Here is a 60,948-nt window from a genome sequence, read left to right on the forward strand (position 1 = left end):
TCAAAGGTTTGAACATCGAGCCTAAAATTATCTCTAATCTTAGGCAGGGCTAAGGGGTGATATTGAAGTTCAGGATATAGAGCTTTATGAATCTTTTCTAATTTTTTTTGGACGGTTTTAATTCTTGCAATATCTAATGGGCCTCCTCCATCAGAAATATGAATGGGAGCAGTAGTGCTCCAACAAACAGGCTTTCCTTTTTGGCCGTTACAAGAAGATTGTACAAGTTTATTAGTGGTTCCTAATACTTGTACGTCATTGGTACTTCCAGTTTGTGTTTTTAGTAACGTGGCCGTATAGTATGTTTTATTGCCTGATTTGCATTGTTGATAGGAGGTATAACAGGAACTATGTACAGAAGATTGGAAAGAGCTACAAGGGCATTCTAGGAGCGGCCCATTAGGCGAGGTGTCTCTTGGGGTAGACTTACATTTCCATGACTGGTCTGGCATTAAGTACGCTGTCTTGCCCGAGCAAGTCACCTGGGTGATTCTGTCTGACGGAGGTTCAGATATTTGTCCCCCTCTGCAGTCACAAGGCTGGCCGTATTGTTTTCGTAGTAATCCTCTTGCTTTACGAGGGTCACCAAAACCTGCATAGACTGTCACTATGTTATATAGAGCGATTATTCTCCAAAGGAATCTCATGTTAGGCTTCATTTCCTGAAAAACAAAAAGGAAGAAACTTCTCAGGGAGATTTATCTTCCCTGGACTGACAATGGTTATGATTTATTTGTCTTACCAATCTTTCAGGCAGCCATCTGGCTGCATCATTCTTTTGTGAGAAGATGCATACTGAGCCTCTTCCCCAAATTAAAACTGGATCGGGGCCATGCCATGAATTATCAAGTGGATCTTTCCATTTTACCATTGCAAACTCTTTTTGAGATTCAGGATGCCAGAAACGGTCGGCAGCAGATTTTCCATGACTGTCCAAATTTAAAAAATTAAGGATAAACAGGGCATGATTGAGTATGTTTCTGGGGGTACCCTTCACGGGGTACCAGCTCCCCCCTTTTAATTTTGTGATAACAGTTTTTAATGACAGATGGGCTCTTTCTACTATACCTTGTCCTTGGGGATTGTAGGGAATGCCTGTGGTATGTTTAATTTGTAGGGTATTGCAGAATTGTAAAAAGGTTTTGGCTATATAACCAGGGCCATTATCTGTTTTAATTTGTTTGGGTATTCCTAAAATAGAAAAGCAGTGTAATAAATGAGCTACGACATGTTTGGTGGCCTCTCCTGTTTGGAGAGTTGCACTAATGAATCCACTATAGGTGTCTATGTATACATGGATATATTTTAGTTGACCAAATTCTAAGTGGTGAGTAACGTCCATTTGCCAAATTTCATTGGGGATGAGTCCTCGGGGGTTAATTCCTAAATGAGGAACAGGTAAATACATTATGCAGTTGGCGCATTGTTTAACTATTTGTCGAGCTTGTTCTCTAGTAAGTTTAAACATGAGTCTTAAGGTTTGGGCGTTTAAATGATGTAAGGCATGTGCTTTTTGCGCTTGTTGTAAATTGTCTGTAGTGACTGTGGCTATGGTTTTTGTTGCCATGTCGGCTGTTGCGTTACCTCGTGTTAAAGGTCCCGGTAATCCTGAATGTGCTCTGATATGCCCAAGAAAAAAGGGAGTAGTCCTTTTTTGAATAAGTTGTTGACATTGTAAAAATAAGTTAGCTGTGTCTGAAATATGTTTAATTTGAGGCACGGTCTCTAAGAGGGGTATTGAATGAGCCAGGTAGGCGCTGTCTGTGTAAATGTTAAGTGGCTGACAAGGAAAAGCTGATAATGCTGCAATTATAGCTTGCAATTCGACCAGCTGAGCTGATGTATAAGTGGTCTGGAATTTAACGACTACATTATTGTAGGTGTAAGTGGCAAGTCCTGTGGAAGATCCATCAGTGAAAATTAGTAATGCGTCATTGAGGGGTTCTTTACTGGTAATATGGGGAAACACAAATGCATGAAGTTTGCAAAATTGAATGAGTTTGTTAGGTGGGTAATGGTTGTCAATTGTGCCAGTGTAAGAAGCGCAAGCAATTGGCCAGGCTTCCGTATTTTGTAACAGCCAATGGATGTGTGATTGAGTATAGGGCTGTATAATGGTAGAGGGTTCTATTCCAAAGTACTTTCTACTGTTTTCTCTTCCCAAGATAATTAGATCAGCTATGGCATCATAATAAGGCAACAAAACCTTTTTAGGGGAGGAGGGCAGGTGTACCCACATAATGGGATTGCTCTGCCAGAATAAGCCAGTAGGGGTTATTGTTGTGTTAAAAATAATGAATATTAATGGCTGAGAATAATCAATACTGGTAACAAATTGTGTTGCAATGGCATATTCCACCTGTTGGAGTGCTATTAATGCTTCTTTAGTAATGGACCTGGGGGATTTTGGATTAGAGTCTCCTTTTAATATATCGAAAAGAGGTTTTAACTCTCCTGTAGTGAGTTTTAAGTATGGCCGAAGCCAATTTATGTCTCCCAGTAATTTTTGGAAATCATTTAAAGTTTTTAAATGATCACGACGTATAACGGCCTTTTGATTAATGATTTTAGGTCCATTAATTTGAAAACCAAGATAGGTGTATGGATCTTGTAATTGTACCTTTTCTGGGGCCATTTGTAGTCCGACTGCTGTTAACTCTTGTTTGAGTTGGGCAAAGCACTGTAAGACTTGTTCGCCAATTTCCCCTGCTATTAAAATATCATCCATATAATGTATAATATACATTTGTGTCCATGTTTTTCTGACTGGCTCTATAGCAGCAGCTACATATTTTTGACACAAGGTAGGACTATTGGCCATACCCTGAGGTAAGACTTTCCATTGATAGCGCTTCATTGGTTGTTTAAAATTTGTAGATGGAAGACTAAAGGCAAATCTTTTTTGGTCAGCAGGGTGAAGGGGAATTGTAAAAAAGCAGTCTTTAAGGTCAATAATGATTTTAAAATATTTTTGAGGAATCGCAACTGGTGAAGGCAATCCTGGTTGTAAGGCACCCATAAGGATCATAGTGATATTTACCGCCCTTAAATCTTGTAAGAGTCTCCATTTGCCAGACTTCTTTTTAATAACAAAAATAGGTGTATTCCAAGGAGAATTACTTTCCACAATATGTCCTGCTATCAGTTGTTCCTGCACTAACTGTCGGGCAGCACTTAGTTTATCATTGAGTAAAGGCCACTGATCAACCCAAACGGGCTCATCTGACTTCCAAGTAATGGGGTCAGCGCACCTTTGGGGTGCAGGTATGTCAGTGGCCTGAGCTAAAAATTTCCAAACCCCTTTTTATCAAGTTGTCCTGAAACCAGTATAGGCTGTGGAATACCGTTTTCTCCTTTTCCAAGACCTTTGCCAGGGGTGTATCCTTGAGTTAACATTTGTGCAGTAACTATATCATTTGGACTACACATTATAATTTTCATTTGAGAGAGCAGATCTCGCCCCCAAAGGTTAACAGGTAGGTAAGGGATGACAAATGGCTTAATAAGGCCTGAATTGTTTTCTTTATCTGTCCATGTTAGGTACTTAGAACTTTGTTTAGGATTACTGCTTTGTCCAATTCCTCTCAAGTGAGTTAAAGTCTCTGTAGTAGACCAATGAGAGGGCCAATCTTCCTGTTTAATGATAGTTACATCAGCCCCTGTGTCTATTAGTCCAGTGAATGCCTTCCCGTCTAACCATAAGGTTAGAGAGGGTTTTTGATTTGTAATTGGTTGCACCCAATATATGTCTGATGATCCGAAACCTTTTATATTTCTATTAGAGTGTTGGATATTATTATTTGTTTTGACCAAAGGTAGCAGGATTAACTGAGCTATTCTAACTCCTTGAGGGACAGTAATAATACTATCAATAGCTCTGGCCATAATTTTAATTTCTCCTTCATAATCATTATCGATAACTCCAGGGAGGACTTGTAAGCCTCTCATGGTGACACTACTTCTTCCCAAAAACAGCCCAAAAGTATTAGGTGGTAAAGGTCCATATATTCCGGTATTTAAGGTTTGTGGTCCCATTTCAGGTGTTAGTACTGTGTGGGAGGTGGAACTGAGGTCCAGCCCTGCACTTCCTGGGGTTGCTCTACTAAGTTTTGAAACGGATTGCTGTTGCTGGCTGGAACAAAGCTGACTGCCCCATATGCTTGTTTCGGGGCCTGAGGCTGGCCCCTCATCCCGTTTCCCTGCCTAGGGGATAAAGGATTTCCTTGACTGTCAGTTTTAGATTTACATTCGTTTGTCCAGTGCCTTCCTCTTTTACACCTTGGGCAAAGGCCTGGAATTTTTGCTTCTGGATTTTTATTTTGGTTTTCATGGCAATCTTTTGCAAAGTGTCCCCTTTTACCGCATCTAAAACATCCCCCTTTATCTCTATCTTTGTTAACAAGGAAGTCTCTTACTGTTTGGCCGCTAAAAGCGGCGGCCATTGCTAGGCCTTGTTGATATGAGGGCCCAATATCTGAACAAAGGCGAATGTATCCTGTTAAATCTGTTTTCTTTCGATAAGGTCTGATTGCCGCTTGGCAGGCGGGGTTAGCGTTTTCATAAGCTAACTGTTTAACATAATCTACACCCGTTTCTGCATTTCCAAAGATTCTACCTGCCGTGGTCATAAGTCTATGCACAAAGTCTGAAAATGGCTCATCAGGTCCTTGTTTAACTGCTGTGAGCGAGGCCCCTGGATCTCCTTTAACGGGAAGTTTTCTCCAGGCTTTTGTAGCGGCAGCCTGGATTTGCGAGAACAATCCAGGATCATATTGCATTTGGGCCTGAGTGTCTGCATAATTACCTGAACCAGTTAACATATCAAAATCCCAACCGTTTCCTGCCTGTTGATTTCTTTTAGCCGTGTCTCTACAATTTTCAAAGAACTCTGACTTCCAAATTAAATGGTCTCCCCCAGAAAGGACTGCCCTAACTAAGGTATTCCAGTCTGTAGGAGTGAGCCAATTCTCAGCTACAGATTCCACTATAGCAAGAGTATATGGAGCAGTAGCCCCATACTGAGAGGCAGCAGTCTTTAACTCTTTTATAATAGTAAAGTCAAATCCAGTATGATGCCTCCAAGCCTGTCCCCGTTCATCTATGGTTTCAGTGACCGGAAAAACGTCTTTGGGGGAGGAGTCTTCTCTATGTCGGCTAGCAACTAACCCCCCTTTTTGAACATGTTGTCCAGGCCGCTGAGGTGGGCGCAAGGAACCCTCCATAGCGTCTGAGTTGGGTATTTTTTCATTTCCTGTCTTTAGCTTTTGGAGCCTAATTATCAATGATTGATGTAACTCTTCAAGTTTAATTTGTTCCTCTAGTTGAGCAATTTTTTGTTTTAATTCTTCTTTGGGATCTATTGCTGCCATAACAATGGGCGCAGAAGCCTCATTATGTGTCTTATTATATGGGGGCGGGCATGAAGTAAAGGGAGGCAAATCAGGGTTGTGATATTTAGCCGCCTCTTCCTCTAAATCATCCCAATTTATGTCTGATTGATTAGGCTTATTAATTTCCTCCTCTTTTTGAAGCATCTGTAAAATTGGGTATTTTTTTTGTTTGTTTTCGTGTGGCATTTCCTTATCTGTTACAGAAGGAGACTTGATTTCCTCATGATCACTTTCGAGGGAAATGAGATCCTCCTCCGTATCTTGCGGAGGCTTTGTAAGGTTAGAGCGGGAGCTAACCTTTAAAATATGCTCTGTCTGAGCGACCGCAGCCATGACTTGCGGATCGGCCTCCTTCTTATCTATTAAATCTCTAATGAGGTTCCAATAAGAGAAGGCGGTCACAGGAATTTTTTCTGGCCCAAAAGTATTATAATAGTCCTGAAGACAATCCCCTACTCTACGCCATCTTTTAATATCAATAGTTCCTTCCTGTGGGAACCAAGGGCAAGTATCTTTTACAAAATCAAAAAATTTAAACAAATCATTACCTTTAACCTTTACTCCTCGTATCTTTAAAGCCTCTTTTAATTGTCCTACATAGATCTGATGTTGGCTTAATTCTTGTCCCATTTCGGACGCGTCACTTACCTTCGATTCTGACGCGGCAGGTTCCCGCGGTGATCGGAAGAGTTCACTTTCTTTTGTCTTCGTTAGCGGTCGACCGTCCTTTGGCGTCCTCTTCCTCACGGAGTCCCTCGTTTCCAGGTCCCTGTTCGGGCGCCACGTATCCCGGCCCGCGGGATCGTCGAAGCAGGCCCTGGAGGAGGGAGTGGGAATTTGGGGAACAAGAGACACGAGAAATGGAGACAAGACAGTGCTCTGATCAAGTCTCTTTTAATGGTGGTAATGCAGTGCCTTATATACACTTGGAGAGGAAGGGGTTGGGCCAAGGTGGAAATGATCTCATTTCAGAGGGCGCGGCCAGGCAGGTTTCGGTTTCAACGGTCGGTCGTCATGTTGCGCCTGCGCTAGGAAGTAACCATTTTGCTACGAAGTAACAATTTTCGCGCGCGCGGGAAAGATGGGTGAAGAAGAAGCAGGAAGAGCGCCATCTTGTGTGAGGTATTTAATACAGGGAAAAAGACAAATCTGGGAAGGAGGTGAGAGGTGGAAATGAATAGAGCTCAGGCATCTAATCGTCAATAATTACTCGCTATGGCCGGGGCGCGCAGCTCCGGACACCTAGGCATTTGGCTGCCTCCTGTCACTATCGATATCCCTTCTTTCATTCCTTAAATTTATAATTTGCATGCTCTCTCTCTCTCTCTCCTTGATCAACCTAACCAGCCAGGAGTTTACCAATTTTGTTGATATTTTCAATGAACCAACTTTTGGCTTTGTTAATTTTCTCTGCTTATATGTTTTCTGCCTCACAAATATTGGCTGTTTTTTATGACTTTTTCCTTTCTTCTACTTAAAGTTCACTTTGCTCTTTTATATCTTAGCTTTATGAAGTGAAACCTTAGATCATTAATTTTACATCTTTCTTCTTTCCTAATAAAGCTAAATATTTTCCTTTAAGCACTCCTTTAGTTGTAAATCACAAATTTTGATAGATTATATTTTTATTTTTTATTCAGTGCAAAATAACTTTTAATTACTAGTTTTCCTTGTGATTTACTCTTCTACCCACAGGTTATTTGGAAGTGTGTATTTAATTTCCAAATATTTGGGTTGTGCCAGATATCTTACTCTAATTGACTTCTAATTTCAAGAAATTAAGATTTATCGAAGGTTTCAATAGTTTGAAATGTATTAAGGCTTGTTTCATGGCCCAACATATGGTCTGTCTTGGAGAATGTACAATGTGTACTTGGAGTGTTCTACAAATGTCAGTTAGGTCTAGTGGTTGACAGCCTTGTTCAAATCTTCTGTCTCTTTCTTACGATTTTTCTTTCTTAACCGCTGTATATATTAGCCTACCCTGACTAACACAGTCCATAAAATCTGTATCTCTGGCCTTGAGTCTCTGAGCTCTAGGCCCATATCTGACTGTATACAATACATCTTCACTTGTATATTTCAAAGACACTTCAAATTAAGTATTGAAGAGAATGAACTCATGATCTTTCCCCGGAAAACTGGTGTTTTTCCAAGGTTCTTCACCTCCGTGGATGGTGCCTCTGCTATCCATCCAGTTTCCCCAACCAGGAACTTAGGAGTCATCCCTCAGACATTTTTCTTTTTTTTTCTTTCCTTTCTTTTCTTTTCTTTTTTTTTTTTTTTTTTGAGACAGAGTCTCACTCTGTCACCCAGGCTGGAGTGCAGTGGCACGATCTTGGCTCATTGCAACCTCCACCTCCCGGGTTCAAGTGATTCTCCTGCCTCAGCCTCCCACGTAGCTGGGATTACAGGTGTGTGCCACTACGCCCAGCTAATTTTTGTATTTTTAGTAGAGATGAGATTTCACCATGTTGGCCAGGCTGGTCTCGAAGACCTCAAGTGACCCACCTACCTCAGTTTCCCAAAGTGTTGGGATTACGAGCGTGAGCCACCATGCCCAGCCCCTCAGGACTTTTTCTGTCTTGCTGTCTCCACATCCAGTCTAGCTCCAATCCCAGCTTTTCCTCCTCAATATAGTTCACATCCATCCACTTACCTCCATCTGTGCTGCCACCGCCCTAGGGCAAACCACCATCATCCCTCCCTTAGACAACTGCAATACCTCCTTGCTCTTCTCTCCACTTCATTCTCCACACAACAGCCAGAGTAAGGCTGCAAAAACCCCAGTCTTATCATTTACCCCTTGCACACTTGACCACTTAAAATCATTCACTAGCATCTCATTGCTCTGCAGATAATGCTCAAATCTTTCCCACAGCCCATGAGACCCTGTGTGCTCTGGCCCTGCCCCCCACCCCACCCCACCCCCATCCCCACAGTCTCCCCTCACTCACTGCGTTTCTGCCACATTCAGTCCGTTCTACTGCAGGGTCTTTGCACATACTGTTGGGAAGGAGAAGTCTTGGTGTCACGCTGGGGGAGATCTGAAGGCGTAGCAGTTGGAAGCTGTCAGCCAACCACATGCCTTACCAAAGGGTCTCTTCAAAGGAAAAATGCATAGCACCCCTCCACGGCCACACAGCAGCTCCCTAAACCAGAACGTGTTCCTTTGATACATACAGTCATAGGACAATGTTCCCTCTTTTCAGAGAACGGAAGTGGGCTGCAGTTATACCCCTTGTGAGCGTTATTTGTATTGAAGGTCTGTCTCTTCTTGAGAACAGGGACAACGGACCTGCTGGCCATTGTGTCTCTCAGCCATGACACAGTGTGTTCAATAAATGCCTGCAAGAAAAAAACGAAAGAATGAGTGAGTGATTCGTGACCAAGCCAACCTCTCTGCATCCCCTAGTCCTAATTCACAAAACAGAATCCGATGGCCCAGCTCACCTTTTCCAGCTCACCTTTTCCACTCAGGCCGTGGGACACTGACGGGCTGATGCTGACCCCATCCATCAGTTATGTGGGGGAGGGGAGTTGTGTTACAAATCTGGGATGCCACAGTGGATTTCTCTAGAATGAGTACCTTGGAACCGCCACAAAGTCTTTGCGTATTTTTTTTTTTTTTTTTTTTTTTTTGGTAAAAGCATGGCACTCCTTCACCTGACTTAATCTTCTAGAGACTAGAATTGCGCAGTCTCTAGACTGGAGTAGTGCAGACACCTGTGAGTCCTCATCCCTCCAACATGCATTGTCCCCAGGGAATAGTTACAGGTCCTTATGCCTGAGGCTTGAACTACACAAACACAGCAGCACCCCCTCTGCTTCCCCGGAAACCTGCCCTCTGTTTCATTTTCCCTGAGATGTTTTAGTTGAGACAAAGGCAGCATCTCAGGTCTGGAAACTTCTTCCTGAAGCTTACTCACATGGAATGAAAATACAGCAGCATTAGAAACAGGGCCGTAGATTCAGACTAGACCTGAGTTCAAATCCCAGCCCCTTCATTTCCAAGCTCTAGGACTCTGGGCTGTTACTTAACCTCTCTGAGCCCCCTTTTCTCATCTCTAAAATGGAATTAGCAAAATAGCAAAACCAAACAGGCAGTTATGAAGATGAAGCAAAATGTCTCCAGTAGTGGCTCCAAGTTCAGGGCACATTAGCGTATTAGTGGCTCTGAAAAATCCTGCAGTAAAGAAACCCAGCTTTCCCCAAGCGTATTTGGCAGCAGGTTTGTGAAGCACAACCACACACGAGATTCTGGTGTTCTTTGTAAAGCAGTTTGGGAAACGCTGCTCTAGAGAATGTAGCTTTTCTCTTTAGATCACTGTGGACCTTCAAAACTACCACAAATAAGATCCAGATGGCTTTGGCCTCCTGAAAAACCATTCTGAATTGAGTTTGGAGGGGGTTGTATCTCTGGATTTCATTGAGGAATCCTGGAACTCTCCAACATGTTCATCACTGTGTGCTCTGCAGGGGTGTCGCGGATGACATACATCATGTGATGTTCCTCTCTTTAATGCTAACGGACCCTTTCTGCAGTCAAAGTTGGTCATGGTCATAGCCGCATGGAATGTTTTCAGTGCACAGAAGGTGAGAGGCCAGCTCGTTTCCCCTCTTCATTTTGTAGATGAGCAAACAGGTCCAGTTAGAAAATCAAGTGACTCACCCAGGGACAGACAGAACGAGGGGCAGAGCTCAGAACTCAGATCCAGCTGTTGTTCATTGAATGGACACTGCTGGACCCTCAGGAAGATGACGGCTCCTTGGTTAGAAACAGAAACATGAAAGACCACCCGGTGGGGACTGGGAGGTCCCTTGGCCCTTGGCTCCTTCTTCTGACATGGCTATGAGGAGGGAGGTGAGGAGAAGGGCAGGATGATGGTGGAAGATCAGGGGTCTGTGGGCCTGAGTCCAGATGGCAGGCAGCTGGGCCGAGGCACACACCAATGACTACTTCCTCTTCTTTCTGGTGATTCCAAGGGTGAGGAGGCAGGGAAGGAACTTGCAACAGATGGAAGGGAGACCAGAAGGAATTTGGAATGGACCCAAGGGGTCCAGCTCTTAGAAAATAAGGGGGAAATATTTTCTGCTTGGAGAGAACATTATTTACAAGAACAGAGCAGGAACAGGGTCCTGCCTGGGTAGACTGGTGGGCTCTGGCTTATGTTTCTTGGCTGTGACAGCTCATCTGTGTTTCTAAGACAACCAGCGAACCAAATAAGAACAACAACATTAATGGTGATAAGAGGTGGCTGTTGCAGGCTGAGCCAACCCAGACAAGTTGAGCTCAAAGATCAGAAGTTTTGAGGCCAATTCTAAATTTAGAGTCCAATTTTTGAGGAAGCCAAAATGAGCTCTCCTCATATGAAGTCTGTCAGAAGAACAGAAGATACAATTCCCAAAGAGCAACTAGAAGAGGAGGCTAGGGCCCTCCTTTCAGCTAGAGATGCTAATAATGAGATCAAATAACTTCTTCTTCTCTTTTTAAAAAAACCTTAGTGTCTTTTCAAACTGAAAACTTTGAAAGCACTGAATATCACATCTCCTCTTCTCTCTTCCCTGCTGCCTTTAACATGTGTTCTTATTTGAAAAGATCTTCAAAGCAACTCAGGGTGGATGTGGAAGGTGCAAATTTTAAGCCCCCAGTTTCCCCTCCACACCCAGCCTCAATCTAACCCTGCATGGACCAGGCCTCACTCCCTTGTAAGTGGGCAGTTCAGAGCAGGAATCCCGCAGGTTATCTACCAGAGCAGACACTTCCTGTTAGCTCAAGCCAACTAATCTCCTCCTTGGCCAACTCGTGGGATTGGCACCAACACTATGCTGATGCCAATGTGCCCCAGAGATTAGCCACTTTTGTCCCCAAGTTTTATGGTACTCTACTGTGAACACTCTCATTGTGCTTGAATGGACTAGGGGCTCAAAGACTCTATTCCAATGTGGGCTCCACCCTCCACTCATCCTTTTTACCTGTTGAGCTCTTACCATCTGCCTTTGCCATTTGCTGTAAGAGGTCTCGGAGGATAAACCTCTCAGAGTAACAATTTCCTCATCTATAAAATACCATGTGTGGGCTGGGCACAGTGGCTCATGCCTGTAATCCCAGCACTTTAGGAGGCCAAGGCGGGTGGATCACGAGGTCAGGAGATCGAGACCATCCTGGCTAAGATGGTGAAACCCCATCTCTACTAAAAATACAAAAAAAAAATTAGCCGGGCGTGATGGCAGGTGCCTGTAGTCCCAGCTACTCAGGAGGCTGAGGCAGGAGAACGCCGTGAACCCAGGAGGCAGAGCTTGCAGTGAGTAGAGATCGTACCACTGCACTCCAGCCTGGCGACAGAGTGAGACTCTGTCTCAAACAAACAAACAAAAACAAACCATTTGTGTCAAATTCACCCATGTGATGTTTCCTGCATTTCTATCCAGCCCCTATTTCCACAAATACTGTCTAGGTCAGGTCTTCATTGCTCCTATGGGGGTCTCCTCATTTATTGGGTTGCCTCCATTGATTCAGAATACACAGTGCTGCACTAATCTTCCTAAAGCATGATTTTGATCAAGGCACTCTCCCGCTCAAAGCCTTTCCATAGCTCCCCATTGCCCGCAGAACCAATTCCAAATCACTTCGCCTGGTTTCAAAGTCATCCACCATCAGGCCTCAGCCTATCTCTTTTGTTCATTCTTGTCCACCTACTTCTTCCAGCTGTTACATTAACGGTAGCCTAAAGCTGCCTTCTTACATATTTTAAGTTCGGCATACAGGTTTCTCCATACATAGTGAATTGTAACCTAACTGGATGTGTATATAGTCAGTAACCTACTCTTCTGCCAATCACAGAATTCCAGCCAATCACAGGCGCCAACTGTTCAAGCCATATTTAAAGAAGGCAGACACTCAGCTGTAACCAACCCTGCTGTTTCTATACCTCACTTTCATTTTCTGTTCGTCACTTCCCTTTTTCTGTCCGTAAATGTTATCCGACCATATGGCAGTCCCAGCAGTTGCTCTGAACCCATTCTTGTTCAGGGGACTGCCCAATTCTCAAACGCTTTTTCTTCAGTTAAACTCTGTTACATTTCAGTTGTCTGAAGTTTTTCTTTTCACACAGCAAACTGAACAGTCACACTCCAGGTTTTCATGTCAATGGGCCCCCGTTCACATGCATCCTTTAATCTGAAATGTCCTTCTCCACATTTCTGCACATCTGACTTTTATCGTACTGACCCCCATAGCCTAATTATTAGCTGTATTATCTTGAGCAAATTATTTAAACTCCATGTCTGCAAAGACCATTTCCAAAGATGGCCTCAGCAATCATTTCCATCGTGTGTGCCCTTTGCGAGGTGAGTTTACCACTTCTCCATGTCAGTTTCCTTTCCAGTGGAATCTTTGCTGGCTCCGTGACATTCATGGGCCCATCAAATGTGGTGGACATGATGCTATGTCATTTGCAGCTTCTGTTTTTGTACTCTGGGAAGCTGGCCACCATATACAGAAGTTCTGGCTATCCTGCTACAGAGAGGGGTCAGAGAAAGGACAACTGATGTGCCCCAGCTGACAGCTAGCGCTATGACCCTAGTCAACTGAGTAAGGCCATCTTGATCCCCAATCAGGGCTAATACTGCAGTGTAGAGATGAGCTGTTTCCATTAAGCCCTGCCTGAGTTTCTGAACCCCCAAATTGCAAACAAATAAAATTGCTGTTTTAAGCTGCTCAGTTTTGGGGTAGATTGTTACGTAGCAATAGATAATTGAAACAGACTCCTCGCCTACAAAATGAGGACAATAATGGTCTCCAGCCTCACAGAAGGACTAGGGGGATTAAGTGAGTCAATCTATGAAAAGCTCTTAGAATCGTGTCTGCACATGGCAAGATCGCAGTAAACAGTAACTCCTCACGACCTCCAATTAACTTGTTTAATTTTTTTCTTGTTTCTCGTTCATCCCTAAATCCCTCTCATAGCAGTGCCCGGCATATAATAGGTACTCAGCCAACACAATTGGATATCAAACATCCCGTTCCTTAAGCCTTCTCTGATGACATTCCATCAGCTTGCCACCACCCCTCCCTCTCCTGATTCCCACTGCACCTTATCAACTCTTCCCACAATGTAGGTTACATTCAGCCTGGAGTCCTGGCTGGTATGTCTTCTTGGCAGATGGTGAGCTTCTTGAAGACAATGACATTATTCATAATACATAAGCAATAATGAATGAATGAATGAATGAATGAATGAATGAATGAAAAATGGGAACAAGGCCAGGCGCAGTGGCTCACACCTGTAATCCCAGCACTTTGGGAGGCCGAGGTGAGCAGATCACGAGGTCAAGAGATCGAGACCATCCTGACCAACATGGTGAAACCCCATCTATACTAAAAATACAAAAATTAGCTGGGTGTTGTGATGCGCATCTGTAGTCCCAGCTGCTTGGGAGGCTGAGGCAGGAGAATCGCTTGAACCCAGGGGGTGGAGGGTGCAGTGAGCCAAGATCACGCCACTGCACTCCAGCCTGGAGACAGAGCAAGACTCTGTCTGGAAAAAAAAAAAAAAAAAAAAGGAACAATGTCACCTCCCATATCAGTATAATCAGATTGTCTGTTTGTTTTTTGAGACGGAGTCTGGCTCTGTTGCCCAGGTGATCTTGGCTCACTGCAACCCCTGCCTCTTGGGTTCAAGCAATTCTCCTGCCTCAGCCTCCCAAGTAGCTGGGACTACAGGTGGGCGCCACCATGCCCAGCTAATTTTTGTATTTTTAGTAGAGACGGGGTTTCACCATGTTGACCAGGCTGACTTCAGGTGATCCGCCCACCTTGGCCTCCCAAAGTGCTGGGATTACAGGTGTGTGCCACTGCACCCGACCCCAGGTTTGTAATTCAAAAGAGGTGATGAATGACTCAGGCCCTCCGACATGCCTTCCAGGGCATATCTAATTGTAGATCGTGGCTTCTGTGTGTTCCTGGTCCCATTTGTGTGACCTTTATACTTTAAGGCAGGAGAAAATCCAAACAGGACTCCTGCAGCCCTATTTCCTGCCCTAAGAACTGGTTGACTTTGAACTCTGGAAGTACAGGGTGTCACAAACCTAGAAAGGAACTAATGACTCCCAAGTCTGTTCCCATGGCGGACAGATGTCTGAAGTTCCTCCAGTGGATGAAAAACAGCTCATTCCTAAGCCATGATGTCTTCAGCGATCATTTTATTATCTCTAAGACTTGTGAAGTAGAAAGAGAGAGTAGAATGTGAAAGAATGTTGGATTCCATCTGGTTCAAAGAGCTTTAGTGTTAGACATAAACAACTTTACCAGTTTTAAAAACCAAAGATGAGTACAATCAAATCAGGTGGTAGAGCTTGCTGGGTAGAGGTGTAACATACAACTTAAATCTAGGTGTCCTGGTCTATGTGGCACTTTTTTTGAATGATGGGGTCACTGACACAGCAATGGTAGACACGGCAGAGTGGTTGTTATGTAATCTCAGGAGAGTAGAGGAGGCACCCCCAAAACTGGAAATGATACGACATTTTCCTTGGTGAGTGAGAATCTTTTAACCCCAGGAGGGTTTAAAATTAAGTATAGAAAGTTGAAGGGAATCATGATATTAATGTTTTCATGTAAAAGAATCTATGCATATTTATGTATATATAATGCTTAATGGAATCTAGACTATTTAGAGCAAAAATCTCAAAATTCCAGTTGAAAATTAATATGTATTTAATTGATTCAGACTTATGACTTTAAACTGAAAACTTCCTAAGCGTATATATAGTATTGGAACATTTAAGAGAACCCTAAGGTTGCCATTTGTAAGTTTAATTTATTGCATGAATAATCTAAATTTAAATACTTGAAAAGGTTTTGTTTGTTAAGTCAGGTCATTAAAGTACATAAAGGGAAATGGAACATAATAAGTGTCTCAATGCAATTTTAAATCTTTAAAAGGAATTTAACCTCATAATTGGAACCACACATCCAAAATCCTTTTGAAATTGATAGGTAAAATATGTTGGACATCAACAGAATAAGATTAGAAAGCTGAAACTTGAAGAAGAGCTATGATTTTGAATTGTAATTTCAATAAATTAAATATTAATTTTAAAAGTCAGCTAAACTTCTGAATCATCTATGAAATGAGATTTATGGTAATAATTGCCGTGTAAGATCGCTGAGAAGATTAAATGAGACATTAATTTAAAAGGGTCTGGCACTGTGCCTGTCACATGGTAAGCATGATATATGATGCCATTTATTAATATTATTAAGTCTTCCTTAAAGGAGAGCGTAAAGCCAGGCATGGGGATGTACACTTGTACTCCCAGCTACTAGGGAGCTTGAGGCAGGAGGATCATTTGAGCCCAGGAGTTCGAGTCCAGGCTGGGCAACATACTGAGACTCTGTCTCAATTTAAATCAATCAATCAATCAATAATAAGTAAATAAAAGAGAGTATAAAGATGTTTAGAAATGAGAGGGAATATGGGATAAGATGTGACCCAAAGCACAGATAATCCTGGTGGCAGAGGTGAGATATCCAACACACACCTTTGCCCCTCAGTCCCTCTCTGGCTAACAAGGCTCGCCTTATCTTGTCTGGGTCTCCCCAAGATGTGTTCAGCTTCTCTGGCAGGGGTGGTGTGTGCAATTCATTACCACTGCATCACCCAGTGGCCCTTGGCTAAGATCCATGGGAGGCATTTTTCCTACGTCACTCATTCTTTCACTCCATCCATCCTACAAACAATTGATGTTTGTACCAAGCACCATTCTAGGCAATGGGGATAGTGGAGCCAACAGCATAGAAAAACAACAACAACGACAACAAGAAGACAACCCTGCCCTCATGGAGCTTACACTCTTTTTTTTTTTTTTTTTCTTTTTTTTTTTGAGGCAGAGTCTCACTCTGTTGCCCAGGCTGAAATGCAGTGTCCTGATCTCAGCTCACTGCAAGCTCCACCTCCTGGGTTCACTCCATTCTCCTGCCTCAGCCTCCTGAGTAGCTGGGACTACAGGTGCCCGTCACCACACCCGTCTAAGTTTGTGTATATTTAGTAGAGACGAGGTTTCACCCTGTGAACCAGGATGGTTTCGATCTCCTGACCTTATGATCCACCCGCCTCGGCCTCCCAAAGTGCTGGGATTACAGGCGTGAGCCACCATGCCCAGTCATGGAGCTTACATTCTAATAGTGGAGACAGACATTAAACAAAATCGGCAAGTGAATTATGCAGTATGTTAGAAGAGGATATGTTGATAGAGAAAATGCACAGGGCAAAAAGATGGATGTGGTGGGGTAAAGATTGGAATTTTAGAAAGGGTAGCCACTCCACTGAGAAGGTGACATCTCAGCCATTTGAGCCAAGACTTTAAGGAGGTGAGAGAGCATTCTGTGCATGGGGAACAGAAAGTGCAAGGACTGTGAGCTGGGAGTGTTCCTGACACATCAGAGGAACGTGGAGGAGGCCCGTGAGGTTGGAGAGAACAAGCGCGAGGGTAGGAGATGCGATCAGAGAAGCGATCATGGAAAGTCTCGTGGCTTTTGTAAGGACTTTGGCTCTTACTCTGAATGAAGTGGGAAGTCATTAGGGTGCTTTTGGGACAATTGGGGAAATTCCAACAGGAACTATACATTAAATATTATTTAATCAGTATTAAAGTTCGTGGATGTGGTAATTCTCAAGAAGTTGAAATAATTTTCCTGGGTGTTGGTATGAATTGACAGTTTGTGTCTTTCCACCCCCCAAATTCATGTGTTGAAGGCCTAACCTCCAATGTGATGGTATTTGGAGTTGGGCCCCTTGAGAGGTAATTAGGGTTAGATCAGGTCATGACGGTGGGGCCCCCAGGACAGGATTAGTGCCTTTATAAAAAGATGAAGAGACATTAGATCTTCCTCTCTCCAAGCATACTACAAGATGACAGCCACCTACAAGCCAGAAAGAGGCCTCAGAATTAAACTCACTTTACCAGCACTTTAATTTTGGACATCCCAGCCTCCCAGCTGACTACGACAGGTGTCACTGTTAGAAGAAACATGCTGAAGTACCTAGAGGTGAAGGGTCAAGATATCTAGAACTTATTTTCAAGTGATTGGGAAAAAAAGGAAAAAAATCTAACCATTTGTCATTGTTACCCATTACTGAGTGTTATAGATGAGATTGTGTGCTTCCCAAAATTTATATGTTGAAGCCCTAACTTCATGTGACTGTATTTGGAGACAGAATCTTTAAGGAGGTTGGAGTTAACTGAGGTCATAAGGATGAGGCTGTAATCAGGTGACTGGTGCCCTTATAAGAAGAGGGAGTGACACCAGGTATGTGTGCAGAGAAAGGGTCATGTGAGGATACAGTGAGAAGGCAGCCATCTGCAAGCCAAGGAGACAGGCTTCAGGAGAAACCAGACCTACCAACACCTTGATCCTGGACTTCCAGCCTCCAGAACAGCCAGAAAATAAGTTTCCGGTGTTTAAGTCACCTAGTCTGTGTGTTGTTTTGTAATGGCAGCCCTAGAAGGCTAATCTATGGAGTAACAATTACCTCAAATGTAGGGGCTAAAGATTATGATTTCTTTTCCTTTTTTTTTTTTTAGATGGAGTCTCGTTCTGTCGCCTAGGCTAGAGTGCAGTGGCATGGTCTTGGCCCACTGCAACCTCTGCCTCCCAGGTTCAAGCGATTCTCCAGCTTCAGCCTCCCGAGTAGCTGGGATTACAGGCATGTACCACCACACCTGGCTAATTTTTGTATTTTTAGTAGAGATGGGGTTTCACCATGTTGGCCAGGCTGGTCTTGAACTCCTGACCTCAGGTGATCCAGCCGCCTTGGCCTCCCAAGGTGCTGGGATTACAGGTGTGAGCCACTGCATCCGGCCAAGGATAACAATTTTGATGAGAGACTGGTATCATGAGTTCAACCAACCAGCAGGCTTCTGGTGAGCAAAGTGAGCCAGAATGATGGCTTGTGGTTTCATTCAATCAGTAGAATCACAGTAATAAAAATACTGAATACATCTCCTATTCCGGGTTCTGTTCTAAATGATAGACACACATATTAATTGAGTTAGTCCTCAAAGCAACCCTATGAACTACGAATCTGTCCATTTTACAGATGAGGAAATAGAGGCACAGAGAGATTAAGAAACTTGCCCAAGGTCAGAGTTCAGAGTTCGATTCCAAGAGTATGTGTTTAAAACTGCTATGTTAGATTGTCTCTTAAAAATTGCACAATTCATCCTTAACATTTGAAGATAACTAAATACGAGCAGGAGGTGGTACTTAAATAATAGAAATAATTGAGAATAAGATTCAGGGACTAGAAAGTTCAGGTAACATAGAATGCTAAGCAGGAAGGAACTTGAGAAATACCGGGGCCATAAGTTTTCAAACTGGATTCTGAAGAGTCCCAGGATTCTTGTGGTATCTCTGGATCTGCTTGTCCAGGAGTGAAAGAAATCTTTGGACTCCACCACCGCAATTCAACCACAGCACCCACCAGGATCTGCTTCACAGGGTTTTCCTGTGCACAAGTCCAAGTGTGCCTGGACCACAGCCTCGGATTGTCAGGGAAGTTTGCAAATGGCTTTGAAGTGGCTGAAAACATTACTGGGTTTCCTTTAGATGATGTTGTCTTTAGAAAACCTTTCAGGGGTTATTTGATTCTATAGGGATTTGTGCCTTTCTTTTTGTTTTTCTTTTTACCATTTTGCAACTCTGAACTCTGTCAAGAGTTAACTTATGTAGTAAGTGGTTTCTGCTCTGTAGAAGACATCATTTTTGTTATCTATTAGCAAATTAGTTTCTGCATTCCTGATTGTATATGTGTCTCTGTTCTGTGGATTCTCAACTAATGAGTTAGATAAAATCTTTTTTTTCTTTTCTTTTTTTTTTTTTTCTTTTGAGACAGAGTTTTTCTTTGTCATCCAGGCTAGAGTGCAATGGCGTGATCTCGGCTCATTGCAACCTCTGCCTCCTAGGTTCAAGCGATTCTCCTGCCTCAGCCTCCCCAGTAGCCAGGATTACAGGCGTGCGTCACTATGCCCAGCTAATTTTTTACATATTTTTAGTAGAGATGGGGTTTCAACACATTGACCAGCCTAGTCTCGAATTCCTGACTTCAGGTGATCGGCCCGCCTCGGCCTCCCAAAGTGTTGGGATTACAGGCATAAGCCACCACGCCCAGCGAGTTAGATAAAATCTTTGTGACATCTCCATTTATGTTTATATTTATATGGCAGTCATAATTTTACTTTAAGAAACTTACCCTTTAACAAGATGGTCTTCCCGCATTCATTCTGGCCTCTTCCTATTCTTGCCCCCCTACCCAGTCCATTCTCCACGAAAGAGCTAGAGCCATCTTTTCCAAGAGCAAACCTGATCATACTCCTCCCCGGCTTAAAACTGATATGCGGTAGAGCAAACCTGGCTTCTGCTAGGACAGCTGGATGCCATCATCCTGAATCAGGCACCTCACCTGACATCAAACAGCTCGGACAGGGCCCAAGGCAGGTGTCCACAACACGCTGATTGATCAGCCCAGATTTTACCAGCAGCACTCACTTGCCTTTCTAATTTGGGACAGAGAACGTTTGTGAGTTTTATTTTATCTTATTTTTTTTTTGTCTCCAGATTTAAAGATCTGTTCCCTTTCCTCTCCCCCAAACCTCATTCTCCAGATCCTAGATTCTGTGCCAGATTGGGTTTCCAAGCCTAGCAGTATAAAACAAAAAACAAATAAACTCCTACCCAGAGTCCAATCTTTGGTCTCTTATTCTTTCTTTCTTTTTTTTTTTTTTTTTCCTTTAGTAAAAGCTCAGTGCTGCCAGGAGCGGTGGCTTCTGCCTATAATCCCAGCATTTTGGGAGGCTGAGGTGGGTCTTGGTGCTAGGTGGAATTGCTTGAGGCCAGGAGTTCAAGACCACCCTGGTCAACATGGTGAAACTCTGTCTGTACTTAAAAAACACAAAAAATTAGCTGGGTGCGGTGCATGTGCCTGTAATCTCAGCTAGTAAGAAGGCTGAGGTGGGAGGATCACCTGAGCTCAGGAAGTTGAGGCTGCACTGAGCCGTGATCCCACCACTGCCCTCCAGGCTGGGTGACAAGAGTGAGACCTTATCAAAAAAAAAGAAGAAGAAGAAAAAAACCCTCAGTGCTCTCCAGTCCCCTTAGAATAAAAGCCAAAATCCTGGAAAAGGCCTCCCTGAAAGGTCTCACATGATCTAGCCCCTGCCTGCTTCTGTTCTCACCCTCACCCTCTCCATTCCAGCTACCCTGACTTTTGGCACACCCTTTCCAGAACCAGTCTCTTCCCGTTCTGTGTCAGGACACTGTGACACCCTCTCTTTCTCCTCCTTCTCACCATTGTCTGGCAGAGACAAAACAAAACAAAAATAACGTCTATTCATTCTTCAAGTTTCTTGCTAAACCTCACCTTGCCGCCTCAAAAAGACCTGCTTGGTTCCCCACCTCCTTCCCTCATAGGATCCCCTAGCACCGGAACTTCTCAACAGCCAGTGCAGTGATGATTATTTAATGATTTAGCTATTTATATCTGTGGGTGGAATGTCTCTCTTTCCCAAGAGGCCAAAAGCTCCAAGAGGCAGGACCCAGATCAGTTGTTTACTACTTTGTCCCCTCCGCTTTGCTTGGTGCTTGCATATAGGAGGCACTCGATAGAATCATTATTTGTTGATTCCCAGAGGGTTCTGAGGTCCAATGTGAGGGTGGAGGACGGGGGCCTGAGGTGGGAGGGAGGGGGGATGGTGCATGTGGGGGCTCTGAGGCAAACTGTCACTTCATACAGTGCATCATGGGGTGGGCTGAGACGGCTGCCTGGTCTCTAATGCATGGTCAAGGCTCCTCTCCCCTTGAAGACTGGCAGCCATAGTTGGGGATTGCAGTCATCAATCATTTATTTATTTATTTAATTTGTTTTGAGACAGAGTCTCGCTCTGTTGCCCAGGCTGGAGTGCAGTGGCATGATCTCAGTTCACTGCAACCTTTGCCTCCCGGGTTCAAGTGATTCTCCTGCCTCAGTCTCCCGAGTAGCTGGGATTATAGGCGCACACCACCACATCTGGCTAATTTTTGTATTTTCAGTAGAGATGGGGTTTCACCATGTTGGCCAGGCTGGTCTCGAACTCCTGATCTCAGATGATCCACCTGCCTTGGCCTCCCAAAGTGCTGAGATTACAGGTGTGAGCCACCGCACCTGGCCCATGTATTTATTTTTGAGACAGGGTCTCTGTCACCCACACTGGAGTGCAGTGGTGGGATCACAGCTCATACAACCTCAACTTCTCATGTTCAAGTGATCTTCCTGCCTCAGCCTCCTGAGCAACTGGGACTACAGGCACACACCACCATACCTGCTATTTTTTTAATTTTTTGTAGAGATGGGACCTCTCTCTGTTATCCAGGCTGATCTCAATCTCTTGGGCTCAAGAGATTCTCCTGCCTCAGCCTCCCAAAATGCCAGGATTACAGACATGAGCCACAGTGCCTGGCTGTATTTATCAATCTTCAACTGTCCTCAATCATTGCTTCAAATCCTGGTTTTCCTTCTATTTCTTGCCAGGCTGATCTTCTTTTTTTTTTTTTTTCCCCCCACAGGCTGAAGTGCAGTGGCACAATCTCGGTTTACTGTAACCTCTGCCTCTCAGGTTCATGCCATTCTCCTGCCTCAGCCTCCCGAGTAGCTGGGACTACAGGTGCCTGCCACCACACCCGGCTAATGATTTTTTTTTTTTTTTTGTATTTTTAGTAGAGACAGGGTTTCACTGTGTTAGCCAGGATGGTCTCCATCTCCTCATGATCCACCCACCTCAGCCTCCCAAAGTGCTAGGATTACAGTCGTGAACTACTGCACCCGGCCGCCAGGCCAATCTTCGTTTGTACTACTTTGCTATTAATCCCTGAAATAGAAATGCTCCTGAAGTATCTCAAAATCCAAATAGTCTGGCAGTTCCTCAAAAGGTTAAGCATAGATTTACCATAGGACCAATCGATTCCACTCCTAGGTGTTTACACAAGAGAAATAAAAACATGTGTTCACACAAATACTTGTATAAGAAGGTTCATAGCAGCCTTATTCACCAAAGGCAGAAAGTAGAAACTACACAAATGTCCATCCACCGATTATTGGATCAACAAAATATACTACCATATATCCATACAATGGAATAGTATTCAGCCCTAAAAAGAAGTGATGTACTGATACATGTTATACATATCACACATGAACCTCAAAAACATTATGCTAAGTGAAAACATGCTGAGCCAAACATAAAAGATCATAGATTGTATGACTCCATTCAGGCAAAATATCTAGAACAGGCAAATCCATAGAAATAGAAAGTAGATGAATGGCGCTGGGGGGTTGGGAGGAAATGAGATGAACTATTGGGTTTACTAATGGACCTTTTTGGGGGGTGATGAAAATGTTCTAAAAATGTGCTGAGAATTGAACAACTCTGTAAATATGCTAAAAATCATGGATTGTACACTTTAAATGAATGGATTATACAATGTGTAAATTATAGATTATTATATAATTATTAACAATATATTATTATTAAATATTAATTATGTTAATTATTATTATTGTTTTTGGTTTTGTTTTTGAGACGAAGTCTCTCTCTGTTGCCCAGGCTGGAGTGCAGTGGCGTGGTCTTGGCTCACTGCAAGCTCCGCACCCCGGGTTCACACCATTCTCCTGCCTCAACCTCCCAAGTAGCTGTGACTACAGGCGCCCGCCACTGGGCCTGGCTAATTTTTTGTATTTTTTGTAGAGGCGGGGTTTCACTGTAGTCTTGATCTCCTGACCTCATGATCCGCCTGCCTCGGCCTCCCAAAGTGCTGAGATTACAGGCGTGAGCCACTGCACCCGGCCTATTATTGTTTTTTTGAGACACAGTCTCGCTCTGTTGCCCAGGCTGGAGTGCAGTGGCATGATCTTGGCTCACTGCAACCTCCACCTCCCAGGTTCAAGCGATTCTCCTTCCTCAGCCTCCCAAGCAGCTGGGGTTACAGGCACTTACCACCACACCTGGCTAATTTTTTGTATTTTTAGTAGAGATGGAGTTTCACTGTGTTAGCCAGGATGGTCTCGATCTCCCGACATTGTGATCTGACCACCTCGGCTTCCCAAAGCGCTGGGATTACAGGCATGAGCCACTGCTCCCGGCCTATTAATTATTTTAAACAGCAGTAGTTCCTAACCTTGTTGAGTTAAGATTTCTGGGAGAATTGGCTGAAAGCTGTAGAGTTTCTCTTGCCCCACTTCCATCCTCACCGCCTCAGGCATGAAAAATCCACATATACTTGTATATAAAAGTTTCATTAAAAATTAGGTGATTCCCAGTCTGAAGCCCATTTATTGACTCCCTAGAGATCTATAATCCCAGTGGAAACCTGTCTTGATAAAACTATCACTAGTAAATGTTAGCTCAGGTGCACATCTGAAAGACTTTTTTTTTTTTTTTTTTTTTTTTGAGACAGGGTCTTGCTCTGTTACCCAGGCTGGAGTGCAGTGGTGAAATCACGGCTCACTGCAACCTCAACCTCCCAGGATCAAGCGATCCTTCTGAGTAGGTGGGACTACAGGCAAGAACCACCGTGCCCTGCTGATTTTTAGTTAGTTTTTGTAAAGACAAGGTCTCACTATGTTGTCCAGACTAGTCTTGAACTCCTAGGTTCAAGCCATCCACCCACCTTGGCCTCTAGAACTGCTGCGATTACAGGCGTGAGTCACCATGCCCAGCCTAATTTTTTTTTTCCATCCTTATCATAGTCCCTCTTTGCCCCCTCCCCCTCTTCCTTCACAGCTGTTTTGACACCCTTTTCTCCATCCGTGTGGTAGGAAGAGTTTTAAGACAGTTCCTATGACCTTCGCCCTCTGGTGTTGGGGCAAAAGGAGGAGATTATCTGGGTGAGTCTAATTCAATCGCAGGAGCCCTCTAAAAGCAGATAATTTCTCTAGCTGGTATTGGAGGAGAGTCAGATTCAAAGCCTGACAGGGACTCCACATGCTGTTGCTGGCTTTGAAGATGGAAGAGGCCGTGCAATGAGGAATGCCATTGGGCTCTAAGAGCAGAGGGGCCCCTGGCTGACAGCCAGTAAGGAAGTGAGGACCTTAGCCCTACAGCTTCAGGAATTGGTTTCTGTCAGCAACCTGAAGGAGCTCGGAAGTGGATTCCTGCCCTGAGCCTCCAGGGGAAGGCCCAGCCAGCGCACGTTGTGCTTGCAGCCTCGTGACACCCTGAGCAGGAGCCAGGCCAGCCCATGCAGACTCTGAGCTGCTACCGTGAGATAACATGTGAGTGTTGGTTTAGGACCCCAAGTTTGCAGTAATTTGTTATGCAGACTAGAAAACTAACACGATCAGCCTCGCATTGCTGTGCAGCTGGCTGTCTTTCTGTTGGATGTTTCTAGAGCCACCTCTTTTCCTCGTAAGATTCCTAAAATGGTTATTTGTGCCCCCTGTACCCCCTGAGGGTGACGTCATACTCCAGTTGCCTCTTAGCCTGGCTCCTATCATTCCGCACTCCATGGCCTACACTGGGAGCCTCTTCCCGGTGTTTCCAAGGTGAAAGTTAAGGGGAACCTCAGGCCATTGCAGGTGAGGAAGCTACACTGGGCTGGTGTCACAGCTCTCGGCAGCTCTGATCTCCCAAGAGAAGAAGATTGGCCTGAGACAGGGCTCTCGTGGGACTCCGCTTGGCCTCAGCACCCTGCTATGCACATGGAAGGCTTCCAGTAAACATTGCTGGGGCTGACAGTCCAGGAACAGAGAGGTTCACTCAGATGCCCACGTGATCAACCCTAAGATGGCTTGAAAGGAGAAGCAGAAGGTTCTAGAGCCCTTCCAGCTGACAGAAAGCCTTGTCCGTAATATGTGGGACCCTGGCCTGGAAGCTGGGAAAAGGGCTTTGGGGGTAAAACCGTGTGAGGAAGGGGGCTGATCCCAAGGGCTAACAGCTGATCTCACAGAAGCAGAGGCTCTTCAGCTACTCCAGGGAGACCGAGATCACCTGGAAGGGTGCTCAAAGCTTGGTTGTAATGGAAGGGTGCTCAAAGCTTGGTTCTAATCCCATCTTCAGCAGCAGTTTGGAGGTTGTGTGTATGGCAAGGCGTTGGAACAGACATGCAGCTGTCTGCCTACCTGCCTGCTTGCGGGCTCAGCTCTTAGTCCCCCAAGCTCCTCCAACCCCCGCTTCTGTCCTTCCCCTACTCCCACCCATCAGGAAGGGCTCACGGGTTTGGAGGGGAACCGAGTGCTCTACACTGAGAGCGAGTTCCTGAAGGGCTTCCTTCCTCTTCCCTCCCTTTATCCATAAAACACCCAGAGCCGTGCTTCCTGCCTTTACTGATGAGAACCATTCATTTCTGGAACAAATCAGTTATTTCTGCTCTCCTGAGTTAGTGTCTTTTCTTGCTGGAAAAAACTCCAGGCAGGCCCTTAACTTCATCTTCTTGCTCTTGGAGCGTGATCTCATGCATCTGAGAGTCAGAATCCCTCTTGACCCGGCCATCTTGGCTTCTTTATGCGGCTGCAGGGCCCCGGGTAGCCATGCCGAAGGCCTGAGAAGGGGCTGGGGTGGGGTAGGGAAGGAGCGAGGGCCTGTCCGTGACTGCCATTACCCTCCCGACGAGAAGACCGCGTCACACCGGCGCCTGGGAATCCCTGCGCCTTTTGGATTTGTTCTCCCTGTTTCTGTGGGCTTGAGTAGGTTTGCGGATTTGTGGCTTCTCTTGTACGCAAGAAATCTGCCTAGACCCACAGAATTTCTTCTGCCCCAGGGCTGGACCCCTTTTTAAGCATGAAGTATGCAACAATATCAAAGTGAGTTATACACATATATAATATGCTTCTGCTAGTCATACCTCTGCAGTATCAGGGTGAGTTATGCACACTGACAGCACGCACATGCATAGTTACACACAGGCAGTATCAGCGTAGGTTATACATATACACATGTGTCTCAGAATGAGCTTATGTGTGATCACAGGAATTCTGAGCGTGACCCCGAGGAGTCCCTGTGTCAGTCAAGCCCTGGAAGCTTAGTGGTGCAGGGCAGTGAAGCCGAGGAGGGAGCGCAGAGGAAGGAGGCAGAGGGAGGGCCTTTGGCTTCTGGCACAGAGCCTTGGGTGGTGCTGTGGGGATGGTGCTGTGGGGGGGTGCTGAGGGGGGGTGCTGTGGGGGGGGTGCTGAGGGGGGTGCTGTGGGGGGGTGCTGTGGGGGGGGTGCTGTGGGGGGTGGTGCTGTGGGGGGGTGCTGAGGGGGGTGCTGTGGGGGGTGCTGTGGGGGGGGTGCTGTGGGGGGGGTGCTGTGGGGGTGGTGCTGAGGGGGCCTTGGACACTCCGGGAGGAAGTGTGTTCACGCCGAACAGCCTGGGCTTCTCAAACACCACCTTACAGAGACAGCAGAAGACGGGGCTGTGGGGGGAAATGTGTATACTGGGGAGTTGGAGGAACTGCCTGTTCTGTGCCTTCTCCTACCTCCCAGGACCCAGCCCAGGAGGCTGAACGTGGGGAAGTTATTTCAGCAGCATATCCTTCACCCACGACTGTTTCTGGAGAGCCCCAACCCCTCCATGCCCCTCCGAGCACCACCCTAGCACTCGCCATCCTGGGTGTGTGAGATGACCTCTGCCCTCCATCCGCTAGAGACGCCTGTTTGGCCAGGGCCAGCCCACGGGACTGCAGCCTCCAGCATCCGTTCCTCTCTTCCAAAGGCAGCTTTGCCTCGGTTTCCTCACCTGTGAAATGGAGATGATGATAGCATGGAGGCTTCCGGATGAGTCAGCTTGCCCAGGCTGAAATGTATTCTCAGAATTCCTTTTCTTGGGTGTGTCCTGTTAGCGTGGGTCACAGAGAGCTTCCCATGGGGGATTTGGGGGTGGATTCATTCTGATACTGTTGCATTTTTCAGGCTTAAAAAGGGGCCCAGCCCTGGGGCAGAAGAAATTCTGTGGGTCTAGGCAGATTTCTTGAGTACAAGAGAAGCCACAAATCCACAAACTTACTCAATGCCTGCTGACTCGCGGCATTGGTGTGAGGCGGTGGCCAGGCCTGCATCTGGCCGCCCTCCCCTGGAGCCTCCTTCAGTCTCCTGCCCCTGGGCCAGGCGTATGTGTTCATTTCCAGGACGAAGGATCCTGGCTTTGGCAGAACGCCCACACCACCAATTTCAGAAGCAGCAAGAACTGACATGGATTTCTGTCTGCCTGTCTGTCCTCGGGTCTCCAGCCTGTGCGGTGGATTCTGACTTGCCCTTGACCTCCCCCACTTTACCTCCATGCTTCCTTCCCAACCATCTCCCCAGAGAACTTCAAGCCCCAGCATCAGATGGGAAGACACCCGCTTTATAGACACTGCTTATCCAGTGCCCACGACTGCCTACGGTCAAATCCCTGAAACAAAGCCCTTCACATGTACCGGAAGAATCTCTGTCTCTCTCTCTACCATCTATCTATCTATGTATCTATCTATCTATGTATGTATTTATCTATCTATCTCTAGCTACTGTCTATTGTCTATCTCCGATCTACCATGTATCTTCTATTTACTATTTATCAATCATCTATTGATCTATCTGTATCTATCATCTGTCTGGTATGTATTGTCTATCTCCTATCTACCTACTGTCTTCTATTTACTATTTATCTATCATCTATCTAATTTATCATCTATATTCTATCTCTATGTATCCATCATCTATCTACTCTCTATTGTCTATCTCCTATCTATCTACCTACCTACTATCTTCTATTTACTATTTATCTATCCTATCTATCTATCTATCTATCTATCTATCAATCATCTGCTTACTTCTCTGGCTAAACGCTGACCCAGGTGGACATGTATTGCTTCATGAGGCAGGAAATGAATGGAACCCAGATGCTTGAAAGTGTTTGGTCACTGTAGAGCAGTGGTTCTTCAACGAGCATGCATCAGAACCGCGTGGAGGGCTCCTTTTTTTTTTTTTTTTCTGAGACAGAGTCTCGCTCTGTCGCCCAGGCTGGAGTGCAGTGGCCGGATCTCAGCTCACTGCAAGCTCCGCCTCCTGGGTTTACGCCATTCTCCTGCCTCAGCCTCCTGAGTAGTTGGGACTACAGGCGCCCGCCACCTCGCCCAGCTAGTTTTGTATTTTTTAGTAGAGACGGGGTTTCACCCTGTTAGCCAGAATGATCTCGATCTCCTGACCTCGTGATCCGCCCGTCTCGGCCTCCCAAAGTGCTGGGATTACAGGCTTGAGCCACTGCGCCTGGCCAGAGGGCTTGTTAAAACCCAGAGTGCTGGATCCCACCTCTGGAGTTTCTGGTTCTCAGGTCTGTAGTGGGGCCTGAGAATTTAACTGGTAAAGTTGCCCGGTGATGCTGACGCTTCTGGTCCGGGGACCATGCCTGAGAACCACCACTGTAAGGTGTTGTATGTGAAGGTGAGGGGTTACTGCGGCCATGCGGCGATCCCAGCAGGGCAGCTGCAGCAGTGCCTTCCCTGAGGCAACAGGAATCCGGGCAGTCTGAGGGCCCTCTAGGATCACAGGGCCAGGGAGGAGACACGGAGCCTTGTTCGAGTCTGTTCCTCAGCCTGCTTTGGGGACAAAAGCACAGGGCCTCTGCCTTCTGGGAGGCAGACTGGCGAGGGGGAGAGACCAGGCTCAGGAAGAGCAGACAAAAGGGTGAGTCCTGGCCCTGTCGTCCTGTAGCCGGTGTTCCCAGGCAAGCATCCTGCTCTGTGAGTCAGGATAACGATGTCTCACTGGGTTGTCAAGAGGCGGATACAAACGAAGTCCTTGTTGAATAAATGTTACTTCCCCACGGCTCTCTGACTTGGCTTTTGCTATTGATTTAAAAATCGTGGAACCTAAGTTTGAGACTTTACATTGACCTGGACTGAGTTGAGTTTGGCTGGTTTTAATCCATCATCCCAGCCCATTCCTGAGCCTTGAGCTTGTCATTTGGCACATGAATGATCCCTCCCTAGTTACTGGTGGCCTGCCCAGTAACTAGGGCTATTCCTTCCTTAGTGTTGCTGATACTGGCTTGCACGTTTTAGCGCACACAGTGGGGTAGGGGAGCAGAGCTTGCTCCTGACGTCAGGGAAGAGTTCTCGACCCAGCACTGTTGCAGCTCTGACCTGGGAAGCTGCCTTCGTAGTTTTAAGTGGGTCTTTGCACCCAAATTAGAAACACCTCAGGCCTGTAATCCAACACTTTGGGAGGCCGGGGCGGGTGGATCACCTGAGGTCAGGAGTTCAAGACCAGCCCGACCAATATGGTGAAACCCTGTCTCTACTAAAAGTACAAAATTAGCTGGGTGTGGTGGTAGGTGCCCATAATCCTAGCTCCTGGGGAGGCTGACGCAGGAGAATCGCTTGAACCCAGGAGGCAGGGGTTGCAGTGAGCTGAGATCGTGCCTCGTCCTTCAGCCTGGGCAACAAGAGCAAAACTCCATCATAAAATAAAATAAAATAAAATAAAAATTTGAAGTTGTAGATGAGAGAAGAGTCCTCTGTACTGACCTTACTGGTTTGCTGCCCACCTGCACACTGACTGTGTGTGAGCCCAAAGCCGAGGGGACACCAGGCCTAAGATGTGGTTTCTGATTCCCAGGCAGCCCAGGTGACCAGCTTTGAGAGTGAGTGCTTGTGGTGTGGGTCCCCCCATCGCTACACTCTTCCCCATGAATAAACTACCAAAGGGCTAGAGAGAACTTGAGAACAAACTTCTTAGAACATTCACTGTTTTCAGGGATAGAGTGAGGCCCAAGGGGGAAAATAAGCAGGTGTTCCTCAGCAGGAAGGCACCACGGGCGTTGGTCCCAAGCTGGACTGGCTGAGTCGCAGGCTCACAACTTCTTCTCTTACGACCTCTGTCTCAGGACATTCTGGAACCAGGCTGCCTCCTTAAACCCGGACTTGCTGTTGTTCCTTCTTTTTCACCTCTGCCCAGATGTCCGACAGGTCTTGGATAAATTGTTGGATCTAGAAAGGCAAGGAGCCCAGAGTTAACTCCGCCCCCCAGAGGCCTCCTCCGTCCCAAGATGGAGCATCCCAGGCATTCACTTTTAAAGAGTTCACCATTGCTTTCCTGTGACTGACTTCTTTTTAAATTTTTATTTATTTATTTTTTTGATATGAGAGTCTTGCTCTGTCACTCAGGCTGGAGTGCAGTGGCGCGATCTAGGCTCACTGCAACCTCCGCTCCCTGGGTTTAAGTGATTCTCCTGTCTCAGCCTCCTGAGTGGCTGGGATTACAGGTACCTGCGACCATGCCCGGCCAATTTTTGTGTTTTTGGTAAAGATGGGGTTTCACCATGTTGGCCAGGCTGGTCTCGAACTACTGACCTCAAGTGATCCACCCGCCTCGGCCTCCCAAAAGGCTGGGATTACAGGCATGAGACACTGCGCCCGGCCATGACTGACTTCTTGAGGAGGCCACTTTCTCTCATTTGACAATGTTTTGAGGTGAAATTGAGTGTCAAGTGTAGGCAATTAGAAGTAATAAACGGATAGAGTTAGGAACTCCTGGAGGCAGACCTGGTGATGTATGAAGTCCAGGCTGAGAGTCGAGCAGGAGGGAGAAGAAAGAAAGGGTCACAAGCAGGCTAGTGGGTGAAAAGGATTTCGCAGGCAGGGTCCTGTCAGCGTGGGCAGACCGCCTTCCACAACTTCACCACCCTCAGTGTGGTCATGCACTCGAAACCCAGGGCTGATGCTCATCATGATAGCCTTCAGTCATGAGAAGGAATGTAAACTCTGTTCACTGGCTTCTGTTTTAAAGAGCACGCAGTCAGCATGACACAGAAAAGGGCACTGCTCCAGAAGTCAGATGACCTAGCTGGGCCCCCGTCATGGTTCTGGGACAATCACTCCATCTTTCTGGGACTGTTTCTTCATCTTTAATAAGGAGAGAGGAAGAAAAGGTTGGCCCAGACAGCCTCTAAGATGTCAGTTCTAACGCAAACCAAAACCACAGGAAGATACCATCTCACTCAGAATGGCTAGCTACTATGAAAAAGTCAGAAAAATTACAGATGCTGCTGAGGTTGTGGAGAAAAGAGAACATTCATACACTGTTGGTGGAAGTGCAATTAGTGCAACCATTGTGGAAAACAGCGTGGCGATTCCTCAAAGAGTTACAATAGAACTACCGTTCAACCCAGCAGTCCTATTAGTGGGTATATACTCAAAGGAATATAAATCGTTCTATCATAAACACACATGCATGGGGATGTTTACTGAAGCTGTTCACAATAGCAAAGAGAATCAACCTAAATGCCCATCAATGGTAGACTAGATAAAGAAAATGTGGTACTTATACACCATGGAATACTATGCAGCCATAAAAAAGAATGAGAGCATGTCCTTTGCAGGAACATGGATGGAGCTGGAGGTCATTATCCTTAGCAAACTAACGCAGGAACAGAAAACCAAATACTGCGTGTTCTCATTAGTGGGAGCTAAATGATGAGAACACATGGACACAAAGAGGGGAATAGCACATACTGGAATCTGCTTGAGGGTGGAGAGTGAGAGGAGGGAGAGGATCAGAAAAAATGACTATTGGATACTAGGCTTAATACCTGAGTGATGAAATAACCTGTAGAACAAACACTTGTGATGTGAATTTACCTACATAATAAACCTGCTTGGCCAGGCGCGGTGGCTCACGCCTGTAATCCCAGCACTTTGGGAGGCCGAGGGGGCGGATCACGAGGTCAGGAGATCGAGACCATCCTGAGTAACACAGTGACACCCCATCTCTACTAAAAATACAAAAAATTAGCTGGGCATGGTGGCGGTTGCCTGCAGTCCCAGCTACTCGGGAGACTGAGGCAGGAGAATGGCATGAACCCAGGAGGTGGAGCTTGCAGTGAGCCGAGATTGTGCCACTGCACTCCAGCCTGGGGGATAGATCGAGACTCCGTCTCAAAAACAACAACAACAACAACAACAACAAAAACACAAAAAAAACCACACAAAAAACAAACCTGCTCATGCACTCCTGAATCTAAAATAAAAAAAAAAAATTTTAAAAAAAAGGATTTCAGTTCTAAAACTTCTCCTTTTCAAGGCTGTCTCTGAAGATGGAACTACACAGACTTTGTCCAAAACTCTGAACGACTGTCAGCTGCTGATACTGTTACCATTACCAGTATCATTCCCATTTTGCAAATGAGAAAACAGAGAGTCAGTGAATTAAAGCGGCTTTCCCAAGATGACAGAGAAGACAGGTCAGCATTTCCTGAGCTATGTTCTTGTCATAAGTGGTCACGTGCCCCAAAGGAGTTCTGTGGTCAAGTCCGTTCTAGAAACGCTGTCTGCTGGGAGCATCTCAGGGCACAGAACTACAGCAAAGACTCCAGGTCCTGTTTGTGTTTTTAATCTTATCTTCGTTTAATTTAGAGTTTCTAAATGTATTAGTCTATGGAGTCCTTTTATTCCCCCTAGGACACAATATCTCAGGATTCAGTTTGGAAAGTGCTTGTTCAGATAGTTTGGCTTTTCTTCAGGGATAATGCCAAACCTTCCATGACACGCTCTATGGAATTCAAATTGACTTGGTCTTCTGCAGAATCGCTTTTCCTAAGCTGTCCTGTGCACCACGTTCCTTGTTCTGTATAAGCAGCTGCCTTACAAAGCCAGTGCCTGCATTGGTTGCAGGGATGCTGTTGAGAGCATTATTCATAGTGTCAATGAAGGCTCATTGAGAAATTTCAGTGAGAACTAAGTGCTGGGAAAAGGTGCGCTGTCTTGGAGGAAACCTTATATTTTCTTATTCTGGTATAAGAGCTGCAGGTGGCTTTTCATTCGGGTTACTGACAAGCTCAGAGCCCCTGTCTAAGATCCTTAAGAACCAAGGGCAGTCTGTATTTCTCTCCATCCTCGACCTCTGATTTCAACTTGTACTTTCCCAGGTCCTCAATTTTAAATCTTTAGGCTACTTGGTCATGTGTATTTCTGTGAGTAGGTTCATCTCCTCTGGGAATGAAGTGAGATATTTTCAAATAACTTTTGGGCAATCTGAAGTTCTCCTGTAGAGGTGAATCGAGAGGAATTCAGGAACTCAAAATTTGGAGTGGATGGACTAGAAGCTACGGTCTCAGCAGGAGATGTGCCTGTGGGAGTGAGCTGCTGGAGGGCGGCATCTCCCACTGAACCTGGAGACGGAGTCTTGCTCTTGTGGCCCAGGCTGGAGCGCAATGGCACGATCTCGGCTCACTGCAACCTTCGCCTCCCGGATTCAAGCGATTCTCCTGCCTCAGCCTCCCGAGTAGCTGGGATTACAGGTTCCTGCCACCATGCCCGGCTAATTTTTGTAGTTTTAGTAGAGATGGGATATCATCATGTTGGCCGGGTTGGTCTCGAACTCCTGACCTCAGGTGATCCACCCGCCTCGGCCTCCCAAAGTGCTGGGATTACAGGTGTGAGCCACCTTGCTGGGCCCTCCTGCTGCAACTTTCTATACAACAGCTAAGGGCAAGGGCCTGAGGACCTCTGGGAGGCTGAGGGGAGGGGACCTGAGGATTTCTGGGAGTCTCTGAGACCCTATTCTGGCGGACAGGGGTTTTTGAGGCCAAGACTCTTTTTACGATAATATTAAAATGTTATTATTTGCCTTTTGTCGCTCTTATTCTCTCACGAGTACACAGTGGCATTTTCCAGAGACGAGTTTTCATGGCACATGCTGTCACAACAGAATGAGCGCAGGAGTGGATGTGAGCACCTGCCTGTCCTCTGTTAAACCAGACGTTAAAGGAGTTTGCCAGTAATGCCACTCTTCTCACAAAACACTTTCGAAACTTTTTCTCATAAAAAATGCTGTTTCTGTTAACATACTTTTTATCATTATTTAACAATGAATGAATTAAACAAATATTTTTAAATTTTCTGTTTAAATGTCTAGGATGGCAATTATCAATAGATACAATCCCATAAAGAAAAGCTCTCTGGGAGTCCTCGATAAACTGCAGGCATGTACAGGCGAAATGATGAGACTTGCTACTTCCAGAACACACTTGCTTACAAATGCCCTCCTTTGGGCTATAAAATAATTCTGTTCAAACATGCTTTAAAATGTAGGCTAATAATTTGTTTTAGGGGACTCCTTTTTCCTCGCTGTGTATATTTCATGAGTTTCACTTTTTTTTTTTTTAAGTAGGGAAAGTTTCTCTCAGTCAATTGCTTTTTTTTTTTTTTTTTTTTTTTTTTTTTTTGAGGCTGGCCTTGAACTCCCAACCTCAGGTGATCCACCCACCTCGGCCTCCCAAAGTGCTGGGATTACAGGTGTGAGTCACCGTGACTGGCCCCAGTTTCTCTTTTTAACAAAGTGTGGGTCTCCTGCTCAAGCCTTCAGCAGGCCACAGTATCTCCCTAGAATTTAATAAGGCTGTTTTGCACAACTAATGGATTCAATAGTGGGTTCCTGCTACTGCTCTCTAGACTGGGGCTAAAAAGGGTTTTGCTGCTAATGCAACGGTTCTCAAAGTGTGGAACCCGAACCAGCCGCGTCACTTGGGAACTTGCTGAAAATGTAAATTCCTGGGTTCTCATCTCAGATCCACTGAGTCAGAGACTCTGGGGGTGGGGCCCAATAAGACGTCTCACCCTCCCAGGTGATCCTGATGTTGTTAAATTTTGAGAGTCCCTGCTCTGCTGCTCTGTCGGGTTCATTCTTCTACCCAACCACTGGCAACCTCCTCGGCCCAGCTGACCCCACAGGCCCAGTACCTGTCCCCTCCTCCTACCATGTCCAGCTGCTTGTGGGTGTCCTCCAGGGCCACCTCGGTCACCTCCTTCAGCTGCTTGCTCACGATCTGGAAGAGGTTCAGCGTGGCCATCTTAATAGTGCCAAGCAGGAGGGTCTTCTTGGCTGCGGTGTTCTGGATGTGTGCCCAGCGAGATTCCTGGGGAGGGGATAAGGACGGGGCATGAGCACAGCATGTGGTGTATGTGTGTGCGTGTGTGTGTGTGTGTGTGTGTATGTATGCTCAGGGCCCTCACTCACCCAGTGCCCGGGCGCCCCCTGGCCTGCCCCGGGCCCCTCACCCAGATGATGACATTGCTGCGGGCATGGTCGAAGCGCATCTGCAGCCTTGCCAGCTCATTGTTTTGCTGCAGGATCTCATCATCCTTTTCCTCCATGTAGCGCGCCAGCCGGGCCTTGGCGCGCTCAATCTTCTCCTGGCCCTCCTGCGCAGACTGCATGAGGTCGTGGTGCATGCTCACCAGCGTCTTGTAGCGCGCAATCACCTCATGGATCTCCTCGAACTGCGGTCAGGGGCTCAGGTCAATGCACAGCCAGCCCCGGGGGCCTGAGGGAGCCACCCAGTCCTGCCGACCCCCAGCCTGGAATGCCTGGACACCTGGACACCTGGGCAGGCAGGCATGAACCCCAGTTCTGTGATCCAAGTTGCCTTCCTAGGGGCTTATCGAAGCGTGCCTTTCAGCCACCCAGGGGAAACTTCTCAAGCACCTTCTCCATCTCATGACATCTCCAGTGATGGATGCATGTCCTGGGAACTGCCCTGCTGGCCTTTCCCCAAATATGCCTCTTTGGGGAAGGGCCACACAGCCCAGCACTGAAGGAGGTAGGAACAGCCAGAAAAGGTTTCTTGGGAGAAAGGGTGGCTGAAATGAGACGGGAGGTATGAATACAAGATAACCAGCAAAAGCAGGTGTAGGGAGGTGAGGCAGTGCTACAGGTGAAGGCGACAGCCTGGGTAAAGATGAATGGAATAGGGGGTGGTTTGTTCAGGATGCTCAAGGTAGCCTGAGTTCAAGATAGGGAGGGAGAAATTGAGAAGAAGAAGAAAGGAAGAAGAAAGAAGAAGAAGAAAGAATGAGGGAAGAAAGAAGGGAGAAGGGAGAAGGAAGAAGGGAGAGGAAGAAGAAGAAGAAGGAGGAGGAGGAGAAGAAGGAGAAGGAGAAGAAGGAGAAGGAGAAAAGAGAGAGAGGGAGGGAAGAAGGAAGGAAAAGACAAAAAAGAAAAGAAAGAGGGAGGGAGGGAGGAAGGAAGGGAAAGAAAAAAGAAAGAAAGAGAGAGAGAAAGAAAAAGAAAGAAAGAAAAAGAAAAAGCAAGCAAGCAAGCTCGCTCAGTAAACCTTGGGAAGGAGTGTGGACTTTATCCATTGAAGGATTTTAAGAAGTAGAGAGACAATTCACGTCTGTATTTCTGAAAGTTCATCTGGCAAACAGTGCAACAGCGTACCACAGTTCAAATAAATGGACCACATCAGAGTTACTAGGAACACACCTCTAAAACTTAATGCTGATGTCAAAAGGATTTAGGTGCCAAATCGAAGAGCCTCCCACTGCCCAAAGATGAGATCATTTGAACATTAGTAAGAATAAGTGCAAAGGATTAAAACATATCAAATATGTTAAAAATCCGTAAGTTCATAAGGATACTAGAAACATTACAGGTCAGTGCTAGAGAACCAATTCATTATTCTGAAAACTAAATAAAGCATTTAACAAACTTTCTCTGTGAGACCCACGTAGTAATCAAATGGTTGATGACGGAAAGGGTCTCTTTATGAAGTCCTTTTCTTTACGGTAGTATTCTAGCAAAGAAATGAGGAAAGGTTGCTAGTGAGTGTCTTCCCTCGACCATTGAGGAAACCAGTATTCTGACTTATATCAATAAAGATTAATTTTACCTGTTTTTAAACACATCAGTGGAATCATACGATATAACCAGTTTTGTGTGTGGCTTAAGAAACATATCAACTAAGGGCAGTGTGAGGACCTTATATGGACTCTCACTGGAACAAACCAACTGTACAAAAAGCATCCGTGCAATAATCTGTCTTAAAAGACAGGTCTCGCTCTATTGCTCAGGCTGGAGTACGGTGGCATAAACACAGCTCACTGCAGCCCTGATCTCTTGGGCTCATGGAGTCCTCCTGCCTCAGCCTCCCAAGTAGCTGGGACCACATGTGTGTGCCACCATTCCTGACTGATTTTTTTTTTTAATTTTTTGCAGAGTTGGGGGGGATCTCATTTTGTTGCCCTGGCTGGTCTTGAACTCCTAGACTCAAGTGATCCTCTCACCTCAGCCTCCCAAAGCACGGAGATTACAGGCATGAGCCACCACACTTGGCCCATTTTGTGCCATAAATGATACTGATATTTGATGTTAAGGAATGACTATCAATTTTATAGTAGGTGTGAAAATGGTGTTGTAGTTATTTTAAAAAGAGCTCTCATCTCTTAGAGATACATACTGCAGAGAGACACAAACGGATGAAAATATATTGTTTGCTTCAAAATGGCAGAGGTGGGAAAGTGTGGGGGACATGACTATGAATTAATCGTTATTAGAATCGGGTAATGAGCAACAGGTGTTCAATAGACTATTGTCTTTACTTTTGTGTATGCTTTAAAAATTCCATATAAAAAGTTACAAAACATTAAATGTGACAAAATAATAAAGAGAAGCATGACTTGAGACTTTTTTTTTGAGATGGAGTCTAGCTCTGTCGCTCAGGCTGGAATGCAATGGCACGATCTTGGCTCACTGCAACCTCCACCTCCCGGGTTCAAGCGATTCTCCTGTCTCAGCCTCCAGAGTAGCTGGGATTATAGGCACCTGCCACCATGCCCAGCTAATTTTTGTATTTTTAGTAGAGACAGGGCTTCACTGTGTTGACCAGGCTGGTCTCGAACTCCTGACCTCGTGATCCACCCACCTTGGCCTCCCAAAGTGCTGGGATTACAGGCATGAGCCACCATGCCTGGCTATTTGACAATTTTTGACAGCAGAATACTCAAATAAAAAGTTACAAAAAGTTAAATGTTACAAAATGTTACAAAATAATAAACACAAGCATGAGGAGAATTTTTAAAAGTGGGATACTCCTGATGTCTGAGGAGAGATGAAGAAGCATAAGATTTGGAAGGACACAAAGGATTTCACTTATTGGATTTCAATTATCGGTAGTGTTTGATTTAAGACAAAAGAACCTGGGGACAGATGGGAAAAATACAAAGATTTAGCGAAGCTGTGATGAGTACTTGGTTGCTGTGATGTGTGTCTCTGTACTCTCCAGTATGCTTGAAGTATTTTGAACAAAATAAACAAAGAAGAAAAAAGAGAAAGAGAGGGGGGTGGGGGGAATGCCAAACAGGCTGGCCAGGAATGACGCGGAGTTGAACTCCAGACGAGGTACCACTGGTGGCCTGGATGAGGAAGGGGCAGGGTCTGGATTCCAGAAATACTTCCAAGGCAGAACAGACCAGATCTGCTGATTGATAGCTGTGGCACTGAGCAGGAGGGAGGAGCCAAGGAGGCCCGAGTTCTGGCCGAGCTGTGAGTGGGTGGTCCTGCCTTTCACCAGCACAGGAGCGCCAGTGGCAGGGCTGTCCTGGGGGTAGCAGGAAGCAGATGAGAAGAGTGTGCACGGGATGAGTTAAACGTGGGGGTCTCAAGCTTAGGGGGGAGACACAGGCCAATTTCCTCCATTCTAAGATACATATTTTACCAACTCTGAATTCAAGACACATCTTACAATTTTTTTTGGTTTGTTTGTTTTTGAGACGGAGTTTCCCTCTTGGCCCCCAGGCTGGAGTGCGATGGCGTGACCTCGGCTCACTGCAACCTCCGCCTCCTGGATTCAAGCGATTCTCCTGCCTCAGCCTCCTGAGTAGCCAGGATTACAGGCGCCTGTCACCACACCCGGCTAATTTTTGTATTTTTAGTAGAGACGGGGTTTCACCATGTTGGCCACGCTGGTGTTGAACTCCTGACCTCAGGTGATTCACCCGTCTTGGCCTCCCAAAGTGCTGGGATTACAGGCGTGAGCCAGAGTGCCTGGCCACATCTTGTAATTTATCTGCAGTTTTAATCTGGTAGTCCCTCCTTACTTCCTGCCCGCCCCCCGCCCAACAAACCCCAACCATAAAATGAACCACTGACCTTACAGTACGTAGTGCCTTTGAGTAGAGGAAATAATGCAGAGGTGGGACTCACGCATGAGTAAATTAGGTTAGTGGTGTGATATGGAAATTGTGGGAACTGTGAACAGTTGTGCATCCTGTCGCCCCTCTCCTCGGAGGACATGGATCCACACCCCTGGCGTGGGTGCCTCCATCTGTCCTAGTGAGGGGCTCTCTTGGCTGTTGGTCACATGGGGGAGGAGATAATGTAACATGAGTGGCATCCATGGGAGGCTCTGGACATTGCTCAGAAGAAAAGTGTAGGATTGCTCACGCCTGTAATCCCAGCACTTTGGGAGGCCAAGGCAGGCGGATCACGAGGTCAGGAGTTCGAGACCAGCATGGCCAACATGGTGAAACCCCGTCTCTACTAAAAATACAAAAATTAGTTGGGCATGATGGCGGGTGCCTGTAATCCCAGTTACTCGGGAGGCTGAGGCAGGAGAATCACTTGAAAATGGGAAAGTGGAAGTTGCAGTGAGCTGAGATCAAGCCACTGCACTCCATCCTGGGCAATAAGAGCCAAACTCTGTCTCAAAAAAAAAAAAAAAAAAAAAAAAAGAAAAAAGGAAAAAAGGGGGTGGGGAGGATCTGAGACAGAGAACCTGGACCCACCACATAAGGACCTGGGAAGAGGCCGGGCGTGGTGGCTCACGCCTGTAATCCCAGCACTTTGGGAGGCCGGGGCAGGCGGATCACGAGGTCAGGAGATCGAGACCATCCTGGCAAACACGGTGAAATCCCGTCTCTACTAAAAATACAAAATATTAGCCAGGCGTGGTGGCGGGCGCCTGTAGTCCCAGCTGCTCGGAAGGCTGAGGCAGGAGAATGGCATGAATCCAGGAGGCGGAGCTTGCAGTGAGCTGAGATCCGGCCACTGCACTCCAGCCTGGGCGACAGAGTGAGACTCTGTCTCAAAAATCAATCAATCAATCAATCAATCAATCAATCAATAAAAGAAGGACCTGGGAAGAGGCGCCCCCACCCGAGGAGCCTGAGAAAGAGGGGGCAGAGGTAGGGGAGAGAGGGAGGTGCCACCGAGTTGAGGGCAGAGGGGGGTTTCTGGGAGGGACATCGCAGTGTCAGACGCTGCAAGAGGCACAGCGGAACTAAGAAGTTCCCTGGGCTACGGCCGCAGGGACTGCAGGGAGAGCCCTTGTCAATGGCACTGTGGGACCCACTGAGGAGTGGCTGAAAGCAAAGGCTCTCCTCACTGACGAGCTGTGAGACTCTGAGCAGGTGACTTAACCTCTCGGAGCCTCCATTTCCTTCTCTGTAAGGGATGGTCAGCTTGGGTTCTCCCTGGGGCTGACCAGCAAACTGAATGAAGCTACCTGTGTGAAGCACCAACCCCGGGGCCCAGCACAAACCAGGCACCCCAGTTCTGCAGGGGTTGGGGTGTTGTTCCAACTCCTCTCCCTTCCTCTCCCCAATTTACTCTCCAGTAAACAGAAGACACTGAAAGGAGGGGACGTGTTGATACACACACACACACACACACACACACACACCCCTGTAGACAGACACAGCCATGGACACACATGTAGACATAAACATGTAACTCATGCAAGACAGATACACCGTTGTGACTCACACAGACACACAAAGGCACAGCTCTAGGCCCCACCCCTTGAGAAACTCTTCCAGCCTCACCAGAGGCTTCTTTTAGCTGCTCCCCACTGCCCCCTAGGGCTGGCTGCATCTCCTCGGAGCAGGGTGCCCATCCTGCAGAGCCCCTGGGGCCCAGAGGGTCCACAGTCCCCAGCCAGCTGAGCCTGAACTCCACCCCAGGGCCCGGGGAAGAGGAGGTGGGACTGAGGAAGGTGCCAGGGCCGGATCCCCAGGCTCCTTGGACTCACCTCGGAGTTCTCCACCACCTTCTCTAGGTACTTGTTGAAGATGGAGTAGTCCTGCAGCTTGGCGCTCAGCCGCTGGTGCTCCAGCCGCAGAGCCACCATCTCCTGCTTGCCCTTGCTCAGCTCCTGCATGTGCTGGCGCTTGAGTTCTCGTTCCTTGTTGGCTTTCTTCATGGCGCGGATCCGTTTCTGGTCATTCTCCTGGGGCCGGGGGAGGTGGTGCTGGTCAGGAAGCCTCTCCCGGCCCTCCCAGGGCCCAGGCCTTCCTGGGGCTGGTGGTGCCCTCAGACCCCTCTGTCTGCACAAACCATCCTGGCAACAGGCAGAGATTGCTGGGCCACCCATGGGGCAGAAGAGGGGTGAAGGAAAAGGCTCTCCAGGGTTATTTGAATCTGGTTGAAGAGATTTCTGTGGACTGGGGTGGGGCTCAGGGGGCTGTGAGGACAGAGGTTTAATCCAAAGTCAAGAGGTGACCTGGGGTCGGGAGGGGGCAGTCGGGAAATGGTTCTTTCCTGTGGGACTTGGGCTCTGGACTTCGGAGAGTGGACTGGGGAAGACCTACATTGCACTGGGCCCAGAGTCTGGAAGAACTCAACCCCCTGAGAAGACTAAGAAAGTCCAGAAGTGGGAGCCGGAATCCTCCTGACAAAGCTTCTGTGGTTTCTGTTCTTAGCGGTGGCCATTTTCCATGGAGCAGAAGGACCACTCCCAGACCAGAGCTGGGAGGCGGGAATTTTCTCCCGATTTGGTACTCGGTGCCTCCATTTTCCCAGCTGTGGAGATGGGAGGCAGGAGCCCCTCTCCCTTTCACAAGCTAGGGCAACAGGGCTGGAGCTCCAGGAACATGAGAGATGCGATGTGCCTGGTACCGTAGGACCTGGGGAGTAAGGCCACTGGGAGAGCATGCTCCTAGGAGCTCAGACTGGCATCCCGCTGAGGGAGGAGATGGAACACGCAGTTTGATGCCCAGAGGACAGAACGAGGCTCAGTTACTGCAATCAATCCAATCCTGCCTCTTTCTTCTGCAGAGCCCTCCCCTAAGATTAGAGGCAAGCCCACCCCTCGCCCTGTGTGGCTCCTTTCTCCCTTCAGGGGCTCCTGTGATTCCACGTGGACGGGCGTATGTGGTGGTGGCACTTGGAGGCCACTGAGGAGGTGCATGGAGGATCTGTATGCTGCTCTGTAAGCCCAGGAGAGGACTGAGGGGGTCTAAACCAGTGACTTTCAAATCCACCTGGTCATCAGAACTGCCTGGGGAGCTTTTAAAAAAATATAGAAGCCTGGGCCCAACCTCAGACATGCTGAAAGCAACAAGGGAAGCCCCTGCGGTCTGTATTTGTAGCAAACTCTCTGGGAATTGAAGCTACCGACCGTCTGAGAGCCATTTGGAGAAATCATGCCCAAATCTTCTGTCCCAACCACTCCATAAGTGTTTCTCTGGCTGCTAAGAAGAACTGGACCTCTGGAGAATGTGCCCAGTCAAAGGACTTCCTGTCCCACGTGGCTTAGGCACAGAGCAGGAAGGAAGGTGCTTCAGAGTGAGGCTTCTGTGTGGTCGACGGCAATCATTACCCACTCCCAGAGCTGGACCAGGCCCTTCAGGGTCACGTAAGTGCAAATTGGAGTGGGTCTGGATAAATCTGGATTTTTAAGATGATTAAATTGCTCCACTAAGGACTGAAGTGAGAGAGGGTGTCTTGGAATGGACTCTGGTGCCTGGTCCTTCAACCGTCCCCTGCCCAGACCTTCAGTGCAAGGACAAGGATGGAGGGGTGGGGTGGGTGGAGGGACTAAAACTCTGTCCCATTCATCACTGTATTCCCCAAGTGTTTAGTCCTGACTGTAGCATCTTCATTCATTCATCCATGCGTTCATTTACTGGAGAAACTGTACGTCCTAGGTACTGGAAAGGAAATAGGAAACAGCCATCTAGAGGGAGCAGAGACTGACAGGTAAATGGAAAATTACAAACAGAGACAGGTGGGGGACATAAAGGATGCCTAGGGAGGTGCCAGGCAATGTTGAAGCACTAAGGATGCTTTTAACTCAGGGCGAGGAGTCAGCAGAAGCGAGGAGGAGGAGCGGTCGTTTGCCCACCCGCGCAGTGTGGATCCCCCGGCCACTGTGGCTGCCCACACCCCTTCAAACCTGTATGAACTGCTCAAACTTCTGGATGTGAGCCTTCAGCTGGGCTTCCTTGACGCCCAGTTCCTCCCAGCGCAGGTTCAGGGTTTCCATTCTGCGCTGAAACATCTTTGGGGTGGGGGTGGGGGAGCAGAGAGGTCAGGAGGGCCCCTAACATGAGTACCGAGGAAGACCCCAGCATCCCTGCCCCAGAGGCTCCATTCCCAGGCCCAAGAGGGTCCGCAGGAGCCTCCCACTTTCTATCCCATGCCTGGCTCAGAGCAGAGCATACCTGGACAGTGGTACCCCCAAGACCCAGATCCTTTCTGTTCTCCCCAAAGAGACCAGACCACATAGAGGACTCCTGGCTCTAGCCACCCCACCCAGACAATGGAGGGCTGTGTACAGGCTCTCCCAGTGCCCCAGCCCACTCTCCTCCTTTCCTGCCCCTCTGCACTCCATCCCCGAGTCCCCACCTTCTTCTTCTGCAGCATATTATGATGCATGATTTTCGTCTCCTTTTTCTTCTCCAGTAGCCGGATGGATGGGGACTCCGACTGTCCCTGAACATTGGGGAGTTTCCTGTCCAAGATGTGAACACAAAAGGTCTGTGAGTTCTGAGAAGGGGTAGGCTGGGGCTGGGAGTAACCCATGGAGACAGATACCCATGGGGAAGGAGAGGGGCCTCTCTCCCTTTCCGAGGGAAGGAGTGTTGTGTTGAGAAGCACAGAGGGCCATGCAGGAGTGAGCTGGGGAGGGTGACGGGGTGGAGACCAGCGTGATGGGGTGGACTGGTGCCAGGGTTATTTGGGGCACTGGGTTACAGGAGAGGAGGGGACAGACAGGTTGGAAGATGAGGCATGGGGTGGGTGTGAGTGGTCCCAGGCACAGAGGGGTGGGCAAGCCAGGCCTCAGACTCTCACTGGAGCATCTGCAGCAGCCGCTCCCCATACTGCAGCCGGAAGTACTCGGCCAGGTCTTCCTCTTCCATGATACCCAGACTCATGGTGGCAGTGACCTCACGGCCCAGGCAACTGACTCTTCACAGTGAAATGGTGGGTAGCAGAGCCACAGGTGGCTCAGGGGTGCTGGCTGTGCTCTTGCTTCTCCCTTCGGCCTTCAGGGTCCCACAGATGATAGTGTTCGAGACTCCACAGAAGGTGGCTGGAGACAGGATGGGCGGCTCAGGACGATGCGCTGGGGCAGTGATGGGAGATGTGGTTACCTAGCAACAGGCTGCCTGGTTCTGTGGCCCACACATGGAGCCCAGGCGCTGCCCTCTGCCCCCTGCCCCCATTGGTCCTCCCCTTGCTGGGGTCATGCTCTTGCTCCTGCCCTTAGCCCTCAGGAACTCTGGGAAGGCGTTAGGCCTGCTTAGCTGCTGGTTGCCATGGAGCCCAGAGCCAGGAGGCAGCTTTGGATGAGCGTGGCTGAGAAGGGGCATTGGGTACAGGAGCGGTCTTGTGCGGGCGCCCTGCTCCTGGGGCCTCCCCGGGGTTCAGGTGTGGGTGAGGGTGAGGGAGGGGCCGGGTCTTGGTCGGATGGCGGTGAAGAAGAGCAGAGAAAGAAAGGAGGCGCTTAGCAGCAGCAGGGGTGGAGTCGCGAGGAGGCCGGAGGTTAGAAACCAGGCGGCGGCGGGCCCAGCACGCGGTGGTGAGGGGCAGGGTAAGGGGGGACGGGTGGCGGGTGCGCAGGGACAGGCACAGGAGGAGGGCCCAGTCCAGGCCCCTCGGAGGAAGAGACTCGGGGCCTGCGCCAATTTTTTTTTTTTTTTTTTTTTTTTTTTTTTTTTTTTTGAGACGGAGTCTCGCTCTGTCGCCCAGGCTAGAGTGCAACGGTGGGATCTCACCCCACCGCAACCTCTGCCTCCAGGGTTCAAGCGATTCTCTTGCCTCAGCCTCCCGACTAGCTGGGACTACAGGCGCCCGCCACAACGCCCGGCTAATTTTTGTATTTTTAGTAGAGACGGGCTTTCGCCATGTTAGCCAGGCTGGTCTCGAACTCCTGACCTCAGGTGATGTGCCCGCCTGGGCCTCTCAAAGTGCTGGGATTACAGGCGTGAGCCACCGCGCCCAGCCCTGCGCGTTTTTGTTTGCAGAAACTTAAAATAGGAAGAAATGCCAAAACACGGTAACGGAAATGACCCTATTTAAAGTGTTGACTCCGTGGTGGCCGCCTTCCTTGATCCCGTCAGGCTGCACGAACTCATCTGGCCGGAGGTCGGACGTCTTCGCGTGGGACGGCGGGTGTGCGGCGGACGCCCTGGGGTCTCCGGCTGGACTCTGGCCGTGACCTTGAGCATGCTCCCACCGAGCGCAGGCTCCCTGTGCTCTCTACCTCCCTCCCTCCCTCCCACGCCGGCCACGCCGCCGGTTCCGCTCCTGTCTGTCTGGGACCGGGAGCGGGGTGGGGTGCGTGGGCTGCGGTGGGCTAGGGGTCTCGGGCGGGGGCGTGTCCCGAGCGCTGCCAGCCCGCCCCGCCGCATTGCCGGTCGTCTGGCGCCCCCTGCTGGCCATGCGCCGCCCCCTCCATCCCCGCCCAGGAGGAAGAGGAGACGTGGTGGGGTGGCGCGTCTCCTCTTCCTCCCCCGCACCCCAGCCCTGCTTTCCTCCCACGCTCCGCCGGAGCCTACCATCCAGAGCAGGCCATCACACACACCTGTCGATTCCAGCCAGCTCAGTGGGCTCAGCAGAGAAAGCAAGACAGCTCCCACTCCACGATGCAAGCTCCTGGGAGGGGCACGTTTCCTTGTTTATCCAGAGAGGCTGGCACAGTCAATCTGGGGTTCCCCTCCCTTTCTCTGAGGTCGTAGCTCAGCCTGGGGGCTGTGCAACACCAGCCCTTGAGGAGGAAGCCATCTGTTTCTGGAATCACCGGTCCCCCCGGTATATGAGGCATATCCCTGATTGTCCGTGAAATCAGGTGGTCCAGAGCCAGGTTGGTCCATAGAGGTAGCTGTAAGACATCCTCAGCTCCTGCCCAGGGATCTCCTCGTATCTGGAAGCTCTTTCTGCTGCTTGATTTGGTGCCTATCATGGGAATTTTCGTGGTCTTGATCCTCGCACACCACCATCCGTCTCTGGAGTCTCACTGCCCTCCTAGGGGCCCCGAGCAAGACGCAGGGCTGTCTGGGATTTACAGAGGTCTGTCCTATTCCCATTTTTTCCCTTCCCTTCCTTCCCCTTCCCCTCCCCTTCCCCTCCCCTTCCCCTCCCCTTCCCCTCCCCTTCCCCTCCCCTTTCCTCCTCTTCCCCTCACCTTCCCCTCCCCTTTCCTCCTCTTCCCCTCCCCTTCCCCTCCCCTTCCCTTCCCCTCCCCTCCCCCTCACTCTCTCCCCTTCCCCCTTCCCCTCCCCTTCCCCTCCCCTCCCCCTCACTTCCTCTCCCCTTCCCCTCCCCTCCCCTCCCCCTCACTTCCTCTCCCCTTCCCCTCCCCTCCCTTCTCCTTCCCTTCCCCTTCCCTTCCCCTCCCCTTTCCTCCTCTTCCCCTCCCCTTCCCCTCCCCTTCGTTTTCCCTCCCCTTCCCCTCCCCTTCCTTTCCCCTCCCCTTCCCTCCCCCTCACTTCCTCTCCCCTTCCCCTCCCCTCCCTTCTCCTTCCCTTCCCTTTCCCTTCCCCTCTACTCCCTTTCCCCCTCCCTTCCCCTCCCCTTCCCTCCCCCTCTCTTCCCCTCCCCTCCCCTTCCCCTCCCTTCCTCTCCCCTTCTCCTCCCCTTCCCCTCCCCTCCCTTCTCCTCCCCTTCCCTTTCCCTTCCCCTTCCCTTCTCCTTCTCTTCCCCTCCTGTTCCTCTCCCTTCCTCTCCCCTTCCCCCCTCCCCTCCCCTTCCCCTCCCTTCCCTTCTCTTCCTTCACCCTCCCCTCCCCTTCCTTTCCCCCTCCCCTTTCCCCCTCCCCTCCTCCTCCCCCTCCCCCTCCCGCTTTTCCACCCCTCCCCTCCCCTCTCCTGAGGATATAAAAGAACTGAATAGTGACTTACAAAATGTCTAAATGATGGTTCAATATGATAAAGCTGTACATTCCATCCAAATGAATTTAGGAATTTTATGCAATTGCAATCAAACTTTCAGAGAGTTTTTCCCCACAGATGTTGACAAAACAATGTAAAAGTTCATCTAAAGAACTGAGTACTTAAGGAACCATCACAAAAGAAGAATGAGGGGGAATGTCCACTGTTAGACACCAAAATGTGTTCTAAAGTGAAAGTGTTAAAACAGGATGTTGCTGGTGTCACTCGAGGCAAAAAAACCTCAAGTGCTCTAAGGGCTTGGGCAAGTACCTTGCTCTAAGATAAGCCTGACTTTGTGAGCTGTCTAATGGCATGAAAATTCACAATTTAAAAAGACACTTCTGACCAAAACCAAAGCAAGACCAAAAACACATCTGGAGGCCTGAAATGGGCTACAGGGCCACAGTTTATGATCCTTGATACAATAAACAGAATAGAAAATCCAGAAATAGTCCCAAGTTTCTATAGGAATGCATTATATGCTATCATGGCATATCCCAATGGGGCAAGTAGAGATTATGCCACAAATGGTGCTGGGATAACTAGCTCATTATTTGGAAAAAAGACATATACAAACCAAATTCCAGATGGGTTTATTTAAATGGGAAATTAAATGTTCAATGTGAAAATTCATTATGGAGCAGGGTATTCAATGGAAATGATACTTTTCTGTTTTTTTGCCAATGGTGAGAGAACTGCCAGAATGCAGCCTTGATCTCACAAGTCGTATGTGAGTCTCTGAAGACTTTACAAGTCTAATTTACAAGTTTACATTCCAACCCAAAGCCTAGAGAGTCTTCATTTCCCTGCATCCACGCTGCTGTGAACTGAATCTGTGCCCCCCTCCAAATGCATATGTTGAAACCCTGTCTTAGTCCATTTTCACAGTGCTGATAAAGACATACCCAAGTCTGGGAAGAAAAAGAGGTTTAATGGGAAGAAAAAGAGGTTTAATTGGACTTACAGTTCCACATGGCTGGGAGGCCTGAGTCATGGCGGGAGGCAAAAGGCACTTCTTCCATGGTGGCGGCAAGAGAAAATGAAAGGGAAGCAAAAGTGGAAACCCCTGATAAACCCATCAGACCTCTTGAGACTTATTTGGATATCAGAATAGCACAGGAAAGACTGGCCCCCACAATTCAATTACCTCTGCCTGGGTCCCTCTCATGACCCATGGGAATTCTGGGAGATACAATTCAAGTTGAGATTTGAATGGGAACAGAGACAAACCATATCAAACCCTAATCTCCAATATAATTGTACTTGGATATAGAGCCCTTGGGATGTATTAGCTCCTAAGGGTGGTACCCTCATGATAGCTTTAGTGCCCTTTTAACAAAAGAGACAGCTTGCTTTCTCTCTCTTTGCTCTCTGCCATGTGACAGAGCAACAGGAAGACAGCCATCTGCAAACCAGCAAGCCGACCTTCAGCAGATGCTGCTTCTCCTGACACCTTGATCTTGGACTTCCCGGCCTCCAGAACTATGAGAAAGAAATATTTAAGATTTCCAGTCTGCAAACCAGCAAATGGGCCCTCACCAGACACTGCCTCTCATGGCCCCTTGATCTTGGACTTCCCAGCCTCCAGAAACGTGAGAAAGAAATGTTTTAAGTTTCCCAGTCTATGAGAATTTATTAGAACAGCCCAAACTGACTAAGACACTCACTAACATGGTATATTACCAATCTCTTAAATTTTGCCAGTCTGATAGGTGAAGTTACTCATCTGTATACAGTCATTTCTTCTTCCCTGAGTCTCCTGTTCATGTTTCATATGCATTTTAAAAATCAAGTTGCTTTGCATTTTTATTGATTTATAGAAGGTCTTTATGTATTCTGGAAAGTAATCCTGTATTTTTGGTGCTCACTTCTACTCATCTTAATACTTTTGAGAAGATTGGTTGGACCCTCATTGGATGCAGCAAGAGACAGGGAGGCAACTCAGGCAGCAATCCATGGCAGGCTGACCGACAGCCAGACACACAGGTGGATTCACCAAGTCAGCAGAAGAATGAGCTTTCCCTTATTCTAGGCTTGGGATTCTCTAACAGCAGAGATGGCACTAAACAGGAGACGTGGGCAATATTTGGTCTGTTTACCCTGTGACTACATTGTTGGCAGATAGATACAACAGACCTGCAGTCCCCAAGAATGTTTTGAATTTTTTTTTTTTTTGAGAGAGGGTCTTGCTCTGTTGCCCAGGCTGGAGTGCAGTGGTATGATCATGACTCGTGCAGCCTTGACTCCCAGACCCAAGCAATCCTCCCACCTCAACCTCCTGGGTAGCTGGGACTACAGGTGTGCACCGCAACACCTGGCTAAGTTGTGTGTGTGTGTGTGTGTGTGTGTGTTTTTGTTTGTTTGTTTGTTTGTTTTGAGATGGAGTCTTGCTCTGTCGCACCCAGGCTGGAGTGCAGTGGCGTGATCTAGGCTCACTGCCACCTCCACCTCCCTGGTCAACTGATTCTCCTGCCTCAGCCTCCTGAGTAGCTAGGACTATAGGCGCATGCCACTATGCCTGGCTAATTTTTTTTGCATTTTTCTTTTTTAGTAGAGACAGGATTTCACCAGGATGGTTTCAATCACCTCACCTCGTGATCCGCCTGCCTCGGCCTCCCAAAGTACTGGGATTGCAGGTGTGAGCCACCACGCCCGGCCCAGTTTTGTATTTTTATAGAGGTGTGGTTTCACCATGTTGCCTGGGCTGGTCTTGAACTCCTGGGCTCAAACAGTCTGCCCACCTGGGCCTCCCCAAGTGCTCAGATGACAGGCATGAGCCACTACATGCGGCCATCCCAAGAATGTTTTGAGCTCTCAGGCTCAGTGCAGACTCTTGTTAACTCCCTAGGTTCATCCCGTTATAAGTTGACTCTTGGACATTGCACAGACGTTTCTCAAATTCCTCCAAGATCTTACTTGCCTTGTTTGCGTGTGGTTTATGGTACTGGCGACACGAGGGTCCCAGAGTGGAGGCAATCTGTAACAATAGCTTCACGGTTCCATTTGCTGGAATAGTAATTGCGTTCTAGGTTCAGCCACTCTTGTGGTTACGCAAACATCAGCACTTTGCAACCTCCTCCTCCTTATGTCATGTGTCTACGTCAAGCATCTCCTCAGAGTTCATTGACTTCAGTATTTTGATTTCTACTAACTAACCGAAGACACTTCCCTCCTCTCATAAATAGTTTTACTGTATGGGCCGAATGCAGTGTCTCATGCCTGTAATTCCAGCACTTTGGGTGGCCAAGGGGGACGGATCACCTGAGGTCAGGAGTTCGAGACCAGCCTGGCCAACATGGTGAAATGGTGCCTCTGCTAAAACTACAGAAATTAGCTGGGCATGGTGGCAGGCACCTGTAATCCCAGCTTCTCAGGAGGCTGAGATAAGAGAATTGCTTGAACGTGGGAGGCGGAGGTTGCAGTGAGCCGAGATTGAGCCACTGCATTTCAGCCTGGGGAATAGGACAAGATCCTTGTCTCAATAAATAAATAAATAAATAAATAAATAAATAAATAAATAGTGCCGAGCACGGTGGCTCACACCTGTAATCCCAGCGCTTTGGGAGGCTGAGGTGGACGAATCACGAGGTCAGGAAATCGAGACCATCCTGGCTAACACGGTGAAACCCCGTCTCCACTAAAAATACAAAAAATTAGCCAGGCGAGGTGGCGGGCGCCTGTAGTCCCAGCTACTCGAGAGGCTGAGGCAGGAGAATGGCATGAACCCGGAAAGTGGAGCCTGCAGTGAGCCGAGATCACACCACTGCACTCCAGCCTGGGCAAGAGTGAGACACTGTCTCAAAAAAAAAAAGAACAAAAAAAAAAAAAAACAAAGAGAAAAAAAAAGATACAAAAAATTAGCCGGGCATTGTGGCCTTTGCCTGTAGTCCCAGCTACTTGGGAGGCTGAGGCAGGAGAATGACGTGAATGGAGGAGGCAGAGCTTGCAGTGAGCCGAGATTGCGCCACTGCACTCCAGCCTGGGCAACAGAGCGAGACTCTATCTCAAAAAAAAAAAAAAAAAAAAGAAAGAAAGAAAGATTCAGCATTATTTTCCAGGGTTAATTAATTCGTTCAAATAACTAAAACCCCATTAAATAAAAATATCATTGGACGACAGATGAGCAATCCAGACCAATATGGTCACAATCATTGTGAAGATGAGAAAACTTCATCTTTATTGCATTTTCGCGGGCAGCACACCGCACTGTCCTCTTTCAAACACACAGCTCCTGTTCTTTCAAACACATGCCCTCTTTAAAGGAACATACAAACCTTTCAATACAAGCTGAAAAAATTACATCTGAATTATCACAATTCAATAACACTCAACATCAAATATAAATTTATTTTTACAAGAATTTCGGGGAAATGCCACCGAGCTATAAATATAATAGATACATTATGTAACTACCCTAGGTAATAACAGTGCTCCCTTCAGCAGCACATGTAATAATAGATAAAAAGATTTAAAAATAAGACATTTAGGATAAAAAGGATCCTCTGTTAAAAATGAAAACAGAATTATATTTTTGTGTATATAACAGGTATAACACCCATCAACTTCATAAGAACAGTGTCTTTTAAAAAATACTTGTATTTCTAAACTAGTTAAATAAATGTAATGAGAATGCCATGCCCATCATTTTCAAAATAAATAAAATGTCTAGTGTATATTGGACATGTTAGTATATATGTAAGGCATGTTAAAAATCACAACTGAATTCTCACAGTCCAGTAACAAACACTAAACCGAAAATAAACATTTCTATTTCTAAGAACATAGGGAAACTACCACCTAGCTATAAATATAATGGATGTATTAGGTCAGTATCATAGATAACGAGAGTGCTCACCTCGGGAGCACATGTAATAATAGATAAAACGATTTAAAGAGAAAACATTTGTGATAAAAAGAATTCTCTCTTAAAAATGAAAACTAAATTATATTTATGTGTACATCATGACCATCACAGAACTCTATAGGAACAGCATGTTTTCAAAACTACAAAAATTCCAAACTATTTCAAATCAACATAGTAATAATTCTATGGCCAACATTTTCAAAATAAACCAATAAAATGTATAGTATCTATTAAACTATCTTTTAAAATCCTATGGCAGTAATTTCATATTTAACAATGAATTCTGTGACAAGCTGAGCGCCTGCGCTGTGCCTTCAAAAGCTCTGGACTGTGGCAACAAAGTCCATAGGAAATGGGAACTCCAGCTTCCAGCCCAGGGGAGGCTGGGATTCAGCAATGTGAAAAGGGAGGTGGTGTCACAGGAAGGGGTGGAACCAGAAACACCCCTGGTTTCTCACTTTCCCTCCACCGACTCCTAGAAGTACCTCCACGGCTCCTAGGAGGAAAACCTGGTCACTCTATTTTGCTCCTTCTAGAAGAGTCCAGGTTCTTCTAGATGATCTGCACAGGAGGCTCCTGGTGTCTGGCATTAGCGTTGGGATAAACTTCCTGCTGAAAATTCCCCTCTCCCCTGGGCCCAGTGTTCTGAAAGTGAGAGACAGGATGTCACACTTCAAGTAGGCAGATGTCCAGACAGGAAGGTTATTCCCATCCCACATCAATCCTCGCTAGAGTTCAGAGCAATGTATAAATCCGATTTTATCTCTAACCCTTCACTGTGAACCCTGATTCTGAGCCATCATTTTTGATTCTGACACTCACACTTTGGTGAGCTTGACTCCAGAAATCACTTAATACAGCCAAGGCCAGCCCCAGTGATCTGCTTCATAGCAAGGACTTTGGGTGAGTCCGCCCAGGGAGTAGAGCACCCTCAGAGAACGTAGCTTTGGACTTCGTCACACTTGGGGCCTTTTGTGTTGCTTAAGATCTAAACTTTTAACCATGCTACAAACATGTCTAACATGACAACCTCACGAACCAGCAGACCAGATTCCTAATCCTGAACCTTAATCTCCCATGTTTAAGTCTAATGCTTGGTCCTAAATGTGGTTAGCTGCACAAGATGTCAACCAAATCTTCACTGAATCCTTTCCCCAAATCAGAAACTCAAGCGTGTCAACCATAATGAACCTCCCTGGACCTAGGTAGTAGTCTCATTTTTGAGACACAGTGTCACTCTGTCACCCCAGCTGGAGTGCAGTGGCAGAATCACAGCTCACCGCAGCCCCGACCTCCTGGGGCTCTGGTGTTCCTTCCGCCTCAGCCTCCTGAGTAGTGGGGACTAGAGGCGCCCACCAGAATGCCCAGCTAATTTTTATATTTTTTGTGGAGATGGGGTGTTGCCATATTGACCAGGCTTGAAGCCGGATCAAGCAGTTGGGTTCCTCGGATTTTCTTACAGATGAGACTATTCTGCCTTTACCTCGAAGGATACACACGTACCTTCCCTCAGGCCGATGACCTCAGGCCTCCACATTCCCGGAGCTCTAGGAAATGAGGGTGCGATCTCGGGCCCACACCCAGTGCTCTGGGTCATAAGCCTGGATCTGGAGAAACACATACCACTTGAGAAGCCAGGGTCTCCCCAGCAAGACCCTTCCCTGCCCTCCTCCAGCCTCTAATCCACCCCATCCCTCCCCACCCCCACCTCCTCATATGGCCCCACTTACCTCCTCCATCTCCTCTGGGGAAACCCATGTCCTCCAGCGCATGGAGCAGATGAGCTGGTATCGAAGCTTATGGAACAAGGGTCGCTGGGAGTAGTCCTTGCCGTAGAGGAAGGAGAAGATGTCTTGTTTGGGGGCCTGGTTGTCCTCCTCCATGTCACTGGCCAGGTAGCTGGGGAGAGAGATCAGGTGGCTACTCAGGGGCCCCACCAGGAGGGACCCCTGCCTGAGGGCAGCTTCCCAGAGAGGAGGGGAGGGGACCGTCCTCAGCTCAGCACCAACACCCACCCTGCAGAGAGCCCCGCCTTCCTCAGGAGGCCCCACTGGACAGAGACCTGCTAAGGGCGCCTCTCACACCTTCAGGAAGGCAACGATCCAAGTGGTGGCTGGGAGTGGTGGCTCTCACCTGGAATCCCAGCACTTTGGGAGTCCAGGCAGGAGGATCACTGGAGGCCAGGAGTTACAGACCAGTATGGGTAATATGGCAAGACCCCCTCTGAATTTAAAAACAACCCAAGTCTTATCCTAAGGATGTGTCCTGCCATCCTTATACAAGAGAGATGACATCACCTCATCCTAGTCCCCATCCATGCTCCTCCCACACCCCCCTTCCTTCTCATGTATGCACACACCTGTCTTCCCCCTCCATCACAAGTGCCCCCAAGGACAGGAACTGACTGGTTTGTTTCTGTAAATCATTTCTCGCCTACCAAATGGCCAATAGAGGGCTTTGTTTATCTTGGTGCATTAATTCAACAAGCATTGCTGTGAACTCTCTCTTCCCATCCTTCCTATTCCCTGGCACGTATGATGTACTTCGTAAGGTTTTGTTGAATAAATGAATACATGAATGAATGAAGGAAAGAAGGAAAGATTTATCTTATACGCAAATGCCATATGAATCATTTCACAGAGTCAATATAACATGAACAGTTGCAAAATGAAAAGAATTGTGCTGAGTGTTTTAGGAATACTTTGATATTTTGGTTGATTGGGTGGCTCATGTCTGTAGTATCAGCACTTTGTGAGGCTGAGGTGAGAACCCAGGAGTTCCAGAACAGCCAGGGTGACATAGCAAAACCTCATCTCTACTAAAAACCATAAAAACTGGCTGGATGTGGTGGCGTGCACCTGTCATCCCAGCTACTTGGGAGGCTGAGGTGGGAGGATCTAGAGCCTGGGAGATGGAGGCTGCAGTGAGCTATGCTGGCTGCTGCACTCCAGCCTGAGGGACAGAGCAAGTCTCTGTCTGGTAAAAACAAAACCAAAAGGTTTGATATTTTGACAAGACCCTGCCTTCAACAGGGGTCTAGTCTGATGGGTTTGGGGAAAAGGAGGGCAGATCAACAAATCCAAAATGGCACATTATCCTAGGATGTAACTGAAGTGCTGCAGGCCTGCAGATGCTGGCAGATCAGGGGAGGCGTCGGAAAGGCTGTGGGGGCTGAACTGACTTCAACAAATGGGTGGTTTCCTGCAGATCCACATGGGTGCGGGACACCCAGACAGAAAACACAAAATCAAAATGGAGTGGAGGGAATTTGGAAGGAGCGGCGAAAGCAAACCATGAAACATGAAGATGGTGGGCAGGTTTGGTGGTAGAAGGATTGCAGAGAGCGTTGGATTCGCCCTGTGGACCTAGGCCTCCATTTATAGGCAAATCAGCTAAGGAAGTTGTTCAGGTGGGCAGTGAAGGGGTGGGAGCTATTCAGGCAGCACTAGGAAGCCCCCTGGTTTGGGGCGGGACTCGCAGGAAGCCCCATCAGGGAGAATTTGATGATGGATCCGTGTTATGTGAGGACGACCTGAATTTCAGCCTCTGTCATGGGAACCTGGAGGAGGAGGATGGAAAATTGCATTTGGTGTTGATATGGGAAGGAGAGAGACAGAAAAACCAGAAATGGCTGCTTGCTTGTGGGGCAGGGTCGTGTCCACGGCTTTCCCCTTAGGACGGGTTTATGTTTCCTTTTGTTTGATTCTACTGTTTGTCAACTGCATTTGTGTTTGTTTTTAGAAAAAGCAGACTAAGAACGCCATAGTATAATCTTAATTTTATATCTATAATTAATTTATGTCTATAATTTTTTAAAAATCTATAATTTTTATACACAGAGTAAAGAGGAGAACTAGGGTCAAAAAATAGATGAAAGGTTGGAATCCCACTTCCTCCACTGTCCCAGGGTGTTGGATATTGATGGGGGTGAAGAAGCAAACTACTCACAGAGCCAGGAAGAAATGAATGCGTTGGTATTGCCATGAGAAGAGGCCGGCACGGCTAAAGTATGCTATGACCATAGCCAGGAGATACTGATGGAGAGAAGGGAACAGAGAGAGAGAAAGGTTGGTCACATCCTGGAAGAGGAAGATGGTGGAGATAAGGGAACAGGGGCTGGGGTGCAGTTGCCTATTGCAGAAGGAACCTCAGTGTTGGGTGGCTGTGCTCACTGGAGGCTTGCGGGTGGAGAGGTGTTCAAAGTCAGCTGCAAATTCGGAAAGTCGGGAAGGGAGGTCTGTGATGCTCTCATGATGATGAGCTCCGATGGGATCACTGGAGGGAGTGTGTCTAGGGCAGCTAATGTCAGGAGGGTCTTGGTGAGCTGGAGCAAAGGACTGTCCCAAAGATATGAGAGGATAGGGGTCAGGAGTTTCAGAACTGTGGCCCAGGGATTCAAGCCCTGGGCAGAGGCAGGGGCCACCCGTCCACTATGCAACAGGCCACCAGAGCCCTGAGGGAGATGCTGACAAATTATAAAAAGATTAACAATAGCCAGAGTGTGATGACTCACGCCTGGAGTCCCAGCTATTGGAGAGGCTGAGGTGGGAGGATCGCCTGAGCCCAGGAGGTTGAGGCTGCAGTGAGCTATGATGGCACCACTGCATTCCAACGTGGGCAACAGAACGAGACCCTCTCTCCGAAAAAATAAAAGTCAAAATGTGGGCGCCCAAGACTATGGGATCAGCGGGTGGGAGATGGTGGAGGGAGAGAGGAGAGAAACTGTGGTTTTAGATGCTGCACCCTCCCTCAGGACATGTGTTAAAACAGGAACGCAGTTGAGTGGAGAACAACCTTACCTTGTCTGACACCCTCAGATCTTTGTCCCAGGCCAGGAATTTCTGAATGACAGGATCCTCTGTGAAAAGAGAGCCTGTGTCAGGGTGAGAAGCAGAACAGGGTTGCCGTGGGAGCAACAGAGCAGACAGGAGAACTGTGCCCCTCTGGGGGAAGTCTCAGGATTGTGGCCAAGGGTTACGTGGATGGGAGAGGAGAGAAGGACTTTCACTGGGCAAGGAGGGAGGCTCCCGCTCTGAGACTGCCCTGAGGAGAGGCCGAAGGAGGCCTTTGGTGTCAGAGTCTACAGGATGAGGAGCTGTGAATAAGCCATGATGTCCTCCCATCATACATGAAGGGACCACCGCAGAAGTCATAATGGAATTCCCATCATGGCTTCCGGAGATAGTCACAGCTGGGTGTGCCCATGACCTTGTCATCCCCCTCCATGGATGGAGACACTTAGGTTTAGAAAAGTCAGCAAGAGACATAGAGTTTCAGAGGGTTCAACTGACACCAAGCTTTCTTTTGTCTTTTATTTTATTTATTTTATGACAAGGTCTTTCCCTGTCAACCAGGCTGGAGTGCAGTGGTGTGGTCATAGCTCATTGCAACTTCAAACTCCTGAGTTCAGGAGATCCTCCCACCTCAGCCTCCCAAAGCACTGGGATCTCAGGCATGAGCCACTGCACCTGGCCGGAAACCAGGCTTTCTTATTTCAAGCGCAGACCTTTATTAAGACCAGCCTAATACTCTATCTCCTAAGCATCCTCCTCCCGTATGGATCGCCCACCCCCCAGGAGGGCATATTCTTCTTATTGGGAAAGAGTAATTATTGAAAGTTTCTGCTTTTTAAAAAGAACCGGGTTAGAGGTGCTCTTTGGGGTATCCTCCTACCAAGCAGCCTGTTGAAGGCCTCGTGGTGCTCAGGGAGCACGGCGGATGCTCGCTTGCGCGTCAGCTTCATCTTGAGCCCACACAGCATCTCCACCACCCAGGTGTCCTTGGGCTCAGGGGTGCGCTCCAACTCCAGCTCCTCCTCCGGCTCCTCCTCGGATTCGTCTGACCATTCCCTCTTCTTTTTCATGCCAAGAGATTGAGGCTGGGGGCTGGGATCTACCCAAGGGACTGAGTGAAGAAACCTGGCCATCGTGTCGTGTTTCTGCCATTGATCACTTTAGACCCCGACCCAAAAACTTCATACTTCCATCCTCCCCAGCCTCGCAGACTGTTGGCTTCTCCAAGCCATGTTTCCACCTTTCTCCTTTGCTGATCCCCATCTGCCTCTCCCTCACCACCCCATTCTTCCAGCTCTCTGTCCTCCAAACATTTTCTCATCACAGATAAGAACTTTCAACTGGAGAAAAATGGAAACCTTCCCTTGAGCTCTTCTGTCTCCTCTCTCTCTCTCTCTCTTTTTTTTGGGGGGGTGGGTGGGGAGACAGAGTCTCCCTCTTGTTGCCCAGGCTGGAGTGCAGTGGCGCAGTCTCGGTTCACTGCAACCTCTGCCTCCTGGGTTCAAATGATTCTTCTGCCTCAGCCTCCTGGGTAGCTGGGACTACAGGCATGCGCCACCATGCCCGGCTCATTTTTGTACTTTTGGTAGAGACAGGGTTTCACCGTGTTAACCAGGATGGTCTCGATCTTCTGACCTCCTGATCCGCCCACCTCGGCCTTCCTCTCTCATCTTTTGAGCGAATCTCCTGACCCCCTTCATTGCTCCCCAGGCTTTCTTTCCACGTGGCCATGCTTAGCCCCATTCCCTGCACTCTCCTTCTCCGATCCCTGGCTTTCTGAGTCTCTCCTTTCTTTCCCACACACCCTACTCAGGTGCTCTGGATTCCCAGTAACTGGCCCCCTTCCCTCTCCTCAGTCAATCGTCTCCCATCACTTCTCCCTCCAGTCACCTCACCTGATGGTCCTGGCACTTCATCATCCGCCACCTGCTGGGGGGACTGCACCGATGTGCTAGGCAGGGGGCTCTCCTCCTCAAATGGAGGGTACGCTTGACCACTGGCCATAGTCTCTCCCAAACGCTTTGTTTCTGTCCACAGAACCTAGTCCCTGTTCTGTCCAAAGCCTTCTTCCAGACTCCGTTAGGACCCAGAAGAGCGCATTTCTCTTCTAGAGGCTCGGGAGAAGTTAGGAGTGAAGAACAGCTCTGAGAAGTTGCTGTTGTCCACCTGAGCTCCCAAGCACCCAGAGTCCGGTCCTTCCAATCAGGAAGGTCGGAATCTCTGATGTCATCGGTCATTCCAACCTGGCAACCAATTTGAAGAAAAACACATGTAACTGCCAGACTGATCTCTTTTCTTGGAGATCCGGGGTGAACGGTATCTCCTGGCAATGTCCCAACCTCTGAGCATTGTCCAAAAGCATCCTCAGGGTCTCCGTATTCCTCTTTTCCCTTTCCCAGCAGTGTTTGTGTCTTCTCCACTCTAAACTTGAGGAGTGTTGGGCTCTCCTCCCCGCCGTTCCTTCCCATCTCAGAGTCCAGTCTGGTGGGAGAGGGAGGAAGGTGGAAGGAAATTTAGGGTAAGCAGAATGATGACAGCTTCCAAGAGTGAGATTAGCATATGTAGGAGATTCCGGGCACATTGACTTGTTGAATGAAGACGTTATGTCGAAGCACTCAATGTGGCAAAGCTTTTTTTTTCACTATCCTGGATCCTATATTGGGGAACACGCATCATTTGCTCTCAAGCATCTTTGAGTCCAAGAGACATTTTGAGCAATGAAAATCATAGGAAACTGTCCATGGGTTCGCACAGATTTTCAATGGTGTCCACAAGTTCAGAGCATCCATGGATCACCTAAAGCCTGCCCCTCCAGTTCAGCTAAAGAACTCTGGTCTATAGATCGACTATTACAACATATCTATTTCACTTGACCCTAAAATTTCCTACTATTTATGTATTTTATGAATAAAATATCCTGTGTACAGAAAGACTAAAGGGGAAAACTCTCAGCCAGGCCCAGGGGCTCCTGCTCATAATCTCACTCCTTTGGGAGGTCAAGGCAGGAGCGTCACTTGAGGTTAGGAGTTCAAGACTAGTCTGGGTGACAGAGCAAGACCTCATCTCTACAAAATATAAACAAAGTAATCAGGAATTGTGGCACACACCTGTGGTCCCAGTACTTAGGAGGCTGAGGCAGGAGGATTGCTTCAGCCCAGGTGTTTGAGGCCGCCGTGAGCTATGATTGCGCCACTGCACACCAGCCTGGAGGACAGAGTGAGACTCAGTCTCAAAAATAATTTTTAAAGAAAAAGTAAAAATATAAGAGCTGGATACTATCTCAGATACCATCCAAAAAACCTGCGAATTCTGGCACAGCTTCCTAACAGGCTCCTAGGAGTCTCTCGCTGATGGGAAAGGCACAACTGAATGAGGACGCAGATCCCGTCCCTGTGGAAGTCCAATTGTCAGGAAGCTCTGCTTATGTTGACTGGACCTTCGCATTCATGATGCTTTGAACCATCAGAGCTGGTTGGATCCTTTTACAACAAAACAGAAAATCATCTTTCTCTCTTATTTAATGGGCTTTCAAATATTAGAAGATCAATATTCTGTTGCCATTAAAATTTATCTTCTGTATCATATAAAGTTCTGATTAATCACTCTTCAAGCCAGTTTTGCATATTCCTTTGTCTTCTAGGCACCTTCCCTAGACAGGCTGCAATAAGACAGCCATCTTAAATTATGTCAATATATTGTCCAAAAATGGGCTAAACAGCCCAGGTTTCATCTGATATGTTCAGGGAAAAGCAAAACTATCACTTCTCCCCTTCTCTTTTCCTTCAGTGATGCAGGTTAATACAACAATGGCTGTAGGTATGCACCAAAAATATCATTAGAGTGAAACAGAAGGGCGTTACCGTTGTAACAGTAACAGGCTCGTGCCTGTCATCCCTACACTTTGGGAGGCCAAGGCGGGAGAATCACTGGAACCCAGGAGTTGGAGACGAGCCTGGGTAACATTGTGAGACTCCGTCTCTC

The 60,948-nt window shown here is 47.6% G+C and overlaps 2 protein-coding genes across 7 annotated transcripts; both read right to left on the reverse strand.

The window, feature by feature from the left end:
* Window positions 1–30,089: 30,089 nt before the first annotated feature.
* Window positions 30,090–46,473, reverse strand: CCDC42 (coiled-coil domain containing 42). Of its 4 annotated transcripts, none has more exons than XM_037987324.2 (8): window positions 45,966–46,473; window positions 44,231–44,471; window positions 43,784–43,889; window positions 43,332–43,436; window positions 41,187–41,384; window positions 35,437–35,658; window positions 35,136–35,294; window positions 30,090–30,369 (listed from the first exon to the last, which is right to left on the reverse strand). In XM_037987324.2, exons 2-8 carry the CDS (start codon window positions 44,311–44,313, stop codon window positions 30,292–30,294), a joined length of 951 nt encoding a protein of 316 aa, XP_037843252.1. In that variant the 5' UTR covers window positions 44,314–44,471; window positions 45,966–46,473; the 3' UTR covers window positions 30,090–30,291. The 4 variants fall into 4 exon arrangements, with proteins under 4 accessions (XP_037843252.1, XP_037843250.1, XP_072860788.1 ...); XM_037987322.2 differs by having other exon boundaries at window positions 44,231–44,504; XM_073004687.1 differs by lacking the exon at window positions 44,231–44,471.
* A 1,414-nt stretch (window positions 46,474–47,887) lies between these two features.
* Window positions 47,888–59,243, reverse strand: SPDYE4 (speedy/RINGO cell cycle regulator family member E4). Of its 3 annotated transcripts, none has more exons than XM_037987321.2 (7): window positions 58,863–59,243; window positions 57,848–58,078; window positions 56,974–57,032; window positions 56,123–56,208; window positions 53,905–54,073; window positions 53,678–53,781; window positions 47,888–48,221 (listed from the first exon to the last, which is right to left on the reverse strand). In XM_037987321.2, the coding sequence occupies exons 1-6, from the start codon at window positions 58,969–58,971 to the stop codon at window positions 53,722–53,724; spliced, it is 714 nt and encodes a 237-aa protein (XP_037843249.1). In that variant the 5' UTR covers window positions 58,972–59,243; the 3' UTR covers window positions 47,888–48,221; window positions 53,678–53,721. The 3 variants fall into 3 exon arrangements, with proteins under 3 accessions (XP_037843249.1, XP_072860789.1, XP_072860790.1); XM_073004688.1 differs by lacking the exon at window positions 47,888–48,221 and adding an exon at window positions 51,408–52,819; XM_073004689.1 differs by lacking the exon at window positions 47,888–48,221 and having other exon boundaries at window positions 53,614–53,781; window positions 58,863–58,988.
* Between the last annotated feature and the right edge of the window lie 1,705 nt (window positions 59,244–60,948).

The sequence above is a fragment of the Chlorocebus sabaeus genome, chromosome 16 (genome assembly GCF_047675955.1).
Source record: "Chlorocebus sabaeus isolate Y175 chromosome 16, mChlSab1.0.hap1, whole genome shotgun sequence".
Classification (NCBI taxonomy): domain Eukaryota; kingdom Metazoa; phylum Chordata; class Mammalia; order Primates; family Cercopithecidae; genus Chlorocebus; species Chlorocebus sabaeus.

Excerpts from the sequence above, each read along its gene's own strand:
- CCDC42 (XM_037987324.2), bottom strand. The coding sequence starts at position 44,313 with ATGAGTCTGGGTATCATGGAAGAGGAAGACCTGGCCGAGTACTTCCGG. Across the intron at positions 43,437-43,783 it reads ATATGCTGCAGAAGAAGAAG|ATGTTTCAGCGCAGAATGGA; the intron begins GTGGGGACTCGG and ends CCCACCCCAAAG. Across the intron at positions 30,370-35,135 it reads CCCACAAGCAGCTGGACATG|ATCCAACAATTTATCCAAGA; the intron begins GTAGGAGGAGGG and ends TTGCCTTTCTAG.
- SPDYE4 (XM_037987321.2), bottom strand. The coding sequence starts at position 58,971 with ATGGCCAGTGGTCAAGCGTACCCTCCATTTGAGGAGGAGAGCCCCCTG. Across the intron at positions 54,074-56,122 it reads ATTCATTTCTTCCTGGCTCT|CTACCTGGCCAGTGACATGG; the intron begins GTGAGTAGTTTG and ends CTCTCTCCCCAG. Across the intron at positions 53,782-53,904 it reads CCCCAGAGGAGATGGAGGAG|ATCCAGGCTTATGACCCAGA; the intron begins GTAAGTGGGGCC and ends GTGTTTCTCCAG.